At 45.6% G+C, this 72,089-nt stretch overlaps 1 protein-coding gene across 1 annotated transcript; it reads left to right on the forward strand.

Annotated features, from left to right (window-relative positions):
* The first annotated feature begins 2,503 nt into the window (after nucleotides 1-2,503).
* On the forward strand, nucleotides 2,504-18,855 carry LOC141212349 (uncharacterized). The gene is made up of 4 exons (XM_073664906.1): nucleotides 2,504-2,751; nucleotides 9,526-9,708; nucleotides 10,490-10,613; nucleotides 17,387-18,855. Exons 1-4 carry the CDS (start codon nucleotides 2,668-2,670, stop codon nucleotides 18,757-18,759), a joined length of 1,764 nt encoding a protein of 587 aa, XP_073521007.1. The 5' UTR covers nucleotides 2,504-2,667; the 3' UTR covers nucleotides 18,760-18,855.
* Nucleotides 18,856-72,089: the final 53,234 nt, after the last annotated feature.

Below are 72,089 nucleotides of genomic sequence, written 5' to 3' on the forward strand. Positions count from 1 at the left end.
ACATGTACAAGACGTCACCGACCACGAGCGATGGATCCTGTAACTAAGGCTCCGATCACATCTACAAGACGTCACCGACCACGACCGATGGATCCTGTAACTAAGGCTCCGATCACATCTACAAGACGTCACCGACCACGACCGATGGATCCTGTAACTAAGGCTCCGATCTCATCTACAAGACGTCACCGACCACGACCGATGGATCCTGTAACTAAAGCTCCGATCACATCTACAAGACGTCACCGACCATGACCGATGGATCCTGTATCTAAGGCTCCGATCACATCTACAAGATGTCACTGACCACGACTGATGGATCCTGTAACTAAGACTCCGATCACATCTAGAAAGACATCACCAACCACGAGCGATGGATCCTGTAACTAAGGCTCCGATCACATCTACAAGACGTCACCAACCACGACCGATGTATCCTGTATCTAAGGCTCCGATCACATCTACAAGACGTCATCGACCACGACCGATGGATCCTGTAACTAAGGCTCCAATCACATCTACAAGACGTCACCGACCACGAACTATGGATCCTGTAACTAAGGCTCCGATCACATCTACAAGACGTCCACGACCGATGGATCCCGTAACTAAGGCTCCGATCACATCTACAAGACGTCACCGACCACGAGCGATGGATCCTGTAACTAAGGACCCGATCACATCTACAAGACGTCACCGACCACGACCGATGGATCCTGTAACTAAGGCTCCGATCACATCTACAAGACGTCACCGACCACGAGCGATGGATCCTGTAACTAAGGCTCCGATCACATCTACAAGACGTCACCGACCACGACCGATGGATCCTGTAACTAAGGCTCCGCTCACATCTACAAGACGTCACCAACCACGACCGATGGATCCTGTAACTAAGGCTCCGATCACATCTACAAGACGTCACCGACCACGACCGATGGATCCTGTAACTAAGGCTCCGATCACATCTACAAGACGTCACCGACCACGAGCGATGGATCCTGTAACTATGGCTCCGATCACATCTACAAGACGTCACCGACCACGACCGATGGATCCTGTAACTAAGACTCCGATCACATCTACAAGACGTCACCGACCACGAGCGATGGATCCTGTAACTAAGGCTCTGATCACATCTACAAGACGTCACCGACCACGAGCGATGGATCCTGTAACTAAGGCTCCGATCACATCTACAAGACGTCACCGACCACGAGCGATGGATCCTGTAACTAAGGCTCCGATCACATCTACAAGACGTCACCGACCACGACCGAAGGATCCTGTAACTAAGGCTCCGATCACATCTACAAGACGTCACCGACCACGACCGATGGATCCTGTAACTAAGACTCCGATCACATCTACAAGACGTCACCGACCACGAGCGATGGATCCTGTAACTAAGGCTCTGATCACATCTACAAGACGTCACCGACCACGAGCGATGGATCCTGTAACTAAGGCTCCGATCACATCTACAAGACGTCACCGACCACGAGCGATGGATCCTGTAACTAAGGCTCCGATCACATCTACAAGACGTCACCGACCACGAACTATGGATCCTGTAACTAAGGCTCCGATCACATCTACAAGACGTCCACGACCGATGGATCCCGTAACTAAGGCTCCGATCACATCTACAAGACGTCACCGACCACGAGCGATGGATCCTGTAACTAAGGACCCGATCACATCTACAAGACGTCACCGACCACGACCGATGGATCCTGTAACTAAGGCTCCGATCACATCTACAAGACGTCACCGACCACGAGCGATGGATCCTGTAACTAAGGCTCCGATCACATCTACAAGACGTCACCGACCACGACCGATGGATCCTGTAACTAAGGCTCCGCTCACATCTACAAGACGTCACCAACCACGACCGATGGATCCTGTAACTAAGGCTCCGATCACATCTACAAGACGTCACCGACCACGACCGATGGATCCTGTAACTAAGACTCCGATCACATCTACAAGACGTCACCGACCACGAGCGATGGATCCTGTAACTAAGACTCCGATCACATCTACAAGACGTCACCGACCACGAGCGATGGATCCTGTAACTAAGGCTCTGATCACATCTACAAGACGTCACCGACCACGACCGATGGATCCTGTAACTAAGGCTCCGATCACATCTACAAGACATCACCCAACACTGATGGATCCGGTCTCTAGGCCTCTGGTCTCCCCCTGGAATCCCCTCAGTGCTGACGTCACACAGATCCTGTTCTGTCTCCAGGAATATAATCTGCGGGGAATGTTCTCTGCTCTGTATATAATGTCTCCTGGGCGCAGGTCTCTGTATAATGGCTGATAACAGAGAGAACAGAGATCCAGAAGAAGTATGAAGCGTCTGCTGCACTGAGGGGGAGGAGCTGTGGTGACGTCATCATTATCACAGGTCCTTCACCACTTCTCTCCTGAGCTCCGCCCCCTGATCACATGGCGGTGACGTCACCACAGGTCCTTCACCACTTCTCTCCTGAGCTCCGTCCCCTGATCACATGGTGGTGACGTCACCACAGGTCCTCCAGCTCTCAGTGCAGATCTCCGTCTTGGTTGTGTGCAGCTCTTGCTCTCTGTTATCAGCCGGCAGGACGAGATCCCTTCAGCTGATCCAGTATTCATCCCTCCTTCTCCTGAATGACCTCGAGGATGGACGAGGACGAGACCACCAGAAGATTATTACACTTCACCCTGGAGATCATCTCCCTGCTGAGCGGAGAGGTAACTCCTCTACATTTCTATCAGCTTTATTGTGTTATGTAACAAGTCCGACATCAGGTTTTGCTATCTGATCTGAGAGCAGCATGATGTGGGGGCAGAGACCCTGATTCCAGTGATCGGTCGCTTACTGGGCTGCTCTCTGCAGTTCTGATGAAATCCCTGTTTTTTCTGCTGTAGCTCTAGTAGTGCTATGAGCTCTGTATAGCTCCACCCACAGCCCTGATTGGCCGCTCTCTGTACACTGTGCATAGGCAGAAAGCTGCCAGTCAGTGGCAATAACTTAGTGACAGATTCCATTTAACCTCTTCATGACATTCACCGTACATGCAGCACCTGATGCAAGCAATCCAGAGTATTAGATCAGCGAAAAGTTGATGTCCCGTCCAGAGACAAGGTCAATTAGTGTAAAAAAAAAAACAACAACAAAGAAAGGAAAAATTATTAATTAAATACACATATTTACATAAAAATAAATAAAGTACACTTTTGGTATCGCTGTGTCCGGAACGACCCGATCTATAAAATTGTCCCACTAGTTAACCCCTTCAGGGAACACGGTAAAAAAAAAAAAAAAAGAAGCAAAAAACAATGCTTTATCACCATAGCGCCAAACAAAAAATGTAATAACACGTGATCAAAAAGGCGAATGTAAATAAAAATGGTATCGCTGAAAACACCATCTTGTCCCGCAAAAAACAAGCCGCCATACAGCTCCATCAGCTTAAAAATAAAAAAGTTATAGCTCTCAGAATAAAGCGATGAAAAAAAAATTGTTTTCTATAAAATAGCTTTTATTGTGTAAAAGCGGCAAAACATAGAAAAATGATATTAATGTGGTACCGCTGTAAACGTACTGACCCGAAGAATAAAGCTGCCTTATCAATTTTACCACACGCGGAACAGAATGAAAAAAAAAAACATAAAAAAAAATTCTGGAAGTTCTGTTTTTTGTTTATTCTGCCTCCCAAAAATTGAAATAGAAAGTGATCAAAAAATGTCACGTGCCTGAAAATGGCACCAATAAAAACGTCAACTCGTCCCGCAAAAAACAAGCTGTCACATGACTCTGTCGGCCAAAATATGGAAAAATTATAGCTCTCAAAATATGGCGATGCAAAAACTAGATTTAAAAAAAAAAAAAAATGCGTCTTTTAGTGTGTGACAGCTGTCAATCATAAAAACCTGATATCATTCTGGTATCACTGTAATCGCACCAACCCGAAGAATAAAGCCGTCTAATCACTTATACCGCATGAGGGACGGCGTAAAAAATAAACTCTAGGGTTAGGGTTGTGATGGGGTTAGGGCTGGGTTTGGGGTTAGGGTTGTGATGGGGTTGGGATTTTTTTCAAAAGTAAAAAAAAAAAAGATGAGGATATGGCGACTAGTGTTGAGCGCAAGTGCTCGCTACCTGAGTTTGCATCGGGTGCTCCGGTATGCACCGAGTATAGCGGGTGCTCGTGTCTCCGCCCCATATGCATTGTGGCCAAAAAAAACTCACGGGGATTGCCTGCCATGCACGAGCGATCCCCGCATGTTTTTTTTTGGGTGTCTAATAACCATGAAACATGCGAGCGGGGACTCGAGCACCCGCGATACATGGTGCATACCCGAGTACCTGATGCAAAATCATGTAGCGAGCACTAATGACAACTTATTCAATATGATGACCTAATATTATCAAATTCTGTGTCGTACCTCTGGGTTCAAAATGTTCACTATACCCCTTAATAAAATCCTTGAGGGGTCTAGTTTCCAAAATGGGGTCACTTGTGGGGGGTTTCCACTGTTTAGGCACATCACGGGCTCTCCAAACGCAACATGGCATCGCTAATTATTCAAGCAAATTTTACATTCAAAAAGTCAAATGGTGCTCCTTCCCTTCCAAGCCCTGCCGTGCGCCCAAACAGTGTTTTTTCCTCACATATGGGGTATCTGCGTGCTCAGGGGAAATTGCACAACAAATTTTGGGGTCCATTTTTTCCTGTTACCCCTGCGAAAAAAAAAAAATTGGGTCTAAAGTAACATTTTTGTGAAAAAAGTTAAATGTTAATTTTTTTCTTCCACATTTCAAAAATTCCTGTGAAGCACCTGAAGGGTTAATAAAGTTCTTGAATGTGGTTTTGAGCACCTTGAGGGGTGCAGTTTTTAGAATGGTGTCTCTTTTGGGTATTTTCTGTCATAAAGGCCCCTCAAAGTCACTTCAAATGTGATGTGGTCCCTAAAAAAATGGTTTTGTAAATTTTGTTGTAAAAATGAGAAATCGCTGGTCAACTTTTAACCCTTATAGCTCCCTAACAAAAAAAATTTTGGTTCCAAAATTGTGCTGATGTAAAGTAGACATGTGGGAAATGTTATTTATTAAGTATTTTGTGTGACATATCTCTCTGATTTAAGGGCATAAAAATTCAAATTTTGAAAATTGCTACATTTTCCAAATTTTCGCCAAATTTCCCTTTTTTTCACAAATAAACACAAGTGATATCGAAGAAATTTTACCACAATCATGAAGTACAATATGTCACGAAAAAACAGTCTCAGAATCAAGGGGATCCGTTGAAGCTCCAGAGTAATTACCTCATAAAGTGACAGTGGTCAGAATTGTAAAAATTGGCCCGGTCATTAACGTGCAGACCACCCTCGGGGGTAAAGGGGGTTAATATTAATGATATAACTTAATATTCAGAAGAATTAAAGGGGTATTCCCATCTCCAAGATCCTGTCCCTATAGGATACCGGATATATAGTGTGTTTCATATAAATGCTGTGTTTTTTTGTGTAAACTGTGCATTTTATATAAATGGTGAGACCTGCTGACAGGCAGCACAAAAAGGGTTAATCTTCCTCAAACAGGCTTGATCATGTGACCCAGCTCTGTTTAATATGCAGAAGCTTCTGGAAAAACGCCTCTGGGCAGTCAGCCAATGACTGCAGCTCTAACAGTCACATGGGAGTGGGAGGAGTTAAATCCTGTGAGGTAGTTAAGGATTGAAGAGGCAGTTGGTGGTCAGACATTTTGAGAAGAGGAAGCCATTTTGTAGGTGAAGGAGTTACCTACCTTCTCCCTGACTGCTGCGCTTAAAAAGGGGACAGACACAATAAGGGGAGCTGATAGTCTTCATATTAGGAAGAATTACCTCAGGGCAGAAACAGAGCACAGCGCTGAGGAAGAAATATTCAGATTTGATGAAACCAGAGGTTACCAGGATCTGCCTGTCTGCAGGTGCACAACAATATTCAACCATGAGTGTCATCCTGTACCTCAGCTCCCTACCGTTTGTGAATAAGGCATTGTGCCCACGATGCAGAAATGAAGCAGAAATTTTCCTGACCATTTCTGCATCTCCTTGCCAGAAAAATTCATGCAGATTCTATGTGCGTTTTTGATGCGTTTTTGACGCTTTTTTGATGCGTTTTTTGATGCGTTTTGTAAACGTTTTTTAAGCATTTTTGAAGCCAAATAAAGTTTGTGGAAAAAAAAAGGCCAATAATGTAATTTCCTAGTCAAACCCCTATTCACCATTTTGGAAGTATTCAGGATGCCACAAGAACTGCAGCCCCTGTAATTAATATAAAAAATATATATACACATACATACTCTATGCAGATATGTACGCGTGTGTATACATGGGCACCCCTCCCACACACACACACACTCCTCACCCAGTATCCAATTACGGCTCTTTCACACGTCAGAATCTCCGGTACGAATGGTGATGACTTTTTCCACACATACCGGAAACACACACATACCCATTTCAATGTATGCTTGGTCATGCATACGCCGTACAATAATCTTACATTTCAATGTATTTAAAAAAAAAAATGGGTGGGTTCACGTGTATTTTTAATAACCAGCTGAGGGAAAGCAGACGGCTGAGGGCTGATATAGTCTGGGAAGTAGCCAAGGATCATGGCCCCTTCCCTTGCTATTAATATCAGGCCGCAGCAGTTAGCTTAGCCTTTACTGTCCATTCTACAGGGGGACCCAAAAAAAAAATGACATAGTGTCCCCCTATAAATTGGAGCCAGCAAAGGCTCTGCGGACAGCTGTGACCTGATATTAATAGCCTAGAAAGGGGCCAAGGTTATAGACCCCCTCCCAGGCTATAATAACAGCCCTCAGCCGCCCCAGATTTTGCGCATCATATTTTTGCGCCAAATCTGACGCTTAGCCTCGCTCTTCCACGCTGCCCTGGTGCGGTGGCAGGGGGTAATAGTAGTGGGGTTCATGTCAGCACCAGCTGCCATAAAGCCCAGGTTAGTAATGAGGGGCGTCTATAAGACACCCCCATTACTAACCTACAAAGAGTTAAAAAGAAAAAACACACACTACACCCAGAAAAGAATTATTTATTTGAAATAAAACACACAATTTTATTTAATTATTAATTTACTAAAAAAAAATAATTACCTGTCCACGTTCCTGCGATGATCTCCAATGCACAGCTGTCACATCTGGAGATGTGACAGCTGTCATGGCTGCTGTAAGCTCACACTGCTGGGAACACGTCCGCTCCCGGCAGTGTGAGGCACTGACTGAGGTCACCAGAGTGCATTCAGTCAGCGCAGCTCCGGTGACCCCCCTTACGGCCCTGCTGTACCGTGGGAATTTCTCACGGTCAGCGGGGCCGTAAAGGAGGTCACCAGAGCAGCGCTGCCTGAAATCCGGTGAACTCACTTATGCAATGACGGGGCTGCTTTACGGCCCCTTCATTGTAGCGGTGGCAGCGGTTTAGAGCGGTCACATTTTATGTGGCTGCTCTAAACTGGAGATCTTCATGGGACACTCGTGGATTACTACGGAGGGGTAAGGATAAAATTGTGTTTTTTTATTTTATATTTTATTACAGGAGATTGAGGGCTTCGGGGAATTAGGTGTATAGGTGAGTATAGGTGTATTTTTTTTATTTTTTACTTTATTTTAGGTGGCGATCGGCGGGAACAGGTAATGTATAAACTAAATTTCTTTAGGCAACCACTGGCCACCAATGAAATGTATTTTTAAAATTAATTGGGGACCAAACAAAAAAAAAATGGGGACTTTAAATTAATAAAACAAAATAGGTTGCCAAAAAAAAAAAAAAATGGGGGCATACAAAAAATAAAAAATGTATAGGGGCAAAAATATAAACCTATGGGGGCCAAAAATAACATATGGGGTAGTTTTACGGACACATTAGGGCAATTTTAACAGCAGGATAAGGCTGATGGGAACTACTGCTCCCATCGAGCTGATCCTGCTGCCACTAGTGGACGGGGGACAGACATAGGCCGAAGGGAGTAGTAGTGTCACATAGACCTATGGCTGCCTGCACGCAGACACCCGCTGACAACCGCAGACACCGCACAGAGCCCATGCTGACACCGCGCAGGTTTCCAGCGCAGACACCCGCAGACACCAGTCATGACCGGGACATTCAGGTCCATCTTGTACCACCCCTGGTGCTCAGCCATGATCCAGGAAGACAGGAATGGTATGGGATTCTCGTCTTCCTGGATTTATGGGATGGCTGGAACGCCCCCGCATGAGGTCACTTCCCATTTGCTGCAGTCTTGTGTTCCAAAATCGCAGCAAATCCACTTTAATTCTGCAAGTAGTTTTACATATTTGCAGATTTGAAGCGTTCCAATGCAAGTCAATGGCGGCGAAAACGCAGCGCTTCTGCAAAATAATTGGTGGTGCTGCGTTTTTTTTCCCCATGAAAAACGGAAGTGGAAATTAGAGCAGCATGTGCAGAGCACACGCGGATTATCATTGGGGGACATGGCGGGCCTTCTACCAAGCGTTTCTGCAGCGTTTTTGCTGCTGCAGAAACGCTTCAAAAACGCATCGTGGGCACACAGCCTAAGAATTTGACCCATTATCCCCAGTAAAGGGACTTCTGTTTAAGTTCTTTAGGCTTCTTTATGACTGGGGCTCGGGTGCACAGACTACTACCACCATCATCACCCTCTACCTGGAGGCATTTACTGGAAAAATATTATATTGTGGAGTTTAATTTGAGAAGAGAGGACTCTTCTGACAGAAAACTGTCCACAGCGAGATACATTGTATACTGCGAGGAGTGCAGCCCCCTGCCATACACCACATGAGATTACCACACTTGTGCACACTTAAAGGGGTACTCCCATCTCCAAGATCCTATCCCAATATGTAGTAGGTGTAATAATAGGAATATTAGCAAATACCTTCAATTAGAAATGTAGTATAGTATTTTTGATTCGCCACTTACCTCATGTGCAGAGCATCGCAGGACCTTAGGTATCCATGGTTACGTCCACTGATAAAATCACAGTTAGTTGGCTAGCTGCTAGTGGTCGTAACCATGGATACCTAAGGTCCTGCGATGCTCTGCACATGGGGTAAGAGAGCTAGCGAACCAAAAATACTATACTACATTTCTAATTGAAGGTATTTGCTAATATTATTATTATTATTACACCTACTACATATTGGGATGGGATCTTGGAGATGGGAGGACCCCTTTAACTGAAAAAAAACAAAAGAAATGAACTGGAATATAAATGAGTGTACATGCAGCATGTAAGAGCGTGTTCACACATGGCCCAAATAGGGTCACCGTGTAATTTTGATCAAAATTAAAGTCAAACTAGTAAGAATTGAAAAAATTGGCCTAATCAGAAAGGTGAAAACAGTCTCGTGGGTGAAAGTGTTAATAGGAACCTGTAATTAGGTTTTGGGTTAGAAAGCCACAACTATTTCATTATCTCTCTGGGGTTTTGTGTTTTACCACTTTTCTCCATACACAGGATTACACAATAGTGAGGAAGACACCGGGGGAGGGTGTGACTCCCATCATCCATCTCCAGGAGTCAGGAGGGCGGAGCCAGAGCCCCATCACAGAGCCTCCCCCGCACCCCCCGATACATGAGAGGAAGAAAAAGAAGATCCTAGAGCTCAGCAACAAGATGATTGAGCTGCTGAGCGGAGAGGTGACTGCTGGGACATTATACAGGACAGCACTGGAGGATTCTGGGTGATGAGCGGAGAGGTGACTGCTGGAACATTATACAGGACAGCACTGGAGGATTCTGGGTGATGAGCGGAGAGGTGACTGCTGGGACATTATACAGGACTGCACTGGAGGATTCTGGGTGATGACCGGAGAGGTGACTGCTGGGACATTATACAGGACAGCACTGGAGGATTCTGGGTGATGACCGGAGAGGTGACTGCTGGGACATTATACGGGACAGCACTGGAGGATGCTGGGTGATGAGTGGAGAGGTGACTGCTGGGACATTATACAGGACAGCACTGGAGGATTCTGGGTGATGACCGGAGAGGTGACTGCTGGGACATTATACAGGACGGCACTGGAGGATTCTGGGTGATGAGCGGAGAGGTGACTGCTGGGACATTATACAGGACCGCACTGGAGGATTCTGGGTGATGAGCGGAGAGGTGACTGCTGGGACATTATACAGGACAGCACTGGAGGATTCTGGGTGATGACCGGAGAGGTGACTGCTGGGACATTATACAGGACAGCACTGGAGGATTCTAGGTGATGAGCGGAGAGGCGACTGCTGGGACATTATACAGGACAGCACTGGAGGATTCTGGGTGATGACCGGAGAGTTGACTGCTGGGACATTATACAGGATAGCACTGGAGGATTCTGGGTGATGGATGAGCGGAGAGGTGACTGCTGGGACATTATACAGGACAGCACTGGAGGATTCTGGGTGATGACGGTGTCGTTGTTGTCAGGTTCCTATAAGGTGTCAGGACGTCGCTGTCTATCTCTCCATGGAGGAGTGGGAGTATCTAGAAGGACACCAGGATCGGTACCAGGAGGTGATGATGGAGGAGCTCCGGCCTCTGACATCACCAGGTGAGAGGAGACTCTTGTTGGCTCCGGTGGATGTGATGACGTCTCTCGGCCTTTTCTGGTTATTAAAAATAGAAGGGACCCCCACATCATTATTTTGGGAGGGGGTCACCCCTTGTTAATAACCAGTAAAGGCTACGCAGATGTTAATATTAATCCCCTGGGAAGATCTATGTTAATTAATGTTTATTACCCGCTTCCCAGACTATAAGCATCAGCTGTCCGCTTTCCCCCTTTGCTTTTTTTACTTTCAATTCTTTAATTATTAGCTAAATCCATGTACAGCAGCTCCACACGCCCTGCACTGATGATATATCTCACTGACTCATTTCTATCTTTCTAGATCTATAAAAAATGTTTTATTAGTTAGAAAATTAGCCTGAAATGTCAGAGAATGACCGTCTGTAAAAGCTGATGTTATAAACGCGTTTGATACGGATGTCATACAGATGCGAGACAGGTGAGAGAAGTCGCATCGTACTCGCAAGACAATCATCCTACTGTTCAGGAATATCTACAAAAAACTGCCTGTAAACAGTGGGTTAACAGGTAAAACCACCCTCCATCTAAGGATCTGGTATATTGAAAATGCAATCATATTCAAATCAGATGGGGCTTACCCATGTAAGCAATGGGGATTAGCGTGCGGCTCTGAACGCCCACTGTTTACAGGCAGTTTTTTGTAGATGGTTATGTGTCATTTATTACTAACTTTTTGATATCATACTACTTTCCATCTGCTGTTTGATACTACTCTGTTAAACTTTATATATACCGTTGTTTTGAGGGCATGAGGATTTAAGTACCCCTGTGGCTCTGTTTATGTGACTCCTACCCCGAATGACTTACTATTTATATATATATATATTTTTTATCTATATTTTAAATGATCAAATAAATATGTGTTTTTAATCACTAATAAACATAGAATTACTGGTTCTGAGAGACGAGTCTCATATATAGACCGATACACGGCAGGTCATGTATTCAGTCTCTGTGTCTCCACAGATGGATCCAGGAGGAGAAATCCACCAGAGAGATGTCCCCATCCTCTGTATCCCCAGGACTGTCCAGAGGAGAATCACAGCATCCCGGAGGATCATCAGGTAGACGACACTGAAGTCCCCACAACATCTGACCATGAAGTGATGGGACCTGAGCTCATCTTACATTGTTCTTTTTAGGGTGAAGATCTGATTGATATTAAGGTTGAGGTTATACATGGAGCAGAAGAGGCGACCGCAATATGGGCCGATCAGCAGGGTGAGGAGGGGAGACTGTCATGTCTGTTCTGTGGTCACCTACTACTACTCCCATGATTTCATCATAACATGTGGTAGATCACTCACACGGAGGTAGACACAGGTACACTGTTTCTTTAAAAACTTCTGGTTGGTTTATTAAAATGCAGCATAAACCAACACTGAGTCCATAAAAGAAATCACGGCCCTTTGGCCAAAAGAGGAAAACAAAGCAAAATGGTAACACAAAAGCACAGTCTTTGTGATAGCAGGGATCCCCCTGCTGAGAGTTCAGCAACTCCACTTGGTTCAGGAAAAACAAACACAAGATCCTCTCTGGAGCTAGCTTCTCCAGACACTGAACACTGAATTCCTCAGTAGGACTTGTATTTAAACCAAAGACCACACTCTGAGATGGAGATATGGTGAATGACCTCCCACCCTTCACAATGATCATTCACAAAAAACACTCCCTTTTAACATGGAAGTTTAACCTCTTTAAGCAAATAACATGTTGAAGCAAATTTCATGGTTTCAATTCACAGAAGCTAATAGCCTCCGTGAAATATATCTTCCCTCTATCACTTTACCAGTAACTTTGTCACACATGACACAATCTATTCTGTTACTGTGTGTTTCCTACAGATGGATTCAGGAGGAGAAATCCACCAGAGAGATGTCTCCGTCCTCTGTATCCCCAGGACTGTCCAGAAGAGAATCACAACATCCCGGAGGATCATCAGGTAGACGGTGCTGAGCCCTGTACCGGATCTGTATATGGGGGACATTTCTGATTGAGGTCATAGATGTCACAGATTTTGGTGGTTTCTTGTATTGTGCTGATTGTTACATCTGATATATCAGGAGGAAGATCCGACTAAGAATAAAGTGAAGGATGAGACAGAAGAAGAAGCGATGACGAGGGGGGATCAGCCGTGTGTGAGTGACGGGAAGGAGGAGATTCCGGTAGATGTTTTCACAGGTATGTAATAATGACCGGTGTGTGATGATGATGATGACCGACGTGTGATGATGATGATGATGATGATGATGATGACCGGTGTGTGATATCGTGTGGAGTCTCCGGTGCAGTGAAGCTTTATCCGCTGTCCACATCACAGCAGAAGCGTCCGGTGATGGCGCGGCTGCTCCTGTAGAGTCCGGCTGTGCACTGATGAATACCGGGGCCGCCTTCACACCTCTTCTTAATGATTTAGGAATCACATATTAGTTTTCCTTTACCTTCTATAATATTCCTTCCATCCTTTACGTCCATATTTTTCTTCCACAAGTCCGTGCTGCCATATAAATGACTGAGCTTGTGCTCCAGGTTATGAATCTCCCCGTCCTATGGATCTCGGTGATGTAGCAGCCTCTGCCTGGTGCTGACGAGTGACGACACATGTCACATGTAGAGTCGTCCTACCTGTCGCCTCTGTTTGCTTCCCACTGCCTCCTACACTGAGGCTGGCGTTCTGGTCCCTCCTCATCCAGGCCGGCCGCCCGGTGGCATGAAGACCCCTATGGTAAGTCAGTAAGTGCCATGCTATGGAGGTGTGGGTCAGACATACGGCTGTCGTCCCTCTGCCACGATGGAGGCCATCTTGGATGTAGGAGGACCAGAACACCGGTCTCAGTCGGAGACAAGCGAAGGACACCAGGTAGGTGACAGTACATGACAGATGTTTAGTCCTCTGTGCCGGGTGGAGAATTGCTTCATCATAAAGGGATTAGGAGCTCGTATCTACAAACAGCTGCGATGGCCGCATCTAGAGTTGTCATTATCTGACAGTCATGTTGGGTTTTGAGACCTGGTCCAATCAACATATAAACATGGAGACTAAATACTGCCCAGAGGGGGCGCCCTTCACCATGCACGGATTATATCCCCTGTCAGCGTCTCATTTATGGTGAATATTGTAATATGGAGAGATTCACTATATGGAGAATAGTATTGGGCCACACGCATTAATCACTGCATTCTGGCTTCTCCTTCAGGCCCTGTTGTCCCCCCGGTGTATAACATCCAGCCCTGTCCCACCCCCCAGTATATAACATGTGGCTCCTCGGTATGTATTGGTTACAATTTCAACTGCTGGGTATATAGATCCTAGGGGGCATACTCAGGGGGTGATATGTGCAGGACAGGCCAGATGTTATACAGGGGTTATATTCACAATAACCAGGGTGTACTTTATTATAAGAGCACATTGTGATTTTTGGGAACGTCCCTTTAGAAGAATCTTCACTCTCGGTCTCTCCAGACAAGATGTCGTCTAGGAATCGTCCCACCATCTGAGCCTCTAACGTGAATAAATAATTCTCTTTCCAACAGTAAAATACATAAATTACCAAAAGAAGGTAAGAAGACGTCCTCATCCAGGTTCCGAAAGTTTTAAGTTGTTTTTTTTTACCAATAAATTGGATGAAATTCTTTTTCCGACAAGAATTGTTACCAAAGAAAGAAACTGCTGCTCAGATTCCCGGCCGTTCCTCCGACATTTATGAATGACATGATAACCGGGTGTCACCGTTCTCCATACATGTGTCCCCACACTTCTGACACTCAGCACTGATTGGACAATGTAGGGGAACAATGGTAACGCCCAGTTGTCAGTATTTTCTTACATTTATAGGGTGAATAGCAGAAGAACTGCGCAGCTTAGTGACCAATAACATTATGACTCCGGAAATGAGAGGACGAGAAAGTAAAAAAATCAATAAAATAATGTATCTGTAAGGCCGATAATGGGGGAAATGATTTACAGATAAAATGACCAAACAACTTACAATCCTAGAATGTTCTGGTTGGAGGGGACCACCTCCAGGGTCCCCGTATCCAGCCCCCTGCTCAATGCAGGACTCACCATCTCAGACAGATGTCTGTCCGGCCTCTGTTGGATTGTTTCTTCCATTCTTGATCGTTTATTTCTCATTACTGACCTCGCTGTATGAGGAGCTTTTTTGTGGGGGATGAGTTGTATTACTCATCTTGTTACTTTATCATCTTTATTCTGCTGTTATTTTTTAGAATTTTTCTCTCTTCATGAGCTGCACAAGTTGAGTGATAAAACGACCGTCCACCCTGAGACTGAGAAGTGACTATACGGTTATCATATATAGACTCCCTTCCTTGTGTCCTCCATTTGCCTCCTGTAACGGTGAACCGATGGAGGAAACCTGGCAGGTCCTAATAATAAGGCTCTTAGGCTGTGTGCCCACGTAGCGTTTTTCAAGCGTTTTTGATGCGGAATTTCCGCAGCGGAAACGCTTGTAAAACGCTTGGTAACCCGCACCCCATGGTCCCCAATGGGATTCCGCAAGTTCTATGCACATGCTGCGGATTTTTCCGCAGCGTTTATGCTGCGTTCAAAAATCCGCAGCATGTCATTTAATTTTGCGTTTCCGCAAGCAGAATTGCTTTTGTCCAATGCATAAAAAACGCAAGGCAATTCCGCATGTGGAAAACGCGTGATAAACGCGCGAAAAATGCGCGATAAACGCGTGCGGAATTCCGCATGCGTTTTTCCGGGAGAGGACTTGCAGAAATGAAGCAGAAATTTTCTGCTTCATAAATGCAACGTGGGCACATAGCCTAACACACAGTCTCCATACAGCCGGTCCCAGAGGTTTCCCGGCTTCCATCTTTTTACCACTGTACAGTGATCTGGACTTACAGCACAGACACCGGGGCTGCTCCACATAGTAGTGCTGGCTGGTAGAGCGAGCTGGCAAAAGAAGGTCGACATGTCAGATCTGACCCAAAGATGGCAGGTGCTAGACAATCAAGAAGCGGGACGAGGTCAGAATCAGGAAGCCGAGTAAGGCTGAGCTCACACGATGCGTTTTTAATGCGTTTCCGCGGCGTTTTTGCAGTTGCGTAAACGCCGCGGAAACGCATTAAAAACGCATGGTAGAAGGGCAGCAATGTTCCCCAATTGAAATCCGCATGAGCTGTGCCCATGATGCGGATTTTTCCGCAACGTAAATGCTGCGCTCAAAAATCCGCAGCATGTCAATTAATTTTGCGTCAACGCGGCGTTTTTGCCGCCATTGACTTGCATTAGAACGCGCCAATTCCGCAAGACTGCATCTGTACTTGCGTAATTGGTGCGTTCTAATGTGCCATTAAAAAAGCTGTAAAACAAGAATAAAATAAAAAATAAATGTATACTTACCTTCTGTCGGCCCGCGCACCGCTCTTGCTTGGTTCCCGGCACTTTGCAGTGAAGGACCTGCGCTGACGTCAGAGTCATGTGACGGGTCACGTGACGCTGACGTCGGCAGGTCTTTCAATTCAAAGTTGCCGGCGAGGGAGAACGGATTGAGCGGGACACCGGGGGCCATCGGAGGGTAAAGTATACATTATTTTTTATTTTTACCACTCTCTCGAGTCACACTATATAAATCCATGCTGTTTGTATGGATTTATATAGTGTGACCTAGTTGTCACAAGCAATTTCCAGGTGATGCTAAAATCGCCTGGAAAGCGCTTGTCAATCCACATGCGGAAATGCATGTGGAAACGCATGTGAATTCGCATGTATTCTGCAGGAAAAACGCATGCACAATCTGCATGCGTTTTTTCTGCCAGGGAGATGCAGAAATAATGCAGAAATTTTCTGCTTCATTTCTGCATCGTGTGCACATACCCTAAGAATGGTCCTGTAGATGGAGGCCAAAGTCATCCCGGGGTATTATGGAAGCCAGACAAGGTTACCAAAGACAAACAGGAGCAATGAAAGCAGGTGCAGAATACATCTGTAACTGGTGACGCCCCGCAGACTGCTGGGAGATTAATAGGATGTGGCGCTGCCCCATAGGTCACAGCACAGGAAAGGCAGGGGAGGGTGGGGTAGACGTATTACTGCACTCCCCATACCACTGCACTGGCCGTCCTGGAAGCCGGGGGAAGAGACCACCGATCTGAGGGGGCAGCGGAGGGCAGAGGACCCCATAGGGGACTGTACAGGGAAATGTGTAGTGTTCAGTCCCGGGGTGGAGGGTCGCTGTAACTGCGGTAATACAACTAATCCAAGCCAATAACAATATATTTATTTCATTTTCTTTTAGGACTTTTCTACAATAAATACTTTGTTTCTTTTCAGACATTTTTGTGTTACCAAATCCTGGCGCCATAAACCATAAGCGATGTATTGTTACATGGTGACAGTATTCCTCATTGTTCCCATATAATATACACAACGTCCTGATCAGTCTTTATTACACAAGAATAAGAGGACACTTTTCTACACTGAGGGCATGATGGGAAGCTTGAGAGAGTGAAATGGCACTGGTGGTACATTAAGGGGGTAAATCCTGATGACAGGTTCCCTTTAAGAACTGTCTATTTTCTGTCTAATCTCTGCCACCCCTGACTTGTGCCAATGTCACCAGTTTATAAGTGTCATTCACTTTACCCGCCATTGTGTTAATGTGATGGCATGTAGTTGTCCTCCTTATTACCGGTACTTTCACTGACGAGGGTCTTCATTATTAGATGTGATTTTTTTTTTCTATCTTTCATCCTTATAGGAAATCCTTGTGGGAATAACGGTTTGTCACTAAACTGTAAAAAAGAAGATATCAGGAAGCACTCTAATGGAGAAAACCCCATCACCCTTCCTGCTCCTCCTGGACTTCACAGCACTTCACCTTCTTATAATCCTCCTGATCATGAGGAATCATCACCTGAGCAATCTCACATTATTACCAAAAGTCCAGGGGGCAAAGTGGATTCAAGATTTCAGTGTGACAAGCAACTTACTAAAAGCTCAGCTCAGACACAAAGAAAACACAAAGGAGAAAAGCCATACTCCTGTTCAGAATGTGGGAAATGCTTTACATATAAAACAAAACTTGTTATACATCAGAGAATTCACACAGGAGAGAAGCCATATTCCTGTTCAGAATGTGGGAAATGCTTTACAGAGAAATCAAAATGTGTTAGACATGAGAGAATTCACACAGGAATAAAGCCATTTTCATGTTTGGAATGTGGGAAGGCCTTCCCAGGTAAATGGAGTCTTTCTACCCATCAGAGAATTCACACAGGAGAGAAGCCATATTCATGTTCAGAATGTGGGAAATGCTTTACAGATAAAGGGAATCTTATTACACATCAGAGAATTCACACAGGAGAGAAGCTGTATTCATGTTCAGAATGTGGGAAATGCTTTACATGTAAATCAAGATTTATTACACATCAGAGAATTCACACAGGAGAAAAACCATTTTCATGTTCAGTATGTGGGAAATGCTTTACAGATAAAGGGACTCTTATTAGACATCAGAAAACTCACACAGGAGAGAAGCCGTATTCCTGTTCAGAATGTGGGAAATGCTTTACATATAAATCAAATTGTGTTAAACATGAGAGAATTCACACAGGAGAAAAGACATTTTCATGTTCGGAATGTGGGAAGGCCTTCACAGGTAAAGGGAGTCTTGTGTTGCACAAGAGAAGTCACACTGGGGAGAAGCTGTATTCCTGTTCAGAATGTGGGAAATGCTTTACAGAGAAATCAAAATGTGTTATACATGAGAGAATTCACACAGGAGAAAAGTCATTTTCATGTTCAGTATGTGGGAAATACTTTATTGATAAAAAGACTCTTATTAGACATCAGAAAACTCAAACAGGAGAGAAGCCATATTCCTGTTCAGAATGTGGGAAATGCTTTACAGATAAAATGAATCTTATTAAACATCAGAAAATTCATACAGGAGAAAAGCCATTTTCATGTTTGGAATGTGGGAAGGCCTTCACAGGTAAATTAAGTCTTGTGATGCACGAGAGAAGTCACACTGGGGAGAAGCTGTATTCATGTTCACTATGTGGGAAATCTTTTGTAAATAAATCGTATCTTGTTAGACATGAGGGAAGTCATACAGGAAAGAAACTGTAATCATGTACACTGTGTGTTTTAAAATTTTTAATAAAATTGCTCAGAATAATGAGTACACCCCCTTTGATAAGTAAGATTGTCATTAATATCTCACTGAATACCAGAACAATTTCTAAAATTGTCCTTTCCCCATGACCAGCGCCACACGAGAGAGGGAATTCACCCAATAAGGACAGGAAGCGTACTGAGTAAGAGGGCTGCACCTCTACCCCGCATCATTTTGGTTTCCTGTCCATGAGGGAACCTGAAGCTGAAGAATCAGGAGAGGAAAGTTAAAGGAGAAACTTACCCAGGCCTTGCCTGGAAGAAAGGCTCCTTGTCTATAGTGCCGGTCTAGGGTCCTGGAAGCGCCACCGCTGGTCACTTGAGGGCTCATGTAGATGCAAGCGCCGAAGTCCTTTTGGATGCTTGCTGGCTCCAACAATGTCCCAGGCTTGCGCATGTGCAGGACGCCCTGGGATTGGTGCGCCCTGATGAAGAGCATGCCGGAGACTTCTGACCTGAAGTGTTGGATTTAACTTCTAGGGGGTCTGGAGAAGGCATGCACAAGGGTGTGCGGGAGTTGCTGTGGCTGGTCCCTCTTTCAAAATCACGCCTGACTGCCAAAAGAGTGGGTTTTCTCTGGCTCTCCTTCCCCACGTGATATGGAGGAACGGCAGTGCCAGGATCAGAGTTCACGCAGCAATGGCAGTCTCATGAGTTGCAGAAGTGACAGTACCACCAAACACGAATAATGGTGTGATTTGATCCAGCCTATGAATCTGGTACCCTTATTAAACTCCAGAATGCTGACTGATCTTTGAGAAATTTCACCATGGTAATTAAGTCCCTTTTTCTTGTCTCTAATTACTAGGAACGGCTTAAGAAATGTGGCACAAAAGAATAAGGAGTGAACCCTTTGTAGGGATAAGTTACCTGACTTGTGGCAGAAAAGACTGTGCAGATTGTGTACAGAAAACCGCATGTGAAGAATCCACTAACTTCATGGATTTGAGATCCGTGATCAGGGTACAAGTTAAGGATTCCCTTGAGACCCTTATTCATAAAAAAAGGAATAGAAAAGGAAGGAAGGGGTCCAAAAAATTATCACCTGATTTAGATGAATCTATAAAGTCGGAAGGTGAATGTGGATTGGATTCTTGTTCCTTTTCATTCTTTAATGGCGATACAGGGGGTAGGCCATGCTTTCCTATAAAAGTCGCAGATAGGTTGATTAAGGCTGTGAGAGCTACCATGGGCATCTCGGATGCTAAGACCCCCAAATCCATACAAGAGTTCATGTTTTGTGGATTAGAGCAAAAAAAAAAGAGGCGCATATTTCTAATTAATGAAAAGATTCAGGCTCTCATTAAGAGAGAAAAACGAAGAGAAATGGTTCACTACCATCATCTTCTAAGAGAAGATGCCAAAACAAGACTCATGGAATAATATCCCAAAGATAGACGTAGCAGTGGCCAATTCATCCAGAAAATCTACCTTGCCTTTTGAGGATGTGGGTATTCTGAAAGACCATCTGGATAGAAAGGCAGATGGTTACTTAAGACACACCTGGGAGTCCTCGGTGGGTGCCCTGAAGCCAGCGGTCTCTACGACCTGTACAGCCAGATCTATGATTATCTGGTTGCAACAACTAGAAGGTCAACCGAAGGATAATGTCCCAAAGGAAAAGATCCTGGCTGATGCAGGGAGCAGCAGCTTTTATTGCAGATGCCTCAACAGACTCAGTGAGGCTGGCAGCCAGGTTAGCGGGCCTCTTTATGGCCACTCGTAGGGTGCTATGGGTAAAAAGTTGGCCTGGGGATGTCCAGTCAAAGACCAAACTGTGTTCAATCCCATGTGATGGGGGCTTTCTTTTTGGTCAAGTTCTGGATGACATCTTGGACAAAGCTGGAGATAAAAAGAAAGGATTCCCCAGTTTGTCTATCCCAGAATACAGGAGTACCTTTTGGAATAGAAGATACAGCCGGAAAAGACCTCCTAGGATCAGGGAAAATAGGAAGTCAGAAGACTAAAAAAAAGGTTTCATGTTTGGGGGCCGCCTTCAGGGGGAAGGAAGTCTTCCCAGTGATGTCATTCCCCCGGAAGGAGGAATGCTTTCCCTCTTCCTCCATGCATACGAATAAAAATCATCCCATGTCTGGATTCTAGGGATAGTGGAAGCAGACCTAAAATTGGAATTCCAGACTATCCTTCCACCCCTGCGAACCTTCATGGTGACACCTCTCCGAAGATCTTCCAAGCAATAGTTAGTCCTGGAGGCAAGAGTTTTTGGTCCTCTTGGGAGGTACCCATAGAAGAATAAGGAAAGGCATTATATTCCCCCCTTTTCTTGATAAAGAAGCTGGATGGCACTTTCAGAACTATAGTAAATTTGAGAGGTCTGAACAGATTTCTGGTGTATCAACCCTTCAAGATGAAGTCAAAACAATCGGATGTAAAACTTCTGTTTCTAGGTTGCTACATCGTGAGGACCTGCGCCGCGGTCAGCTGACTGTGACGCGGGTGCCACGTGATGCTGACGCCGCGGGCCGCCCCACCTATCATGACGCGGTATGCGTCATCAAAGGTCCTCAAACCTATCGATCAGACTATGGACATCCGGTTTTTTACACACGTGGTGATTGGCGTGGGCACATTTAAACGGGATCACATTGACACTGACACATACCCCCTGACGAAGGTTCGCCGAAACACGCGTTGGGGTAGATGTACACCACCCAGCCGTTGGTACGCTCCTGGCTTCCTGTACCCAAGGTAGCTATATATTTTATCTGCATACGGAATCATGACTTATAAACTACCCTAGATGGATGGGAATATTATGTTATGGATTGGAGCATATTTATTTAATCATCGATAATATTGTCGGGCCATAAGGGCTGGCTGTGTGATATGTCCGTTCTCTTTTCTGTACATGGTCATTGGTGTTTACTACTCCTTATGTAATCTAATTGACTTTTAACTAAGATATATTCAATAAAGATTTATATATTTTTTTACATCTAAGTAATGTTTATGGGCTTTATGTCGCTATTTTTTCCTTGGTCATTTTTCTCAGCTGTTTTTGCGATGCCCTCTCGTTAATCGTCCATTAGTCTCCCCGTTGTGGTGGTGTATTAGCTGCGTGATTATGCGGACTCTTCTGTGGTATGTCTTAATGAGAAAAGATGCATACTACCATGTTTCAATCCAAGAGTACACTTAGGAATATCCACATGAAATAGGGAATATATCATAGAGACACATAGGTCAATATGAACAACCCAGCAGTAATTGATAGATTGTATATACTGTGTGGACCAAAATAAATGGAAGACCATTCGGTTAAGAACACAGGAGAAAAGGAGAACCACCGAATGTCCAGTCCAATATACAAGAGACATAAACCAAAATATATATAAAATATATATAAAAGACCTTTATTGGAAAATGGTCAAAGTGGTGCTACAAACACATGAGAACCCACCATATAAAAATGTAATTGCAACCTAATAAAAAGAACATGACACAATAGATATAACAGTTGCAATAGACAAGATATATTACAAACCCACAAAAATTACGTAATTGAGTAAGTGGAATAAACAAGTATGTCAGAGCCAGAAAAAATAGTATATACTTCCGCACAATATTCTGTAGAACTATATTAGGGGTGAAGTATACACTGCCGCACAATGGTCTATGGGGCTATATAAGGAAAGAAGTTACTGCTACTGAAATAAATAAGTACCAGGTACCAAATTATTTTTGTAAGGTATATAATTTAACAATGAATGCACACAATACTAAGCAGAGAACTGACATACCTGATTGTGGAATGTAATGGAGGGATCACGGGAATACCCCGACGCGCGTTTCGGACAGAAGCGTCCTTCGTCATGGGGTGTTGGTCTTTGGAGACAACCAAGTATAAGAAGGAATGTGGCGCCGAAAAGGAAGTCACAGTGTGCGCAGCGTGTCTATTCCGGAACCGGAAGTGACCTGGCAGTGACTTAGCAACGTTGATCAACAGGGGCGGGCAGATGCCATATCCAACATGCAATGCGCGGTAAGGTCCTGTATTGTGGTCTGCCTAGTGTAGTTGCGCATGCGCTGTCAGGAGGCACCAGGACCTGCGGGCAACCGCATCATGTGACCGGCTGTATCTGACCCGAGCCTCCGGACACATAAAGATGCGGGGCCGGCAGGAACAGGGAGCGCAGACAACGCAAGCTCACCAGACAGATCAGAGTTGGTGACCAAATATATTACTGACCCAGATCAAAAGAAGCATAATAATAATTAAAAATACATAAAATGTTGTGAATATTAAATATAATATATATGGTAAATATCTAGCTGGGAAATTTATATTTCGATTACCAACGCAAAGTGCAATGTGCAAAACATAAACTAATGTATGTATGCATAGGTATATCATAGTGTGAGTGCTAATATATACCAGTGATTGATAAAGTGATATAGAGTAAAAAGTGTAAATCTATAATAGACTAATTAAAATAAATTAAACATAACATAGAAGAAAATGAATATATATATATATATATATATATATATATATAATATAAAGTGCAACTTGTAAATCACAGAGGTTAATTAATACCTGGTGTACCACATATCCATATGCAATAAATATTATAAAATAGAAATAAATGATACAACCATTATATATATATGTGCATAAGAAACATGTTAGTAAGAAAAATAATAAATAGAAATAAAAATAGAAATAAAAGTGAAAGATGTATATATTTAAATCCAAACACCTACATCACATAATCAAATCGTAAATGTACCAATTGTGGGCATGGTATAATAGACAAAAAATAGTGTATAAAAAGTGTGTAAAAGTGAAAATATACACAATATACACAATATATAAGTAGAGGATGTTCAAATAAAGTGCATGTATAGTGACGTATAAAAAAGAAAGAAAAAATGAAAAAAATGGATGAAAAGAGTGTATGTGAAAACAAATCAGTGAGAGTGAAAGTGAATGGTAATATGTGTTGGTGTAAATACTCGGACATGTAAGAATAGTGAAATAAAAAAGCGCCGCAAAACCCCAATCGTCTGTAATGTTTCAATAGTCCACAGTTGCAGGTCCACATCCAGGTTCAGGAGTCAGATGGGATATTTCATAGCCAGTGAAGTATACGGAAATCAACACCAAGACGCACACTAAATAAATAATGAATAAAAGAATTTGTTTAGAATACAATAAAAACAAACATAAAACCTGTAAAAATGGTACAAAAGACCAAAGGACAGTTACAGGAATGGAACAAAGCTTATGTTTTCATTGAGGCCCAGGGGGTGTACAGTTTTTAGTGTCCAAATCCACCTAGTTTCTAATTTGCCCAGAGATTTGCTAATTTTTCCGCCTCTGATATTATGTGGGATATGTTAGAACTCTCCTGTTAGGTTTTTTCCTTTGCTGGTCACATGACCTTTTTTGCCTATTTAATCCTGCTCCGCCCTTCTGGCCATGCTGGACTTCATTGTAATTTCTACTCTTAAGCTAGCTTGGTGCTCTGTTACCTTTCTCAGTCAGTTTAGCTAGGTCTTTGGACCTCTATGTTCTATGTTGTTTGTTTTTCTTTTTACTGCTACAATTTCTGCTAGGAGGTGTCCATCTTTCTCCCAGTCCCTAGTTCTTGTAGGGATCCCTCCCTCACATCTATAGGTCTTCGTTCAGACTAGCTGAGGACTTTAGCGGGTCTGATCGCAGGATCAGGTTCCCCGTTACATCGTAGGGATCTAGCGTAGTTCTATTGTAGGGACAGATCTCCGGTCTTTCCTTAGTGCTTGTAGCAGATCATAACAGGATATGATCAATTCCAATAGCTCGCAATAAAGAAGCATTGCAGTTGTGATGCTGTTTACAATGTCGTGGTAGTGTTTTCAATACCGATGCATCACTGGCATCCTTTGCTGCTTCGATTCCTAATACGTGTTCACGTATTCGGACTTTTAACTGGCGAGTTGTCAATCCCACATAAATTAGTGGACAGGGGCAGATGACATAATATATCACTGCAGATGTAGTGCAAGTGATAGGATGTTGTATCTGGTAGGTCGATAGTCCATCAGAACTTTGGAAATCACGGGCACGTCCAATATTAGGACATGCAACACATTTGCCACATGGTTTGCAGCCCTTCGGAGGTTCGAGATTGGACAGAAACGTGTTACCCTCATTGGTGTAGTGACTCTTCACCAAACAGTCACGTAAATTACGTGACCTCCTAAAAGTAATGTTAGGTTTAGGGTCAAGGTATTTAGCGAGGACCGGATCAGATAAAAGAATTGGCCATGATTTTTCCAAGAAATGACGCATTAGATTCGTTTGGCCATGATATTGAGTGATAAATCTGACCCGATTATTGAAAGAGGGTGTCCTTTTTGAATATAGAGCCATATGACGTGAAGTATGCTTGGCTGTGTTGTATGCTCTTTTGATAGAGCGGCGGCTATATCCTCTCTCCAAAAATCGGTTCTTTAAATCATCTGCCTGTGTTTCAAAATCAGCATTATTGGAACATATGCGGCGCAGCCTCAGAAATTGACCTATTGGTATTGATCGAATCATGGCTGGTGGGTGGGACGAAGAAGCTAGTAAGAGAGAATTTACCGATGTAGTCTTACGGAATAGATCCGTCTGCAAACAATTGTTTACGTCTTTTTTTATTTTAACATCCAAGAATTCAATGGACTGCTTGTCAAAGTGATATGTGAGGTGAATATTATGAGGATTATGATTTAAAGTACTCATGAATTCATGCAGTTCCTGTTCTGACCCCTGCCAGATCAAAAATATGTCATCTATGTACCGCGTCCAAAAAAGAACGCGGTCCACAGATGCACATCGATCGGACAGGAAGAGGTCCCTCTCCCACAGCCCCAGGAACAAGTTGGCATATGATGGGGCAAAAGAAGCACCCATCGCAGTTCCCTGGAGCTGCAGGTAGAACGACCCCTTAAACAGGAAAAAGTTATGAGACAACGTAAACTGTAATAGTTGTACAATAAAGTAGCTCATTGTGGAAGGAATAGTTGAAGTCTGTAAAAAATATTGCGTTGCCTGTACACTATCAGTGTGTCGAATGTTAGTATACAGTGCCTCCACATCACATGTGACCAAAAGAGTATTCTTATCCACATGAAGGCCATCTACTTTTTTTAGAAATTCACTAGTATCTTTGGTGAAAGATAGAAGTAATTCAACCAAAGGTTGTAATTTGGAGTCAATAAATTTATTGACATTTTCGAGGCAGTTACCTACCCCGATATGATTGGCCGGCCGGGTGGTACTTGACTGTTTTTGTGGATTTTCGGAAGCAGATAAAGGGTGGGAATGGATGGCTCACAGACCTTCAATGCCTGATGTAACTCATTGCAGATAATCACATCATTCTTGGCTTCAAGCAGAAGATTCGACAGCTCATTTTGGAATTTAGTAAGAGGATTGAATGTCATCTTCCTATATGTATTGGAGTCACTTAATTGTCGAAGTGCCTCTGCCTCATACATGATTTTGGGCCAAACCACCACATTCCCACCCTTATCCGCCGGTTTGAAAACAATATCATTGAGGTTACGTAACCGAAGCAGGCTCTGTCTTTCGGTCTTAGTCAAGTTATCAAAAGACGGATATCGGGAAATATTGTCAAAATCTTGACTAACCATCTTTACAAAAATGTCGATGTTAGGACAAGTAGATAATGGTGGAAATTTCTGAGATTTTGTCCTTATGGAGGCTGGAATCCATGGCTCCGAGAGTATTTACAAAGATCATAGTGGAGATGACAGCGAATCTTTGTGAACAGAACACCCTAATAATTCCATACTTAGACTATTTCCTGATGGTAGGCAGATCACTAGAACCCTGCATACAGGGATGGTGGATCGGCACTCCGTTAGCGTGGTGTACGTGGAGTAGAATATGCAGAAAGGAAGTAATTCCCGGCACTCACGTATTCAGTGAATAATTGCTCACTAGATCGCTCACTCAGCTGCACACGGAGGTAGACACAGGTACGCTTTCTTTATATCTCTTGTTGGTTTATTAGAATGTGGCATAAACCAACATTGAGTCAATGAAAATAAAACAGCCCTTTGGGCAAAACGGGAAAACAAAAAATAAAATGGTCACGCAAAACACAGTCCTTGTGTTAGCAGGGGTCCACCTGCTCAGAGTCTAGCTACTCCACAAGGTTCAGGTCAGCTCAACACTAACATGTCTGGAGTTTGCCTCCCCAGACTTACTGAACAAGTAATGCCTCAGCAGACCTTGTATTTAGACCCCAGACCGCACCTTCAGGTGGAGATATGGAGAACAACCTCCCCCCGCTCTATGGTTGTTCTTATAAAGACATACATTTTACAAGTGGCGACTTAACCCTTCTCAGCAAATAATATGCTGAAGGAAACTTAACGGCTTTATTTCACTAAAGCTAATGGCCTCAGGAAAACATATCTCCCCTCCAGCACTTTACCAGTGACTTTGTCACATCTTTTATTTCATTGCCAATTCCAGTGGACATTTCAGCCCGTCCCAGGCTTTTTTCAGCAATGCAGTCATCATACAATCACTAGTTTATAAAGGATTACACCTCAGAAGTGACATCAGATGTAAAACAAAAATCCGCCTACCCGATATAATTCTTCATGCATGAATCCCGTATAACATAATTTATTTTTTATTTTATGTATTTTTTGAATTATTATATTATTCACGGCTACGTAGACATTATTGCATTAAATATAATTAATCAAAGCTATATTGATGAATCATATGCTATACAGAAAGTTTATTCCTTAGAACATTATAGTGTATCAAATCTATTCTATTAGTTATTTTTAAATTAATCCTCTATTAGATTTATTTCTATTCAATTTACTAATATGAAGTTGAAACATGATTATCTCATTATATTATTATTATTATTATATCATGTGTAAATTATCTTATGAAAATAACCTCTACTTGGACTGTTTCGAGTATCATCATTGAAATTACATCAAGTAGGGATTCATCAATATTAAATCAGCGCAACAATGTTGTCTAAAACAAAGAAATACCGTATTTTTCGCACTATAAGATGCACCTAGGTTTTAGAGGAAGAAAATAGAAAAAAAATGTAAGCAAAAAATGTGGTCATGATTCCCTGTTAAGGGGGAGGGGGTCTGCTGCTAACACTGTTATAGGGGTAATGTCCCCCAATTCTGTTAATATTCCCCATCCTGGTCTGTATGGCCCCCTCCTTCCTCTTATACGTGGCCCTCATCACCATCCTGATATGCATGGCACCCCTCATCCCCATCCTGGTCTGCATGGCACCCAAATCCCCCATCTTTGTATATATGGCACCCCAATCTCTTATCCTGGTATGCATGGCACCCCTTAATCCCCATCCTGATATGCTAGGCACCCCTCATCCTGGTAGGCATGGCACCCCTCATCCTGGTATGCATGGTTCCCCTCATCTTGGTATGCATGGCACCCCTCATCCCTCTTCTTGGTATGCATGACACCCCTCATCCTGGTATGCATGGCACCCCTCATCCCTCTTCTTGGTATGCATGGCACCCCTCATCCTGGTATGCATGGCACCCCTCATCCTAGTATACAAGGCCATCCCCTGATCCCCATCACGCTGCACACACAAAAATAAACAATTATAATCACCTCCTCTCTCCTCCAGCGCTACGTCCCACTCTGCTGTCGACACTCACTATGAAAGGCGTGCATGGCGTCCCTGCCATGCGCCCTCACAGTGTGAGATGCTGTTCTGGAATAGTTACTGCTCCCTGCGCCAGAACTGTGTGTGGAGCAGTGACCATTAACTCACATAGTACCTGCAGCACAGCTCCTGCTGCGGACGGCAGTCTTTGTGCCCACTATTAAAGACCATGAATATTCACTACAACCCATGGGAGTGGATTGTAGTGAATATTCATGGTCTTTAATAGCGGGAACATAAACCGGACAGAGGCAGCAGGAGCCGCACTGCGGCTACAGTGTGCGCGTTTTTGAGGAAAATTAATATTCATTGTTCTCCACGCCCATGGGCGTGCGGAGCAGTGAATATTCATTTTCTTTAGCAGCGGGCACAGTGTAGGCTGCAGCAGGCGGCTCCAATGGATCGCCTCAAGTCCCTTGTGATGTTCTCTAGAAGTGTATAAATTAGCTCCATCAATGGTAACTAATATAGTATCATCTCCAGTATCATCAATCATTTTAATTTTTTTCAAAAAAATCTTTAGTATCCAGAAGAAATGCTTTTGTTTTGTTTTTTTGATTAATCGAGGAGGATCCTACCAACATGATTGATAACGAGGATAATACCGAGTTAGTTGATGCCACAATTGGCCTTGCCCGGAGGATCAATTAAGGTTGTATGCACCTTTGGTAGTATATAAAATACAGGTGTAAGGGGATCCATCTTCACCAAAAACTCCGCTAATTTATCATCAATAATACCCAGGTTTTTATATTTATCAATCATGTTGGAAATTTTCCTCTGAATTTTGGGCAAGGGATCATGGCTCAGTGGTACATAGGTCGTCTGATCTGACAATTGTCGCAACATTTCTTTTTTTAATATTTGTAACGATCCATTACCACCACTGAACCACCCTTGGCTGCCGGTTTAATTTCGATCGAATCGTCATGCCTTAAAGAAGTCAATGCTTGTCTCTCTCTAAAACCCAAATTCATTCTTGGATAAGGACCACTTTGTCTATCTGCATACGTGAATTTGGGTGGAGAGAAAAAGCTTCTTTGTCTTAATCCCAGTTCAGATGCAGTAAAGCATTTCAACTGTAATACAGGTAAAGTGCGTGCAGGTGTAATCACATTTGAAAAAAACGTTTTAATCTGACATTACGGAGAAACTTAATGTCCAAATCAAGTTGAAATGTATTAAGTTTGGACATAACAACAAATGAAAGTCCTTTCTGCATACTTGCATCTGAATTGCAAAAAAGTTTTTGATGAAATGTTTGTAACAAGGGACTCCTCTCTACCTGAGATCTTGTTTGCATCGCAGGTGTAGCTGTGTCGGTGATGGCGACCTGCTCTCCTCCTCTTCTTGTGATGTTCTGCTTCTTTGTTCTCGCAGAAAAAGGACGTGGATTCCTCCAGGATCCTGAGAACTCGCTGCTAGAATCAGATGAATAAAAATCATTCCTAAAACATTGTCTGGGATTTCTAATCCTATTGAAAGTTTGCTCTCGCCATCTATAAACTTTATTATTTAGATAGTCTTCAGTGTCACGAGTAAATTTCCTTCTTTTTCTCTCTTGTAAATCCTTTCAATGAATATCCAGAACAGAATTCAAAGATTCCTTCATAATGGAAAGTTTATCAGATTTCAAACAGGAGGTTAATTGCTCTTCAATATTAGCACTCTGAACTTTAAGGTCAGCGATGGCTCTATGCAATCTGTCAATAGTTAGTAACATCAAATCCATAGAGCATTTATTAATCACTTGCTCAAAATCATCGCAGAATATATTATCTTCTGAAAACAGCATCGAACGTAGGTTAAACCCTTAAGTCCTGCTGTATTTTCTTTTCTCGATAATATTCTACAAGTGTTTCAGCATGCAACTCGTATGAAATCAACCTCTTAGTTTCCCCTCTCAAAGTCTTGTCTTTTGAACTCACTTGTTGGGATTTTCAGGAAATCTGTTCATATTGTGGATTGCGCCATAATTCTAGCGGCTTCTTCCTAATTGAAAATCCGACTTGTTGCAGCGATGGTGAAAAATGTGTGCTCGTATCCCAATATGAATACAGGGATGATGGATCGGTGGTGGTGCTGCACGCGGAGTAGAATATGCAGAAAGGAAGTGATTCCCAGCACTCACGTGTTCAGTGAATAATTGCTCTTTTATTTCATTGCCAATTCCAAAGGATGTTTCAGCCCGTCCCAGGCTTTTTTCAACAATGCAGTCATCATACAATCACTAGTTTATATTAAATTAGATTAGATTAGATAAGTCGCATTATTATTTTTTATTATTATAGCACTATTAATTCCTTTACGCTTTACATGTTTAAAAGGGATATACACAGCAAACAACAAGTACAATAATTGGAACAAAAACAAGTCAGCAACTGGTACAGGAGGAGAGAGGACCCTGCACGCGAGGGCTCACAATCTATAAGGGATGGGTGAGGATACAGTAGGTGAGGGTAGAGCTGGTCGTGCAGCAGTGTGGTGGAGCAAGGGTTACTGCAGGTTGTAGTCTTGTTGGAACAGGTAGGTCTTCAGGCTCCTTTTGAAGGTTTCCACGGTCGACGAGAGTCTGATGTGTTGGGGTAGAGAGTTCCAGAGTAGGGGGGATGCACGGCAGAAATCTTGTATGCGATTGTGGGAAGAGGAGATAAGAGAGGAGTAGAGAAGGAGATCTTGTGAGGATCAGAGGTTGGTGCAGGTAAGTACCGGGAAACTAGGTCACAGATATATGAAGGAGACAGACTGTGGGTGGCTTTTTATGCCATGGTTAGGGTTTTGAACTGGAGTCTCTGGGCAATGGGGAGCCAGTGAAGGGATTGACAGAGAGGAGAGGCCGGGGAATAGCGGGGGGACAGGTGGATTAGTCGGGCAGCAGAGTTTAGGATAGATTAGAGTGTTAGAAGGGAGGCCACAGAGCAGGAGGTTGCAGTAGTCGAGGCGGGAGATGATGAGGGCATGCACGGGTGTTTTTGCAGATTCGTGGTTGAGGAATGTGCGGATCCGGGAAATATTTTTGAGTTGGAGTGGGCAGGAAGTGGAAAGGGCTTGGATATGAGGTTTGAAGGAGAGATCAGAGTCAAGGGTTACCCCGAGGCAGCGAGCTTGCGGGACTGGGGAGAGTGGACAGCCATTGACTTTGATAGATGGGGGGTTGAGCGAGATGGTGGAAAGATGATGAATTCAGTTTTATCCATATTAAGTTTTAGAAATCTAGAGAAGAAAGATGAAATAGCAGACAGATATTGTGGGATTTTGGTTAGTAAGGAGGTGATATCAGGTCCAGAGAGGTAGATCTGTGTGTCATCGGCATAGAGGTGATACTGAAAGCTGTGAGACTCTATGAGCTGTCCCAGGCCGAAGGTGTAGATGGAGAAGAGCAGGGGTCTTGGAACTGAGCCTTGGGGAACACTGACAGATACGAGGCGAGGTGAGGAGGTGGTGTGTGAGTGGGAGATGCTGAATGTCCGGTCTGTTAGGTATGAAGAGATCCAAGATAGGGCCAAGTTTGTGATGCCAAGAGATGATGGTCTACTGTGTCAAAGGCAGATGACAGGTCCAGAAAGAGAAGGGCAGAGTAGTGTCGCTTGGATTTGGCGGTCAGTAGGTCGTTGGTGTCTTTAGTCAGGGCAGTTTCAGAAGAATGGTGCGGTCGGATGCCAGATTGGAGGCGGTGAAAGAGGGAGCAGGAGGAGAGGTGGGAGAACAGCTCAAGATGGACGTGTTGTTCCAGTAGTTTTGAGGCATAGGGGAGAAGCAATATAGGGCAATAGCTAGTCAAAGAGGATGGGTCAAGGGATGGATTTTTGAGGATGGGTGTGATCGAGGCATGTTTGGAGCATGAGGGGAAGACACCAGTTGCTAGTGACAGGTTGAAGAGGTGGGTTAGGGTTGGGATGAAGACTGCAGGTTTGGGATGAGGTGGAACGGGATTGGGTCAAGTTCACAGGTGGTGAGATGTTACTTGGAGAGAAAAGTTGATCTTCTGTGATGGCGGAGAAGCTGGTTTTGGAGGAGGAGAGTTGAGTAGATATGAAGAGGGACTGTGGGGACTTATGGCATTATATGAAATTTTATCTAATAGAGGAGGATTCATTTAAAAAGAACTAATAGAATAGATTTGATGCACTATTATATTCTAAGGAAAAAAACTTTCTGTATAGTAGTATATGATTCATCAATATAGCTTTGATTAATTGTATTTAATGCAATAATGTCTATGTAGCTGTGAATAATATAAAAAATATACAGTACAGACCAAAAGTTTGGACACACCTTCTCATTTAATGATTTTTCTGTATTTTCATGACTATGAAAATTGTACATTCACACTGAAGGCATCAAAACTATGAATTAACACATGTGGAATTATATACTTAACAAAAAAACTGTGAAACAACTGAAAATATGTCTTATATTCCAGGTTCTTCAAAGTAGCCACCTTTTGCTTTGATGACTGCTTTGCACACTCTTGGCATTCTCTTGATGAGCTTCAAGAGGTAGTCACCGGAAATGGTTTTCACTTCACAGGTGTGCCCTGTCAGGTTTAATTAGTGGGATTTCTTGCCTTATAAATGGGGTTGGGACCATCAGTTGTGTTGTGCAGAAGTCAGATGGATACACAGCTGATAGTCCTACTGAATAGACTGTTAAAATTTGTATTATGGCAAGAAAAAGCAGCTAAGTAAAGATAAATGAGTGGCCATCAGTACTTTAAGAAATGAAGGTCAGTCAGTGCGAAAAATTGGGCAAACTTTGAAAGTGTCCCCAAGTGCAGTTGCAAAAACTATCAAGCGCTACAAAGAAACTGGCTCACATGAGGACCGCCCCAGGAAAGGAAGACCAAGAGTCACCTCTGCTTCTGAGGATAAGTTTATCCGAGTCACCAGCCTCAGAAATCGCAGGTTAACAGCAGCTGAGATTAGAGACCAGGTCAATGCCACACAGAGTTCTAGCAGCAGACACATCTCTTCAACAACTGTTAAGAGGAGACTTTGTGCAGCAGGCCTTCATGGTAAAATAGCTGCTAGGAAACCACTGCTAATGACAGGCAACAAGCAGAAGAGACTAGTTTGGGCTAAAGAACACAAGTAATGGACATTAGACCAGTGGAAATCTGTTCTTTGGTCTGATGAGTCCAAATTTGAGATCTTTGGTTCCAACCACCGTGTCTTTGTGCGACGCAGAAAAGGTGAACGGATGGACTCTACATGCCTGGTTCCCACCGTGAAGCATGGAGGAGGAGGTGTGATGGTGTGGGGGGGCTTTGCTGGTGACACTGTTGGGGATTTATTCAAAATTGAAGGCATACTGAACCAGCATGGCTACCACAGCATCTTGCAGCGGCATGCTATTCCATCCGGTTTGCGTTTAGTTGGACCATCATTTATTTTTCAACAGGACAATGACCCCAAACACACCTCCAGGCTGTGTAAGGGCTATTTGACCAAGAAGGAGAGTGATGGGGTGCTACGCCAGATGACCTTGCCTCCACAGTCACCAGACCTGAACCCAATCGAGATGGTTTGGGGTGAGCTGGACCGCAGAGTGAAGGCAAAAGGGCCAACAAGTGCTAAACATCTCTGGGAACTCCTTCAAGATTGTTGGAAGACCATTTCTGGTGACTACCTCTTGAAGCTCATCAAGAGAATGCCAAGAGTGTGCAAAGCAGTCAACAAAGCAAAAGGTGGCTACTTTGAAGAACCTAGAATATAAGACATATTTTCAGTTGTTTCACACTTTTTTGTTAAGTATATAATTCCACATGTGTTAATTCATAGTTTTGATACTTTCAGTGTGAATGTGCAATTTTCATAGTCATGAAAATACAGAAAACTCTATAAATGAGCAGGTGTGTCCAAACCTTTGGTCTGTACTGTATATAGTTTTGTTTTATGTATTTTTTGAATTAACGTTATACGAGATTTATGCATAAAGAATTTTATTGGGTAGGCATTTTTTTGTTTTACATATGATGTCACTTCCGAGGTGTAATCCTTTATAAACTAGTGATTTTATGATGTCTAGTAGATGTGATCAGAGTCTTCGTTACAGGATCCATCGCTCGTGGATGGTGATGTCTTGTAGATGTGATCGGAGCCTTAGTTACAGGATCCATCGGTCGTGGTCGTTGATGTCTTGTAGATGTGATCGGAGCCTTAGTTACAGGATCCATCGGTCGAGGTCGGTGAAGTCTTGTAGATGTGATCGGAACCTTAGTTACAGGATCCATCGGTCGTGATTGGTGCCATCTTGTAGATGTGATCGGAGCCTTAGTTACGGATCCGTCGGTCGTGGTTGGTGTCATTTTGTCGATGTGATCAGAGCCTTAGTTAAAGGATCCATGTCACGACACAGCTGTCGGGTGACCACGGATCAGGGGTTCCTATCCTGACCCTAACACTAGGGGGCGCCTTAGCTGACCCTATTCCCCAGGATACCTCTGAAGGTGAGGATGCCGAGGCCTCCACCCTCGCTCTAACTCCTGAGTTAGCCCTCCACTTGTTCTCCCCCACTCGGGGAAGAGGGGTGCTACTGTGCATCGAAGTACACCCACCTGACAAACAGGGCAGCACAGACAGGGATAAACAGAAAATTCCAGGCACACAAAATATTCTCTCATGGGGAGCAGTGACTATTCCAGCACAGAGTGGGACACAGTGCTGGAGGAGAGAGGGGGTGAGTGTAATTGTTTATGGGTTTTTTTTGTGAAGTGCTACGAGGATCAGGGGGTGCCAAGCATACCAGGATGAGTGGGGTCATACATACCAGGAGTCGCACTACAGGCACAGTGTGCCGGCTATTAAGGAAAATGAATGTTCACTGCTCCTGAATATTCATTTTATTTAGTAGCGGGCACAGTGTAGGCTGCTGCAGACTGCTGCCTCCTGTGCCCCGCTACTCCGCCGCTGTCGCTTCCCCTACATACCCCACCACCCACAGCCACAGTATTTATGTATATCGGACTATAAGACGCCTTCCCCCCACACTTTCCTCCAAAATTCTGGAGGAAAAAAGTGCGTCTTATAGTCCGAAAAATATGGTCATTTATTTCAGTTCTTCAATGCAAAAGTGAAACTCCAAGGCTTTACTCACGTAAGAGATGGCAGAAGGAAGGCGACTCCCTGCTCCCCGCGGAGTTCTGCGGCCACCAGGAACGGGGGTCCGACAACCTCCGAGTAAGTCCAGCGTTCAATCAGGACCCCGCACCAGAGTGTTCCTGAACTACAGACCGTATCCTTTCCTGTCTGTGTGTGTAGATAGGCCGGGTCTCCCTCTGAACTCCTCTCAGAAAAAGGGCACTGGTGGCAGCTCCGCTCCCTCCGATACCCGGTGGGATCCTCAGGGCCTACCGGGCTTTCCCGACCAGGACGTGGAGTAGCAAGGTCGCGTGTCGGGGGCCGGTACCCCTCTTGCAGCCAGACTCCCTCTGAATATATCAGGTGGTGAGGACAGGTGGAGTACACCGCTCCGTCTGCATCCTCCCTGGGATCCATTTGCTGTGTACACTCCTAAGCTCCGGGCCTTCTTGGTCGTGGTCCTTGACCGGGTTGAGACATTCCTTGTCTACAACCTTCCCCTCGACCCAAGGCCAAGGTACGAGGGCTGTGTCTCCATCCGCTGCAGGTCCACACAGGATCCACGTTCAGGGTGGGAGATCACAATCAAAAGACAGAAAAGGACCAAAACCAAAGATGGCTTTTTATTAAATATGGAATTTTAAGTGTCACTAAAATGTGAGTCCTCCACCCTCACCCACTAAATGGTTCCCCTAGCTCTTGGTTCCCCAGTCTCCCTGGAACCAGGAGGGCAGCACCTAGTGCATTCTAGCCCCCTCTGGTGGAGAAAGTGTGGTGTTGGATGTGGAGGTGGAGTCCTGACCATCACACTGTTCTTACCTCAGAGGAGGAACACTACACTCCATTAAAGAAGTGCAGCATCTCTCTGGCGGTCGAACCCTCAGGGGCGCCACAACAGCACTCCATCAACCGCTGGAAGGTTCCTGGGGCGTTGCAGAGCCCGAATGGCATACAGTTGAATTCACTGAGGCCCATCGGGGTGGTGAATGCGGTCTTTTCCTTATCCGCCTCTGCTACAGGAACCTGCCAGTACCGACTAGCAAGATCCAAAGTAGAGAAATAATTAGCAGATTTAATGCAGTTAGTGACTCCTCCATCCTGGGTAGCGGGTATGCGTCTTTATGTGTTATGCGGTTAATTTGCCTGTAGTCTACACACATTCTCATTGTGCCATCTTTTTTCTTTACAAGAACTAATGGAGCTGCCCAGGGGCTACAACTGTCTCTTATTACCCCAGCCTCCTTCATCTCTCGTAACATCCCTTTGGCATTTTGGTAGTGTGCTGGCGGTACAGGCCGGTACTTTTCTTTAATGGGTGGATGGTCTCCCGTGGGGATATGGTGTTGAACCCCTTTTACCTGCCCGAAGTCGAGTGGGTGTTTACTGAAGACCCTTTCATACTCCTGGACCACCCGGTATACTCCTTGTTTTTGGTGCTGAGGGGTGGAGTCAGTGCCCACATGCAGCTTCTGACACCAGTCCTCCATCTGTCCCTTGGAGCCATTATCCTCCGCCTGTTGGGATGCAGGTAAGGGTTCCACTGTCGTTATAGAATTTTGGTTAACGGTGAATAGCTTGGCTAGGGTGGCATACCGGGGCAAATGGACTTCTTTTTCACCAATGTTCAGGATGCGGACTGGCACTCTCCCATGGCGGACATCAACCACCCCCCTGGCTGTCAAAATGGTGGGCCTACTGTCAGAGTAGACGGGCTCTACCAGGGCCTGGTAATCTCTACCCCTTAGACCGATGGCTGCCCGGCACCATATCAGCATTTCACTTCTTCTCACCACCAGACAGTTCTACCTGTTGTCTTCTCATCAGGGCTCTGATCTCCCTCTGTAGAACCCGCTGCTGGCTGGAACCGGCGGTCTCCGCAACCTGCTGTAACAAGACAATTATTTCTGCAAGACAATTTTCAATGACATTAGTGCCTAAAGTTATCATGGGATGACTTTCTCGTCGATCAATGTCGACAATTATCAGTCCTTGTGCTGGCAGCTCGACTTTGCCAACCTTTTATGGTCACTTCCTTGTACCCCACCTGAGGTATAGGTTGACCATTGCTAGCATAAATAGTCAAATGTTCATCTGGACAGCGGGTAATGTCCAAATCAGTCCAGTACCGTTTGAAAAGAATGTAGGGGATGGTGGTCACCTGCGATCCAGTGTCCAGCAACGCGCTCATTGGAAAGCCGTCCAGCACGACAGGTAGGACTGGTCGTCCTCACACATATTTGTCTCGCCAGCTTGATGGGCCTGGTGGTCTTACTCCTGGGGGTTGGCCCTCTGCCCCAGGTTTTGCTTGTTTAAATGACAGTACCTTGCATAATGTCCTGGCTGGTTGCAGCGGCAGCAGATGGGTTGTCAGTCCTGGTCATAGCGGTCGCTGTTCCTCCCTCTGGACGGGACGTCCTCCGGACTGGAAGCCAACTGGATCTTTCCTTTAGGATGCACCTGCAAGGACTGCACAGTTTTGGTTAGTGCAGCTACACTTTTAGTCAGCTCTTGGACCTGATGGTGCAGGTCTGTAGACGGGGCATTGTCTCCTACAGGCTCCGGGGAAAAGGGTGCCACCTCCTGGTGGTAGGTGATAGCTGGGCGCCGGTGAGCTGTAGCGCCACCTGGTGCTGGTTCTCGTAGCACCCGGATGGCCCTTTCCTTAAATTGAGCAAAGTCCAAGTCAGGGTTTTGCAGAGCCATTATGCGCAGCTGGGTTCGGTGGGCGCTGGACAGTAAACCCTCAATAAATTGCTCAGTTAATAGTCTGTTTTCATCATGCACACTGTCAGGGTCTATCTGTTTGATGGCCCTCAGCGCCTCCTGCAGGTTTAAAGCATAGTCCCGTACACTGTCCTGTGCCCGTTGTTTGCACCCATAAAACTTCATCTTTATCTCTGCTGCAGTACGGGTGTCAAAAGTGTCCTTTAGACGGGCCAGTATCTCTTTCACAGTCCCTTTTTCCCTGGCTGACCAGGATTTTACTTCTCTCTGGGCTGCACCAATCAACTGGCCTATGAGGATGCTCACTTTCTGCTCCTCGGACAGGGGGTATACTTTAAATAAACTGCTTAGTCTCACCTTGAAGTCACTCAGGGTGTGCGACTCTCCTGAGTACTGGGGCAACCACGCTGCCCCCGGTATGTAAGGCATGGTGAATGGCATTACTGTGGCAACGCCGTGCCAGTGGTTGAAGTTCCCTCTATATCAGGTGTCTTCCTCCCCCCTAGTGAACCGTGGCCTACCTTCCTTCTCTTTTCTTCCGTAGGCCGCAGTTCCGCAGGTGATGATCTCCGTCGAGGACCTGGCGGCGCACGCGTGTGACGTCAGCGCTCGCTGGGCTCCTTCCAGGACCTGGCATTGCGTCAGTGCGTGGGGCGGGGCTTTGGACTTCGCGCGCTTCCAGTGGTTCCGCCCCTCTTCTTCCCGAGCGGCGACCCAAAAACGGCGGACTATGGCGGGAAAACAGCGGCAATGGCGGGAAAACTTCACCACAATATGCGACACAGTTCTTGAAGGCGCGCAGTACCTGGTGGTAGCGGGCACGTAATCCTGCCGACTACGCCAAAGTTGACGCGCCCCTGGGCTGTGGGGTACCCGGAGCCGGGCCTGTAGATGCTGGGGGTTGTAGTCACTGTGGCGGTGACCCGGTCCGTGACCCAGGTGGTCAATCCAAGGCGTATTTATGTATAGGTTATTTATAATGTCCGACTACGCCACCTGTGGAACGCAGTCAATAGAGACCGCCGCTGCGGAACAGTCCTCTGAAGCTGATGGTTTGGCAGCAGGATAGTATAACTCCCCACAGGAAGAGTGTTGCTTCAGGGCAGTGTGTGTGGATGATGATGGTAGTAGTGCAAGGTATCAGTAATGACAACATGGAGTCTTTGCAGTGCAGTCCTAGGGTCTTTACTATTGGCAATTATATGGGCCCCAACGGGAGTACCGGCTAGTGATAAAGGCCTGATCAGTCTGGGAGCAATCCTAGAGTCCTCCTGGCCAGGTGGAGTTGTAGGCTTGCCGTTCTGACTGTACTCTTTGGCTATCCCGCTTATAGTCGTGTTGTGGCCCATGTCCCTGAGTGTAACGTGCTCTGCTCACCCGTATGGCTGGCGACTCGGGCCTAGTGTATTCCTCGCTCCTCTGTGGCGGTATTGGTCCTTTTGTGTGGCTGAGCCTCCGGGCTTCTGATGGGGCCAGGAGCCCTGCAATCTCCTGCCCTGCGGTATCTGCTGCTGGGTATGCAATCCCCACAGCCTCGGACTCCTGTGTCCGGTCCTCTGTGTAAACCCACCAGGACGAGCTATCTCCAGCTCCAGTCCCTGGCTTCTTGCTCCTGCGCGTCCCACTCGACTCCTCACACTAGACTAGACTGCCTAGACTAGACTGCTCTAACCCCGCCTCCAGACCCAGTTATAAAGGGCAGGATCCTCCCCTTTCTGGTCTGGGGCAGGAGGTGTTGCATGTACTGTGTTCCTGACCAGGAACCCCCTGTTTTGCTCCCAGACATGGTATTACTACCACTGTGGCAGCCAGACCCTCTGGGGTGCCACACAGCCTTGACTCTTACAAAACTAAAGGGTTTTTCCCAAAATTCTAAGTTGTCCCATATCAATAATAAAACTTACTAATCGTTTGGGGTCCAACCACTGGCCCCCTTAGCAATCCAGACAATGGGTCCCTAGATCCCAGGAACCAGGCTCTGCATAGCCCTGTATTGAATGGAGTGGAGGTGTACATGCTAGACCACAACTTTATTCATTGTCTATAAGACGGTCAGATTACAGCCCCGACTATTCCCTACAGTCCCATAGGGAATAAATGACGATTTTTGGAATAACCTTTTTAATCTAAGCAGCTTTAAATGTTTATTGGAATCTCGCACTTCCTGTCTGCCGTGTAAGTGACGCAGCTCTAATGATTGTGTTATATCGCACTTCCTGTCTGCCGTGTAAGTGACGCAGCTCTAATGATTGTGTTATATCGCACTTCCTGTCTGCGGTGTAAGTGACGCAGCTCTAATGATTGTGTTATATCACACTTCCTGTCTGCCGTGTGAGTGACGCAGCTCTAATGATTGTGTTATATCGCACTTCCTGTCTGCCGTGTAAGTGACGCAGCTCTAATGATTGTGTTATATCTCACTTCCTGTCTGCGGTGTAAGTGACGCAGCTCTAATGATTGTGTTATATCTCACTTCCTGTCTGCTGTGTAAGTGACGCAGCTCTAATGATTGTGTTATATCGCACTTCCTGTCTGCCGTGTAAGTGAGCGCAGCTCTAATGATTGTGTTATATCGCACTTCCTGTCTGCGGTGTAAGTGACGCAGCTCTAATGATTGTGTTATATTGCACGTCCTGTCTGCTGTGTAAGTGACGCAGCTCTAATGATTGTGTTATATCACACGTCCTGTCTGCCGTGTAAGTGACGCAGCTCTAATGATTGTGTTATATCGCACTTCCTGTCTGCCGTGTAAGTGAGCGCAGCTCTAATGATTGTGTTATATCGCACTTCCTGTCTGCCGTGTAAGTGACGCAGCTCTAATGATTCTGCTTCTTGTGTTATATCGCCGGGTCTAAGTCTAGGAAGAGAGGACTGAATCCACCCGATTCTGAAACTCTCCTCTCCACATCCTGTTTATACAATTCTCATTATTGTTTGACGACATTAAATTATTTTAATACAACGTTGGACTGTGATGATCCTGATTTAGTAATAGGAGACGGTGAATGTGGTTGAACCAACAGGTCCACGAGCCAATATTAGAAAGCCGACAGATTTGTAGTTGTAGAAAAGAGAAAAGTAGAAAAATCAAATCAAAATAAAACCCAAAAGACGAGATAAGCCGAAATTACAGCTAGAATGTAAAGCTGCCATAAGGTTGCTACATGGATTTCTATATACATTTTTGGCATGCTACTTTTATTTTTCTTAGAAAAGCTGCCTTCCTAAAGGTGCTGGTGAGTGACCCGCCTGCTGTCTGCTGAGCGGGGGCCGTGTGCCGGAACCTCTTCATTTACAGGACCCCACAAATTATAAGTTACAATTAGTCAGAAGTGTTCACTGTCCCTTTATAAAGAATTGTTACTAAATAACAGGACGGTTTATTAAAGAGGTCGTCCTCTGCAATCAATAATGCCCCCATCCATTTCAATTTGGAAAAAAGTTTTTTTGTGATTCCCTTTGGTTGTTATAAGGGTCTGTGAGGGGCGCTATCGCTGACGGCTCATCTCTGACCCTGGCTACAGCCGGCTCTGACCCCGCTGAGGTCATGTCACATTCCAGATTCATGCCGGCGTGACCCAGTGGCGCCACCTCCTGTCACAGCCCAGCATCCGACGCGCGCTCTCCCTCTCCTCTGCATTCATCTACCAATTAAAAGACTATATACGGTACATAAATATATATCAGCAGGCCGCTGTGAATAAAGCACATACGTCATTACAGTAAATATTGCAGGAATCATTCATCATCTCCCCTCCAGATTATAAGCAGTGTAATGATTGTGTAGCACCCTGAGGGCTCGGCTGCTACAGGGGTATTGCACCTCAGGCCAGAGGTGTGGTATTCCACTCCCGGGTAAGGATGGAGTGTGGAACTGAGCTCAGTAGGCTGCATGCACTACATACATCCCATTTCCGGGGGACAGATCAATGGTACTCCCACTAGTGTAAATGTGCAGGTACGACAGTGTCTGTCCCTGGCTGGAGTGGAAGGGGGGTGGAACATCCCAGTAGTGTAGGGGCAGATAGGGGGAGCAGTCTGGGTAAAGCTAGGAGCTCATTGGGTGCTGGTCACCTGAGCTCACACATAGAGGGAGTATATAAGGTGCGAACCATCTTAGAACAGGGTCAGTCTTTTGTAGAGGGCTGGTCAGTCAGTACAGAGCAGTGGAGGAAAGCAGAGAAGCTCAGGCAGCTCCAAGGCCCAGAGAGAGAGAGAGGAGAAAGAAGGACCCAGAGGGGGAGAAGAAGGAACCCCAAGAGCCCAAACACAATCAGAAGGGTGAAGGGTTGGCACAAGGGAACCGGATCCCAAGCTGGTGGAGGGCACTAATCCTTAGCCAGAGACCGGAGGTCGTGGGCAGGATCTGCCACGACCACCCCACTAAATCCACTACGAAGGCATACCAAGTATAGGGTCAGGGAACCCAGAGACAGAGGTTTACCCAACAAGAGGCCCGAGGGAGCTGGACTTAAGTGGATCCCTGGTGGGGAAGGCCAGAGAGGAGGCACGTCAGAACGGGAGCTCAGGATCACGCTCCAGAATTACTTGGGGGTTGGCCGAGTCCAGGACCTGGTGGACGCAGTACGGCTCGGGCGGTCACTCAAGGCCGGAGTGACCAGCACAACAGCAGTAAGTAAAAACCCTGAACTGCACAGCCCGACTCTGAGTCTCATTACCATCCTCACTGCACCTCCACAACCACCATCCTCTCCAACTGACCCCCTGAGGCTATACCCCTCCCGTTGGGGGTTATACTACCAGAGCTGCACACACACCACCAGCCTCAGCGGACCCTGCTGCAGCGGCGGCCGTATTGACCGCAAATCAACGGGTGGCGTAGTCGACACAAAGAACATTTATAACATCTGTAAAGACTGCCACACTCTGAGCTTGACACCCTGGGCACGGACCGGGTCACAGCCACTCGGAGACTACAACCCCCATCTGATCCGGCTCCGGGTATTCCCCTTAAGAATATGGCCCAGGGGGCGCGTCAACTTTGGCGTAGTCGGCAGGATCTCGTGCCCGCAACAACCGGGTACTGCGTGCCTGAAGAAAAGTACAAGTTTACCTCAAAAAGAAGTCTCCCGCCGGTTCCGGAGGGTCCCCGCCATCGGACTCCATCACAGGTCGATTCCCGCCGGTTGCCCGCCATTTGCAGCTTTTTCCCGCCATCCATGGAGTTTCCCGCCACTGGGAGACGATTCCCGCCATTTCCGAAGATTTCCCGCCTTGGAAGAGCGGACGCCATTATGGGCGTGCCAGAGGGTGGCAAGAGGCCACCTCCCATCGTGGGCCAGGTTGAAGAATGGCGCCAAAAGCGGAATCTGCCCCCACCAACAGAGACTGTGATGCTGGAAGTGTCCATCAGCGTGAAGGAACTGCCCTTGGAACTGACAATCACCAAGTTGCCCCGGGACCATCCCAAAAGTGGGCGGAGACAGAACAAAAGAGCAGAGATGGGTGCCGCCTGGAGCAGTCTGGAGAGAGCGCACCCGGAGACAAGAAGTCTAGCAAGGAGTATGGAGAGAACCCACCCGGAGATGGAGGGAGAAACAGGCAGCACCGACCCAGTGGTCAGGAGCCTGCTACAAGCCACAACCCCACTAGGCTTAGTGGAGATCCTGGCACAGCTCCCCCGAGACCGGGAGTGTGCACAGACCGCGCTGGAGGGCCTCGCACGGAGGATGGCCCAGGTGCAGCGAGAGACGTTGGCGGAGTGGAGCCGAGAGATGGCCCAGCAGACCGAAACCCGTCAGCGGAGCACGCCACCCGAGACGAGGAGACAGACCGCCTCTGAGGATGGTGCAGGAGGAATCAAGGCCGGAGACGGCGCCGAGAAGGGAGCTGAACGGACGGAGGCAGGTAAAGGGGACGTCTCTACCCCGAGCCGGGAAGCCGCGTGCCTGCCCCAGCTCCCCGTCGCAGAGCCCGAAGTTCCCCCTGCCGTGCCCGTCGCTGCAACGTCACCGCCGCAGACTAGGCCTCAACCGGAAGCCGCGGCCGCGACCCCTGTGACGTCACGCGCTTCGACCCCGAGCGCGACCAAGCAGGAAACACCATCGGCCTGGTCGCAAGGCCTAGTACACCCGGGCGCCGCAATTCCAACAGCGCCCCCTACCTCCGCGGAGCCACCGGCCTGGTCGCAGGGCCGAGTAACCCAGGGCGCCGCCGTTCTTACGGTGCCCTTTTCCTTTAGGGTGCCCCAAGCCTGGTCGCAAGGCCTGGTCAACCCGGGCGCCGCTACCACCACTGCGCCCATAACATCTAGAGTGCCGCACCTGGGTGAAGACCTGTTCGCCCAGCATACGTGCCCGGATGGGCAGCCCTTTGTCTGGCCCGAGGAGTACATTCAGCTGGAACTCCAGAGAGAAAGGCCCATGTGCGAGCCCCTGATTCCGGCTCCGAAGCCCGTAAAGAGGACCCCGCCCCCGCTGGAAGAGACCCAGTTCGAGTGGGACCCCACCGGAGAAGACCTCATGGGGTTCACTCAGGAGACTCGGGCGGCCGCAGCGGAGCGTGCAGAGTGCTGCCGGCAGCAGCTCGAGGTCTTCGAGAGGGAGCGGAGAGAGAGGCGGGTCCGGGAACAGCAGATGCAGATAAGAAGCGCGGAGCAGAAGAGCCGGACCAGGAGGAACCCCCGTGCAGCTCATGGTCCCCCTACCACCGGGACTGTGATAAAGTTCAACATGCAGCACGGATGGGGCTTTATTAGAGACCATCATACCCCCGGCGACGTCTTTGTCACCCGCAGAGACGTAGAAAGCCATCTGCCGGAGGGACACAGAGGTCGTGACCTTTATGTAGGGGACGAGGTCACCTTCACCCGGCACAAGTGTGCCAAAGGACCCTACGCCCTCCATGTGCATCGCCTGACGGAGGAGGAGCTGCGGTGTGAGGAGGAGCAAGAGGACCCGGACGGGTCTGAAACTGAAACCTTCCACCAAGAAAGAGCAGGAGGAAGCCGTCGTTGAAGTACGGTAGAGAAAGACTGTAAATAGTTACCCGTCGGGGTACCAAAAACTGTTGCTGTTTTAAATATGTTCCCCGTTGGGACAAAAGTGTGAACTGTTACCCGTGTGTCCCCTATCCATTACCTGGCCGAGGACTGAGAGCGGCCACCTCCCCCTTGTATATAGTTGCGCTTCCTAAAGCGCCCCCTACTGGTTTTATAGGAAACCATGTTTTTCCAAGAAAAGAGACTGTCGCACTTTTCCCGGTCACAAGTTGCACCGTGACCGGAGGAACCAGAAACAAGAATGTTTACAAGAATGTTTTATATGAAAAGTTTTATGATGCTGCTAATGTATAATGTTTGATATGTTTTATATGTTGATGTTGTTATGCAAAAATTGTATGTTTGGTATGTTTTATTTTTCTTACAGCCCGAGGACGTGCTGTGGTTTACCGGGGAGGAATGTAGCACCCTGAGGGCTCGGCTGCTACAGGGGTATTGCACCTCAGGCCAGAGGTGTGGTATTCCACTCCCGGGTAAGGATGGAGTGTGGAACTGAGCTCAGTAGGCTGCATGCACTACATACATCCCATTTCCGGGGGACAGATCAATGGTACTCCCACTAATGTAAATGTGCAGGTACGACAGTGTCTGTCCCTGGCTGGAGTGGGAGGGGGGTGGAACATCCCAGTAGTGTAGGGGCAGATAGGGGGAGCAGTCTGGGTAAAGCTAGGAGCTCATTGGGTGCTGGTCACCTGAGCTCACACATAGAGGGAGTATATAAGGTGGGAACCATCTTAGAACAGGGTCAGTCTTTTGTAGAGGGCTGGTCAGTCAGTACAGAGCAGTGGAGGAAAGCAGAGAAGCTCAGGCAGCTCCAAGGCCCAGAGAGAGAGAGAGGAGAAAGAAGGACCCAGAGGGGGAGAAGAAGGAACCCCAACAGCCCAAACACAATCAGAAGGGTGAAGGGTTGGCACAAGGGAACCGGATCCCAAGCTGGTGGAGGGCACTAATCCTTAGCCAGAGACCGGAGGTCGTGGGCAGGATCTGCCACGACCACCCCACTAAATCCACTACGAAGGCATACCAAGTATAGGGTCAGGGAACCCAGAGACAGAGGTTTACCCAACAAGAGGCCCGAGGGAGCTGGACTTAAGTGGATCCCTGGTGGGGAAGGCCAGAGAGGAGGCACGTCAGAACGGGAGCTCAGGATCACGCTCCAGAATTACTTGGGGGTTGGCCGAGTCCAGGACCTGGTGGACGCAGCACGGCTCGGGCGGTCACTCAAGGCCGGAGTGACCAGCACAACAGCAGTAAGTAAAAACCCTGAACTGCACAGCCCGACTCTGAGTCTCATTACCATCCTCACTGCACCTCCACAACCACCATCCTCTCCAACTGACCCCCTGAGGCTATACCCCTCCCGTTGGGGGTTATACTACCAGAGCTGCACACACACCACCAGCCTCAGCGGACCCTGCTGCAGCGGCGGCCGTATTGACCGCAAATCAACGGGTGGCGTAGTCGACACAAAGAACATTTATAACATCTGTAAAGACTGCCACACTCTGAGCTTGACACCCTGGGCACGGACCGGGTCACAGCCACTCGGAGACTACAACCCCCATCTGATCCGGCTCCAGGTATTCCCCTTAAGAATATGGCCCAGGGGGCGCGTCAATTGCAGTAATCATCCATACCATCCACCCCAGTTTATTACCATAGTAACATCATTGTCAGCTATCCTCCATTCGATGCCATTCACCATGCTCGCTGCTCCCTATGGTTTATTGTCACAGACAGTCACCATGACGACCTGCACTAATCATTCATCACATACTCTTATGTTTCCCAATAACTGTGCAGTGTAAACTGCTGCCAATCACCCAATGAACAAGTGTAAAGAGGTGGTCCGCTACATTGTAAAATGCCCCCATCCATTTACACCTTTTAACTAACTATTTTTGGAAATACCTTATGTAGCCAGATGTGCCTGTGGGTGGCGCTATCCCTTCTTGCTCAGTCCACATCACGTGACCTCGGCTGATGTCACGTCAACTTCCGGATTTCTTGGATTCACCTAGGCATGACCCAGTCGCACGCACTAACCCCCCGCCATGATTGACTGGGTTGTGAACGGCGTTTCACCGCACGTCATATCCCAAAAGGCCTTCACACAGGAAGTGCAGGAGCGCCCTTACTGCCATTCCCCATAAGGACTCCACTGAATATGCATCCCCACTGGGATCTCTCTCATATGGTTTGGACCATCACAGCCTTACTCAGAGCGACTATGTGAGCGAGGCCCAGGAGCGGACCGAAACGTAAAAGTCCCCTCTAAACTAAAGAACTGTTTTTTGTCGCCACTTGCAGGTTTTTCTAAATATCATTAAAACTTTTGCATTGGATCTCCTGAGTGTGCGGTGGAAGTTTCTATCCTCTAGTGATTGTGGGGTCTGCAGCCCCCTTCCACCCGCACCTCACTCTATAGCTGGGGGCAGGACAATTTTTGTAATCGTGAACATCCCAAAATCCAGAGAGCGCTTGCGGCCAATGAAAGCAGAGGAGAGAGGGAAAGCGCGCGCTTGATTTTGGAGCGATACTGGATGGAAGGGGGCATTATAGAATGTAGCGGACCACCTCTTTAAGCTTAAAAATAATCATTCTCAGAATTATATCGTCCTGTAAACGAGAGATGTCAAGAAAAATGACCGTCTATGTGCAGACAATGATGTGTTACTGATAGGGATGTGTGGATCCATGGATGTTCAGGTTCAGCAGATTCTACAGAGCTACAGTTAAAAGTTTGGTTTTGGACCGAACTTGACCCCGAACCCAATAGAAGTCAATAGGGACCCTAACTTCGATGCTTAAAAAGGGCTGTAAAATGTTCATAGTAAGGGCTAAGGGGCTGCAAAAGGAAGCCAAATGGGGGTAAGTGCAGGAGAATTGCCCTGAAAACAAATGTTGATAGGAAAATGACTTAAAATAACATAATAAAAAAAAAGAAACAATTAGGCTGAGTTCACACGATGCGTATTTCATGCGTTTCCGCGGCGTTTTTGCAGTTGCGTAACCGCCGCGGAAACGCATGAAAAACGCATGGTAGAAGGGAAGCAATGTTCCCCAATGGAAATCCGCATGTGCTGTGCCCATGATGCGGATTTTTCGCCGCCATTGACTTGCATTAGAACGCGCCAATTCCACAAGACTGCATCTGTACTTGCGTATTTGGTGCGTTCTAATGTGCGGATGGTACCCGGGTGTGGAGGAGAGGAGAGTCTCATCCACACCCAGGTACCATTAAAAAAGCTGTAAAAACAAGAATAAAATAAAAAATAAATGTATTCTTACCATCTGTCGGCCCGCGCAGCGCTCCCGCTTGCTTCCCGGCACTTGCAGTGAGTTGTAGGACCTGCGGTGACGTCAGAGTCATGTGACGGGTCACGTGACGCTGACGTCGGCAGGTCTTTCAATTCAAAGTTGCCGGGAGAACGGAGTGAGCAGGACAGCGCGGGCCATCGGAGGTAAGTATATACACTCTCTCGGGTCACACTATATAAATCCATGCTGTTTGCTGTTTGCATGGATTTATATAGTGTGACCTAGTTGTCAAGCACTTTCCAGGTGATGCTAAAATCGCCTGGAAAGCGCTTGTCAATCTGCATGCGGAAACGCATGTGAATCTGCATGTGGATCCGCATGTATTCTGCAGGAAAAACGCATGCACAATCTGCATGCGTTTTTTCTGCCAGGGAGATGCAGAAATGATGCAGAAATTTTCTGCTTCATTTCTGCATCGTGTGCACATACCCTTATAATCTTGAACCAGGAGGCAGAGGTCCAAGTGAAGCAGGTGGTTGAGGAGGAGGAGGAGGTGGAGGTGGAAAAAGTGGAGGAGGAGTAGGTAGCCAAAACTGTATTTTTTGTTTTTGTTTTTTTTAGGGGGTACTCTGAAAACAGGCAGTGTAATAATCTGCGAGCCACTCTCTCTCTGAATACAGGCAGTGTAATAATCTGCGATCCACTCTCTCTCTGAATACAGGCAGTGTAATAATCTGCGAGCCACTCTCTCTCTGAATACAGGCAGTGTAATAATCTGCGATCCACTCTCTCTCTGAATACAGGCAGTGTAATAATCTGCGAGCCACTCTCTCTCTGAATACAGGCAGTGTAATAATCTGCGATCCACTCTCTCTCTGAATACTGGCCATGTAATAATCTGCGATCCACTCTCTCTCTGAATACAGGCCGTGTAATAATCTGCGATCCACTCTCTCTCTGAATACAGGCAGTGTAATAATCTGCGAGCCACTCTCTCTCTGAATACAGGCAGTGTAATAATCTGCGAGCCACTCTCTCTCTGAATACAGGACGTGTAATACTCTGCGAGCCACTCTCTCTCTGAATACAGGCAGTGTAATAATCTGCGATCCACTCTCTCTCTGAATACAGGCAGTGTAATAATCTGCGAGCCCCTCTCTCTCTGAATACAGGCCGTGTAATACTCTGCAGTTTTTTGGGTTGAAAACAAAGCGGAGAGCATCAAATAGATGTGTCAGTTTTGCTGGTGGTGGTGAATGTAGCTGCTGCGGGGAGAGAAAGGCCGTGGTCGATCTGTGTCGGCTACGTGCCCAAATGAAACACCTTCCTTTGCTGCAAGTAGGCGACAGGATGCTCTGTGTAATTTCGTAGGCCCGAGTATCGTTGGATGAATGGTGAGGCCAGAACAAGTAGAAGTGGTTTTAGGTTGGTTGGCTGAGCGTGCCTTCAGTCCCATTGCTTTGTCTTCCACCTAATCCCCTGCTGAAAGCGCAGATTTGGCACCTGCGGCTCATGGGCATCTGTCTTCCACCTCACCCCCTGGCAAGCAGTCTGAGCCCCAAGTCATGCAGCGGTATCTTCTGCTTTTTGATGACTGCTGGCTGTGGTTCCGTGGGCCATCCATCTGGCCCTGGCCAACAATTGGAAGAGATTGAGTGCACTGATGCCCAACCACTTGTTTTGTTGGAGGATGAGTACGTGGGATGGGTAGTGTAAACGGTCAGCAGACCGCTGCAGCACATCTCTGATGATGCTGACGATGAAACACTGTGCCAACTGCTGCTGCAGCTTCCTGCAGTGTGCACACCGGCATGGAGGGCAGGGGTGAAGACTGGGGGGAACATCATGTGGGGGATTATTGTTATTATTTATTTTTAGAGCACCATTGATTCTATGGTGCTGTACATGAGGAGGAGTTACATACAAACACAAATAGAAATTGCAATGAACAAACTAATAGTGACGGACAAGTACAAAGGGGAGAGGACCCTACCATTGCGGCCTTACATTCTACAGGATAATGGGGAAGGATAGTAGTCTTGGGGGGTGCAACAGCTCTGCTGTTGGTAAGGTGGCAGTGGGGTCATTGCAGGCTGTAAGCTGTTCTGAAGACATGGGTTTTAAAGTTCCGCTTGAAAGTTCCAAATGAGGGAATAATCGGATGTGTTGGGCCACAGAATTCTACAGGATGGGGAATACTCGGGAGAAGTCTTGCAGGCGATTGGATGAGGAACGTACGATTGTGGAGGAGAGAAGGAGGTCTTGGGAGGACCAGAGATTACGTGGTGGGAGATATCAGCAGATTAGTTCAGAGACAGGGGCGGACCTACCGCTGGTGCAGCTGCACCGGAGCCTGGTCGTGCAAGGGTGCAGGGGAGCCCTTACCGGGCGGTTAATATTGAGGGCAATCTGGCCTGCTTCTCGGAGTCCCAGGCTCTGGGGGGCCCATGGCCAGATTGCCCTCTCATATGCGGCGAGCAGCGAGCGATCCCTCCAGCTCCGCTGCTGACAGAGGGAAAATGGCAGTGGAGCTGAGGAATCCGTTCTCTGCTTCCTGCCCGGCGCTTCCTCCCTGACACAGGCTCATACAGCTTGATGACGTCATCAAGCAGCTCGGGCCTGTGTAAGGGAGGAAGTTACCGGCAAGAAGGAGGATGCTGCGGGAGCGTGCTGAGAGGTAAGTTGTGTTTTTTATTTTGTTTTCTTTTGTACTGATACACTGGGGAGAGGAACAGGAGAATGAGGGGAGGTGGGGGGAGAGCAATGATGGACAGAGCAATGATGGGCAGAGCAATGATGGGGACAGCAATGATGGGAGAGCAATGATGGGAGAGCAATGATGGGGACAGCAATGATGGGGACAGCAATGATGGGGACAGCAATGATGGGAGAGCAATGATGGGAGAGCAATGATGGGAGAGCAATGATGGGCATAGCAGTGATCGGCAAAGCAATGATGGGGAGAGAAATGATGGGCAGAGCTATGATGGGGACAGTGGGGATGAGCAGAGCAATGATGGGGATGGGGAAAGCAAAGATAAGGATGGTGGGGATGGGGAGAGCAATGATGGGGATGGTGGGGATGGGGAGAGCAATGATGAGGATGGTGGGGATGGGAGAGCAATGATGAGGATGGTGGAGAAGGGGAGAGCAATGATGGGGATGGTGGGGATGGGTAGAGCAATAATGGGGATGGTGAGAATGGTGGGGATGGGGAGAGCAATGATGGTGCTGGGGAGAGCAATGATGGGGGTTGCTGGGAGAGAGCAATGATGGGGGTGCAGTGCTGGGAGAGAGCAATGATGGGGTACTGGGAGAGAGCAATGATGGGGGTGCCGGGAGAGCAATGATGGGGGTGCTGGGAGAGAACAATGATGGGGTGCTGGGAAAGAGCAATGATGGGGGTGCTGGGAGAGAGCAATGACAGGGGTGCTGAGAGAGAGCAATGATGGGGGTGTTGGGAAAAAGCAATGATGGGGTGCTCGGAAAGAGCAATGATGGGGGTGCTTGGAAAGAGTAATGACTGGGGTACTTGGGGAGAGCAGTGATGGGGGTGCTGGGAGAGAGCAATGATGGGGGTGCTGGGAGGGAGCAATGATGGAGGTGCTCGGAAAGAGCAATGACGGGGGTACTTGGGGAGAGTAGTGATTGGGATGCTGGGAGAGAGCAATGATGGGGGTGCTGGGAGAGAGCAATGATGGAGGTGCCTGGAAAGAGCAATGACGGGGGTACTGGGAGAGAGCAGTGATGGGTGTGCTGGGGGAGAGCAATGATGGGGGTGCTGGGAGAGAGCAGCGATGGGGGTTTCACTTTGCTTGTACTGTAAAACCTGGTATATTTTCCGTGTGCACATAGCCTTACAGTTAATTGGGGAGAGTCACAGAGACTGAATAATTTATACTATTGGCCGGTGGAGATTATAGTTAATGGGGGGCACAGTGCTGCTTATCACTTTATATTTTGATTACTAAGTGGCTAATAGTATATTAATGGGGGGGGGTCTACATATCTGTATTCAGGGGCGCAGTGTGGGGGAAACACGTGTATATATACAATATATGTGACCTTGTTATTTTCTAGACTGGAGATCATCGTGACAAGACGAGTCGTGGCTGGGAGATGTTGACATGAAGGTCTGACCAGATGGAGAAGAAACAGCAGAAACCGGCTCTGATCAGATGAGACGTCAGCGGTAAGTGCCTGGATGTAAATATTATTCTGTATCTGCGCTGTGTGACTTGGAGTGATAATGTTATCTGTAAAATCCCTTAGGCTGCTTTCTCACATTTGTGTGAAATGTGCATGTGCTGTAAGATTTTTTATTGGATGGTCCACAGACTCGTAGAGTTTTATAGGTCCATTCACAAATCCATGAAAATCATGGATCTGAGAATAAGATCTGTGAGGGTCAGAGAATGTCCAGTTGTGATCTGATTTTGAGGATCAGAATAGGACATGCTCAATGCAGGAATGTAGCCTTATTATGTATAGCACAGTCAGGCTTGGACTGGCCCACAGGAGAACAGGAGAATCTTCCGGTAGGCCCTTGTGCAAGAGTGCAGGGTCGGCGTCAGCACATTGCGCACCCCGGCAAGTGCCGGGGCCCTGAGCAGGCGGGGGGGCCACTCACTGTCGGGCACCCCGCTGCACTATGGGACCCGTGAGCGGAGGAGAGCGGTGTCAGTGCCCACTCCCCCTCGCTTACTCAGGGCCCCGGCAGCCGGCGGCACAATACTTGCCTCTTCCCAGGCCTCTGCAGCAGCTCCTGTCTCTTCTGCGTCCTCTGACTGTGATGTCTCAGGTCAGAGGGTGTGGTGACCGCTTTCCACCGCGCTCTATCCTGAGCCGTCACAGCGCAGAGCAGGAAGAGGCGGGTGAGGGGTCTGGAGCAGCGGCAGCAGGTGAGAAGTGTGGTGAGTATTTCATTTTTTTTTAATGTATGGAGGCATGGGGCATTATAAGGGATGGGGGTGTGGCATACTGCAAGGGGCATTAAAAGGGAGGAAATTAAATACTGCATGGGGCATTATAAGGGAGGGGGGTGACATCCTGCATGGGGCATTAAAGGGGGGGAATGACATCCTGCATGGGGCATTATATGGGGGGGGAGTGACATCCTGCATGGGGCATTATAAGGGGCGGGGGTGTGACATCCTGCATGGGGCATTATATGGGGGGGAGTGACATCCTGCATGGGGCATTATAAGGGGCGGGTGGTGACATAATGCATGGGGCATTATAAGGGGGCGACATCCTTCATGGGGCATTATAAGGGGGTGACATCCTGCATGGGGCATTATAAGGGGGGCAACATCCTTCATGGGGCATTACAAGGGGGGTGACATCCTGCATGGGGCATTACAAGGGTGGGTGACATCCTGCATGGGGCATTATAAGGGGGGAACAGCCTGCATGGGGCATTATAAGGGGGGAACAGCCTGTGTGGGGCACTATGTGGGGGGAACAGCCTGCATGAGGCATTATGTGGTGGGAACAGCCTGCATGGAGCGTTATATGGGGGTCAGTATTCTGTATGGAGCTACATATGGGGCCAGTATCCTGTATGGGGCCTTATATGGGGGCCAGTATTCTGTGTGGAGTGTTTCGCCGGTTTCTGAGCTATTGTTGAATTTACAATAGATATCACTCATGTAATGTAAGAAGTGAAATCTTTGGCATTGTACTATATATATATATATATATATATATATATATATATATATATATATATATATATCTGCAGTATCTGTGCATCATGAATCGTAGTATGTGTTAAAGGGGCCACTGAGACTCTTTCGCCCGGGGCCCAGAAAAACCTGGAGCCGGCCCTGCAAGAGTGTCCACCACCCTCTTATATGAGCAGCACTTGGCACAATATAATTGACTCACTATGTACAGACAAAGGGAGAATCTTATTCATTTACCAATCTACCCCGTACATTGTTATATATATTAGTAATTGAGAATAACGTCATATTTGCATGAAGCTGAAACGTGGGGCCCTGGAGTTGGATAGTGGGGGGCCACTTGGCACCACAGTCAGACTCTGCTTGTGTCTCTTGTATTCGGGGGCTCTGTGTCCGGTCTTCAGTCTTCGATCAGGTAGTTTGTTGTGTAGGACATATACTATTTTAGTGTCCTGCCCCCATCACAGAGATTGACCCCCGTAACACTTGTAATGTAACTTGGGTCAGGAGCTGACATTATGATACCACAATGGGTGGAGATAGACGTGGTCTGCCGTCTGTAAATGGCGCCCCCATAATTCCTGGTTCTACTTCAGGAATATTGAGGGTAGTAATGGCCACTTCCATCATTGTAACTGTGTAAAAAAAAAAAAGTCAAGACAAAAAAACTCACATGACACTTTTATTTTCTTTCTTTTTATTTTTTTATTGGTATAGCAATAAGCAACATTGTAATAAAAATATTACTGGCCCCTTAAGAAATTAAACTCTGATCACAATGACTCTCAGATCAGGCTTCATAAAGACCACAGAACTGGCTGTGGTCATTGAGGACTGGCTGAGAGCCATTGAAGCCAGAGATCCAGAGGAAGGCGAAGAAACCCCCCGGAGAGCTCTGCCTCAGGGGGGAAAAAAATTCCTTCCTGACCCCAGTGGTGGCAATCGGATATTTCCCTGGATCACGTCTGTCCTGCTGCATATTGCTGTATATCTACATGTATTATAAGCTCAGGCAAAGGAAAACACAAATACACCCTGCTCAAGAGGAGCTTACAATCTAATATACAGGCTGCTCCTGAGGGCATGCAGAATAATGTACACCCTGTCCAAGGAGCTTACAATCTAATATACAGTGTACAGACTGCTCCTGAGGGCATGCAGAATAATGCACACCCTGTCCTAGGAGCTTACAATCTAATATACAGTATACAGACTGCTCCTGAGGGCATGCAGAATAATGCACACCCTGTCCTAGGAGCTTAAAGCCTAATATACAATATACAGACTGCTCCTGAGGGCATGCAGAATAATGCACACTCTGTCCTAGGAGCTTAAAGCCTAATATACAGTATACAGACTGCTCCTGAGAGCATGCAGAATAATGCACACCCTGTCCTAGGAGCTTACAGCCTAATATACAATATACAGACTGCTCCTGAGGGCATGCAGAATAATGCACACCCTGTCCTAGGAGCTTACCATCTAATATACAGTATACAGACTGCTCCTGAGGGCATGCAGAATAATGTACACCCTGTCCTAGGAGCTTACAATCTAATACAGTGTGGGGTGCACACATGTGTCCTCTTCAACAAAGTGTCCTGTTCGACAAGTGTCTGACAGTCATTTCAATGGCAACCAACTAACGTCCATCCATCTCTTCTATCTTCACTCTGGTATAACATCTCTGCTTGCTGGATCTATGTCATCTGCTGAACTCTCATCTTGAAACCATTTCTATGGTATAACATCTCTGCTTGCTGGATCTATGTCATATGCTGAACTCTCATATTGAAACCATTTCTATGGTATAACATCTCTGCTTGCTGGATCTATGTCATCTGCTGATCTCTCATCTTGAAACCATTTCTATGGTTTAACATCTCTGCTTGCTGGATCTATGTTATCTGCTGAACTCTCATCTTGAAACCATTTCTATGGTATAACATCTCTGCTTGCTGGATCTACGTCATCTGCTGAACTCTCATCTTGAAACCATTTCTATGGTATAACATCTCTGCTTGCTGGATCTGTGTCATCTGCTGAACTCTCATCTTGAAACCATTTCTATGGTATAACATCTCTGCTTGCTGGATCTGTGTCATCTGCTGAACTCTCATCTTGAAACCATTTCTATGGTATAACATCTCTGCTTGCTGGAACTGTGTCATCTGCTGAACTCTCATCTTGAAACCATTTCTATGGTATAACATCTCTGCTTGCTGGATCTATGTCATCTGCTGAACTCTCATCTTGAAACCATTTCTATGGTATAACATCTCTGCTTGCTGGATCTTTGTAATCTGCTGAACTCTCATCTTGAAACCATTTCTATGGTATAACATCTCTGCTTGCTATATCTATGTCATCAGCTGAACGCTCATCTTGAAACCATTTCTATGGTATAACAACTCTGCTTGCTGGATCTATGTCATCAGCTGAAATCTCATCTTTAAACCATTTCTATGGTATAACATCTCTGCTTGCTGGATCTATGTCATCTGCTGAACTCTCATCTTGAAACCATTTTTATGGTATAACATCTCTGCCTGCTGGATCTATGTCATCTGCTGAACTCTCATCTTGAAACCATTTCTATGGTATAGCATCTCTGCTTGCTGGATCTATGTCATCTGCTGAACTCTCCTCTTGAAACCATTTCTATGGTATAACATTTCTGCTTGCTGTATCTATGTCATCTGCTGAACTCTCATCTTGAAACCAATTCTATGGTATAACATCTCTGCTTGCTGGATCTATGTCATCACCTGAAATCTCATCTTGAATCCATTTCTATGATATAGCATCTCAGCTTGCTGGATCTATGTCATCTGCTGAACTCTCCTCTTGAAACCATTTCTATGGTATAACATCTCTGCTTGCTGGATCTATGTCATCAGCTGAAATCTCATCTTGAAACAATTTCTATGATATAACATCTCTGCTTGCTGGATCTATGTCATCAGCTGAACTCTGATCTTGAAACCATTTCTATGGTATAACATCTCTGCATGCTGGATCTATGTCATCTGCTGAACTCTCCTCTTGAAACCATTTCTATGGTTTAACATCTCTGCTTGGTGGATCTATGTCATCTGCTGAACTCTCCTCTTGAAACCATTTCTATGGTTTAATATCTCTGCTTTCTGGATCTATGTCATCTGCTGAACTCTCATCTTGAAACCATTTCTATGGTATAACATCTCTGCTTGCTGGATCTATGTCATCTGCTGAACTCTCATCGTGAAACCATTTCTATGGTATAACATCTCTGCTTGCTGGATCTATGTCATCAGCTGAACTCTGATCTTGAAACCATTTCTATGGTATAACATCTCTGCTTGCTGGATCTTTGTAATCTGCTGAACTCTCCTCTTGAAACCATTTCTATGGTATAACATCTCTGCTTGCTGGATCTATGTCATCAGCTGAACTCTCATCTTGAAACCATTTCTATGGTATAACATCTCTGCTTGCTGGATCTTTGTAATCTGCTGAACTCTCCTCTTGAAACCATTTCTATGGTATAACATCTCTGCTTGCTGGATCTATGTCATCAGCTGAACTCTCACCTTGAAACCATTTCTATGGTATAACATCTCTGCTTCCTGGATCTATGTCATCTGCTGAACTCTCCTCTTGAAACCATTTCTATGGTATAACATCTCTGCTTGCTGGATCTATGTCATCAGCTGAACTCTCATCTTGAAACCATTTCTATGGTATAACATCTCTGCTTGCTGGATCTATGTCATCTGCTGAAATCGCATCTTGAAACCATTTCTATGGTATAACATATCTGCTTGCTGGATCTATGTCATCTGCTGAACTCTCCTGTTGAAACCATTTCTATGGTATAACATCTCTGCTTGCTGGATGTATGTCATCTGCTGAACTCTCATCTTGAAACCAATTCTATGGTATAACATCTCTGCTTGCTGGATCTATGTCATAAGCTGAAATCTCATCTTGAATCCATTTCTATGGTATAGCATCTCTGCTTGCTGGATCTATGTCATCTGCTGAACTCTCATCTTGAAACCATTTCTATGGTATAACATCTCTGCTTGCTGGATCTATGTCATCAGCGGAAATCTCATCTTGAAACCATTTCTATGGTATAACATCTCTGCTTGCTGGATCTATGTCATCAGCTGAACGCTCATCTTGAAACCATTTCTATGGTATAGCATCTCTGCTTGCTGGATCTGTGTCATCTGCTGAACTCTCCTCTTGAAACCATTTCTATGGTATAACATCTCTGCTTGCTGGATCTATGTCATCTGCTGAACTCTCATCTTGAAACCAATTCTATGGTATAACATCTCTGCTTGCTGGATCTGCGTCATCTAATGAACTCTCATCTTGAAACCATTTCTATGGTATAACATCTCTGCTTGCTGGATCTATGTCATCTGCTGAACTCTCATCTTGAAACCATTTCTATGGTATAACATCTCTGCTTGCTGGATCTTTGTAATCTGCTGAACTCTCATCTTGAAACCATTTCTATGGTATAACATCTCTGCTTGCTGAATCTATGTCATCAGCTGAACGCTCATCTTGAAACCTTTTCTATGGTATAACATCTCTGCTTGCTGTATCTATGTCATCAGCTGAACTCTCCTCTGGAAACCATTTCTATGGTATAACATCTCTGCTTGCTGGATCTATGTCATCAGCTGAAATCTCATCTTGAAACCATTTCTATGGTATAACATCTCGGCTTGCTGGATCTATGTCATCAGCTGAACGCTCATCTTGAAACCATTTCTATGGTATAACATCTCTGCTTGCTGGATCTATGTCATCTGCTGAACTCTCATCTTGAAACCATTTCTATGGTATAGCATCTCTGCTTTCTGGATCTGTGTCATCTGCTGAACTCTCCTCTTGAAACCATTTCTATGGTATAACATCTCTGCTTGCTGGATCTATGTCATCTGCTGAACTCTCATCTTGAAACCAATTCTATGGTATAACATCTCTGCTTGCTGGATCTGCGTCATCTGCTGAACTCTCATCTTGAAACCATTTCTATGGCATAACATCTCTGCTTGCTGGATCTATGTCATCTGCTGAACTCTCATCTTGAAACCATTTCTATGGTATAACATCTCTGCTTGCTGGATCTATGTCATCTGCTGAACTCTCATCTTGAAACCATTTCTATGGTATAACATCTCTGCTTGCTGGATCTTTGTAATCTGCTGAACTCTCATCTTGAAACCATTTCTATGGTATAACATCTCTGCTTGCTGTATCTATGTCATCAGCTGAACGCTCATCTTGAAACTATTTCTATGGTATAACATCTCTGCTTGGTGGATCTATGTCATCTGCTGAACTCTCCTCTTGAAAACATTTCTATGGTTTAACATCTCTGCTTCCTGGATCTATGTCATCTGCTGATCTCTCATCGTGAAACCATTTCTATGGTATAACATCTCTGCTTGCTGGATCTATGTCATCTGCTGATCTCTCATCTTGAAACCATTTCTATGGTATAACATCTCTGCTTGCTGGATCTATGTCATCAGCTGAACGCTCATCTTGAAACCAGTTCTATGGTATAACATCTCTGCTTGCTGGATCTATGTCATCAGCTGAAATCTCATCTTGAAACCATTTCATTGGTATAACATCTCTGCTTGCTGGATCTATGTCATCTGCTGAACTCTCATCTTGAAACCATTTCTATGGTATAACATCTCTGCTTGCTGGATCTATGTCATCTGCTGAAATCTCATCTTGAATCCATTTCTATGGTATAGCATCTCTGCTTGCTGGATCTATCTCATCTGCTGAACTCTCCTCTTGAAACCATTTCTATGGTATAACATCTCTGCTTGCTGGATCTATGTCATCTGCTGAGCTCTCATCTTGAAACCATTTCTATGGTATTACATCTCTGCTTGCTGTATCTATGTCATCTGCTGACCTCTCATCGTGAAACCATTTCTATGGTATAACATCTCTGCTTGCTGGATCTATGTCATCTGATGAACTCTCATCTTGAAACCATTTCTATGGTATAACATCTCTGCTTGCTGGATCTATGTCATCTGCTGTACTCTCATCTTGAAACCATTTATATGATATAACATCTCTGCTTGCTGGATCTATGTCATCTGCTGAACTCTCATCTTGAAACCATTTCTATGGTTCAGCATCTCTGCTTGCTGGATCTATGTCACCTGCTGAACTCTCCTCTTTAAACCATTTCTATGGTATAACATCTCTGCTTGCTGGATCTATGTCATCTGCTGAACTCTCATCTTGAAACCATTTCTATGGTATAACATCTCTGATTGCTGGATCTGTGTCATCTGCTGAACTCTCATCTTGAAACCATTTCTATGGTATAACATCTCTGCTTGCTGAATCTATGTCATCTGCTGAACTCTCATCTTGAAACCATTTCTATGGTATAACATCTCTGCTTGCTGGATCTATGTCATCAGCTGAACTCTCATCTTGAAACCATTTCTATGGTATAACATCTCTGCTTGCTGGATCTATGTCATCTGCTGAACTCTCATCTTGAAACCATTTCTATGGTATAGCATCTCTGCTTGCTGGATCTATGTCATCTGCTGAACTCTCCTTTTGAAACCATTTCTATGGTATAACATCTCTGCTTGCTGGATCTATGTCATCTGCTGAACTCTCTTCTTGAAACCAATTCCATGGTATAACATCTCTGCTTGCTCGATCTGCGTCATCTGCTGAACTCTCATCTTGAAACCATTTCTATGGTATAACATCTCTGCTTGCTGGATCTGTGTTATCTGCTGAACTCTCATCTTGAAACCATTTCTATGGTATAACATATCTGCTTGCTGGATCTATGTCACGTGCTGAACTCTCATCTTGAAACCATTTCTATGGTATAACATCTCTGCTTGCTGGATCTATGTCATCTGCTGAACACTCATCTTGAAACCATTTCTATGGTATAACATCTCTGCTTGCTGGATCTATGTCATCTGCTCAAGTGTCATCTTGAAACCATTTCTATGGTTTAACATCTCTGCTTGCTGGATCTATGTCATCTGCTGAACTCTCATCTTGAAACCATTTCTATGGTTCAGCATCTCTGCTTGCTGGATCTATGTCATCTGCTGAACTCTCCTCTTTAAACCATTTCTATGGTATAACATCTCTGCTTGCTGGATCTATGTCATCTGCTGAACTCTCATCTTGAAACCATTTCTATGGTATAACATCTCTGATTGCTGGATCTGTGTCATCTGTTGAACTCTCATCTTGAAACCATTTCTATGGTATAACATCTCTGCTTGCTGAATCTATGTCATCTGCTGAACTCTCCTCTTGAAACCATTTCTATGGTATAACATCTCTGCTTGCTGGATCTATGTCATCTGCTGAACTCTAATCTTGAAACCAATTCTATGGTATAACATCTCTGCTTGCTGGATCTGCGTCATCTGCTGAACTCTCATCTTGAAACCATTTGTGTGGTATAACATCTCTGCTTGCTGGATCTGTGTCATCTGCTGAACTCTCATCTTGAAACCATTTCTATGGTATAACATATCTGCTTGCTGGATCTATGTCACGTGCTGAACTCTCATCTTGAAACCATTTCTATGGTATAACATCTCTGCTTGCTGGATCTATGTCATCTGCTGAACTCTCATCTTGAAACCATTTCTATGGTATAACATCTCTGCTTGCTGGATCTATGTCATCTGCTGAACTCTCATCTTGAAACCATTTCTATGGTTTAACATCTCTGCTTGCTGGATCTATGTCTCGTGCTGAACTCTCATCTTGAAACCATTTCTATGGTATAGCATCTCTGCTTGCTGGATCTATGTCATCTGCTGAACTCTCATCTTGAAACCATTTCTATGGTATAACATCTCTGCTTGCTGGATCTATGGCATCTGCTGAACTCTCATCTTGAAACCATTTCTATGGTATAACATCTCTGCTTGCTGGATCTATGTCATCTGCTGAGCTCTCATCTTGAAACCATTTCTATGGTATTACATCTCTGCTTGCTGTATCTATGTCATCTGCTGAACTCTCATCGTGAAACCATTTCTATGGTATAACATCTCTGCTTGCTGGATCTATGTCATCGGCTGAACTCTCATCTTGAAACCATTTCTATGGTATAACATCTCTGCTTGCTGGATCTATGTCATCTGCTGAACTCTCATCTTGAAACCATTTCTATGGTATAACATCTCTGCTTGCTGGATCTATGTCATCTGCTGAACTCTCATCTTGAAACCATTTCTATGGTTCAGCATCTCTGCTTGCTGGATCTATGTCATCTGCTGAACTATCCTCTTTAAACCATTTCTATGGTATAACATCTCTGCTTGCTGGATCTATGTCATCTGCTGAACTCTCATCTTGAAACCATTTCTATGGTATAACATCTCTGATTGCTGGATCTTTGTCATCTGCTGAACTCTCATCTTGAAACCATTTCTATGGTATAACATCTCTGCTTGCTGAATCTATGTCATCTGCTGAACTCTCATCTTGAAACCATTTCTATGGTATAACATCTCTGCTTGCTGGATCTATGTCATCAGGTGAACTCTCATCTTGAAACCATTTCTATGGTATAACATCTCTGCTTGCTGGATCTATGTCATCTGCTGAACTCTCATCTTGAAACCATTTCTATGGTTTAACATCTCTGCTTGCTGGATCTATGTCATCAGCTGAACTCTCATCTTGAAACCATTTCTATGGTATAACATCTCTGCTTGCTGGATCTATGTCATCTGCTGAACTCTCATCTTGAAACCATTTCTATGGTATAACTACTCTGCTTGCTGGATCTATGGCACCTGCTGAACTCTCATCTTGAAGCCATTTCTATGGTATAACATCTCTGCTTGCTGGATCTATGTTATCTGCTGAACTCTCATCTTGAAACCATTTCTACGGTTTAATGTGCCTGCTTGCTGGATCTGTGCTCTGTTATTTGATGCATTGTATTCAATAGTCTCTGTCTGTCCTTCCATCATTGTAGACTTTATCTGATGGTGAAAGGTGTTATACTGTGTCAGGCATAGTGTGTTAGGTCTGTGCCTTTGATCAGCTATCCACTCCCTGGTGAGCTGAGCAGCTGCCAATTTAGTCACAAGCAGCTCCCACAATCCCTCTCACCTGATGCTACAGTCCTTCCTATAAATCTAGATGCATCATAAGGGGTGCACGCAGTGTGGGTTGCAAGCACGTGTCCTCTTCAGCAAAGTGTCCTGTTCGACAAGTGTCTGACAGTCATTTCAATGGCAACCGACTAACGTCCATCCATCTCTTCTATCTTCACACAGGTATAACATCTCTGCTTGCTGGATCTATGTCATCTGCTGAACTTTCATCTTGAAACCATTTCTATGGTATAACATCTCTACTTCCTGAATCTATGTCATCTGCTGACCTCTCATCTTGAAACCATTTCTATGGTATAATGTGTCTGCTTGTTGGATCTATGTCATCTGCTGAACTCTCATCTTGAAACCATTTCTATGGTATAACATCTCTGCTTGCTGGATCTATGTCATCTGCTGAACGCTCATCTTGAAACCATTTCTATGGTATAATATCTCTGCTTGCTGGATCTATGTCATCTGCTGACCTCTCATCTTGAAACCATTTCTATGGTATAATGTGTCTGCTTGCTGTATCTGTGCTCTGTTATTTGATGCAATGTATTCAATAGTCACTGTCTGTCCTTCCATCATTGTAGACTTTATCTGATGGTGAAAGGTGTTATACTGTGTCAGGCATAGTGTGTTAGGACTGTGTCTTTGATCAGCTATCCACTCCCTGGTGAGCTGAGCAGCTGCCAATTTAGTCACAAGCAGCTCCCACAATCCCTCTCACCTGATGCTATAGTCCTTCCTATAAATCTAGATGCATCATAAGGGGTGCACGCACGTGTCCTCTTCAGCAAAGTGTCCTGTTCAACAAGTGTTTGACAGTCATTTCAATGGCAGTCATTCAGGGCAGGAGTCAGGTAACCGACACTTTATACTCTCTTCTAATTATGTACTTTACTCCTACATCCATATTCCTGTGTCCTTTTTTTCATCCACATTGACTGCCCTATCCCCCCTCCATCACCACTCATCCATATCTGCCCCTCTCTCCTTCCCTCTCCTATGTACAGCTCCCATACTCTTTTGAACTTCCTGAAAAATCTCACTCTATCTTATCCAAAGGTATTGCACAGGAAATCATGTCACAAATCCAAAAACTATCTCCTCTTTCTCTTTTAACTGCTACTACTCATTTCAGGGGATATCTCTTCTAGCCCCAGACCACTCTCCACCAACCTCAACCTCTCCCTTACCTCACATCGCAACCCTGCTAACCTTATTAACATCAGCTGTACTCCTTCATCTACCTCCTTCAATTGCGCACTGAGGAATCCACGCTCTATATGCAACAAGCTTCCTTTCCTGCACAATTACTTTCTGACCAACGCTTTCAATCTGCTGGCCCTCACTGAAACCTGGATCCAGGATTCTGACACTGTCTCCCCTGCTGCTATTTCTCATGGCGGCCTGCATTTTTCCCATTCCCCGAGACCTGCAAACAGACTTGGTGGTGGGGTCGGCATACTCCTGTCCCCACATTGCACCTTCCAGGTCATCCCCCCCAGTACCATCACTCTCATTCCCTTCTTTTGAGGTCCACACAATCAGGCTCTTCCATCCCTTCTCCCTCAGAGTAGCGGTCGTATACCCTTCCCCAGGCTCACCCACCCAGTTCTTTGACCATTTTTCTGCCTGGCTGCCGCACTTCATGTCCTCAGATTTACCAACCCTTATCCTGGGAGACTTTAACATCCCCATAAACAGCCCCACCTCCTCATCCGCATCCCAGCTTCTATCTTTAACCACTTCTCTTGGCCTCTCACAGCTTTCAACCTCTGAGACACACAAAGATGGAAACACCCTTGATCTGGTCTTTGTCCGGCTTAGTTCAATCCCCCACCTAAATAACTCCCCTCTTCCCCTCTCTGATCATAACATTCTCTCTGTCACACTCACAAATCCTCGCCTGCCCCAGCACACTCCTACCTATCACACATTCAGAATTCTACAAGCCATTAACCCTCATACACTTACAGACTCCCTTCACTCATCACTGTCCCCGATCTCCTCTTTTTCCTGTCCTGATCTGGCTGTAAACCACTACAATGACACACTCAGAAGCACGCTGGACCAAGTAGCGCCCATCACCCTCAGAACCTCTAAACACAGAGCAAAACAGCACTGGCTCACACCGCAAAGCCGATTTCTCCAGCGTTGCTCTAGAAGTGCCGAACGCCTATGGAGGAAAACTCGCACACTAGAAGACTTTATCCACTACAAATTTATGTTAAAAACATATAACTCTGCCCTTCAAAGCGCAGGCCCCCATCACGGACATTTGTGCCGAGTACTTGGCCTCCTACTTCACAGAGAAAATAGACACCATCCATCAGGAAATCAGCTCCCAGCCACCAAGAGCCGTGACTCCCATCCCTCCCCACATCCCCTCTGCATCACTCTCCACATATGACCCAGTCACAGAAGACAAAGTCTCCAGGCTCCTCTCTTCTTCCCATCCCACTACATGCACCACTGACCCCATCAACTCACATCTACTCCAGTCTCTTTCTTCAGTAGTCACTACTCGCCTAACTAAAATCTTCAACCTCTCCCTCTCTTCTGGTATCTTCCCCTCCTCCTTCAAACACTCCATCATTACTCCATTATTAAAAAAGCCCTCTCTTGACCTTTCCTGCACAAACAACTACAGACCAGTCTCCAATCTTCCCTTCATCTCTAAACTCTTGGAGCGCCTGGTCTACTCCCGCCTTACCAGTTACCTCTCCACTCACTCTCTTCTAGACCCATCACAGTTCGGCTTCCATCCCCTATATTCTACAGAAACTGCACTCATCAAAGTAACCAATGACCTTCTGACAGCAAAATGTAATGGTGACCCTCATTCTTCTTGACCTCTCTGCAGCCTTTGACACCGTTGACCACCACCTCCTACTCTCTACGCTCCACTCAATCGGCATTAAGGACACTGCTCTCTCCTGGTTCTCCTCCTACTTATCTGACCGCTCTTTCAGTGTATCGTTCGCTGGCTCCACTTCTTCCCCTCTTCCTCTCACTATTGGGGTTCCTCAGGGTTCAGTCCTTGACCCTCTTCTATTCTCTCTCTACACAGCCCCAGTTGGACAGACCATCAGCAAACTTGGTTTTCAGTACCATCTTTATGCTGATGACACACAACTATACACCTCATCCCCTGACCTTACCCCCGCTGTACTACAGAACACCAGTGACTGTCTGGCCGCAGTTTCTAACATCATGTCCGCTCTCTACCTGAAACTCAACCTTTCCAAAACTGAACTTCTTCTACTCCCGCCGTCTGCTCACCTCTCTAAATCTGACATCTCTCTCTCCGTGTGTGGCACCACAATAATGCCGAGCCAGCAGGCGCGTTGTCTGGGCGTTGTGTTTGACACCAATCTTTCCTTCACCTTCCACATACAATCTCTTGCCCACTCTTGTCGCTTGCACCTGAAGAACATCTCTAGAATCCGCCACTTTCTCACCTTGAAAACAACAAAAACCCTCACTGTTGCCCTGATCCACTCCCGCCTCGACTACTGTAACTCTCTATTAATTGGCCTCCCCCTCACTCGACTTTCCCCCCTCCAGTCCATCTTTAATGCTGCAGCCAGGGTCATCTATTTGGCTAACCGTTACTCAGACTCCTCTGCTCTGTGCCAGTCATTGCACTGGCTGCCCATGAATTATAGGATCCAATTTAAATTGCTTGTTCTCACCCACAAAGCTCTCCACAGTGCGGCACCACCCTACATCTCTTCCCTCATTTCTGTTTATCGGCCTACCCGATCTCTACGCTCCGCAAGCGACTTTCGACTAACATCCACACTAATCCGTACCTCCCACTATCTGCTTCAAAACTTCTCCTGAGCTGCACCTATTCTTTGGAATGCTCTACCCCAAGAAATTAGGATGAACCACAATTTACACAGTTTTAGGCGCTCCCTAAAAACACACTTGTTTAGGGCGGCCTATCACCTTCCCTAATCGAAGTCATTTTATCTTCTTATAGCCCATCCCTTATTTCTCCACACAACTCTCCACCGAACCAAAAAGCACCACAAATACTGGCTGGTGATGAGCTCATGCAGCCTTTATCTATCCCTCATCCCCTCAAGATGGCTGGACCATCCTTGCAAATAAGCCATTGTACTTTGTGTCACCCCCACCTCATTGTAGATTGTAAGCTCTTACGAGCAGGGTTGCCATTATTTTTGCTGTAATTATTGTATTATCTTTAGCTATGTTACTTATGACTGTTGTTTATGAACCTGTGTATTGTTAAGAGCTGCGGAATATGCTGGCGCTATATAAATAAAGATTATTATTATTATATTATACAGGCTGCTCCTGAGGGCATGCAGAATAATGCACACCCTGTCCTAGGAGCTTACAATCTAATATACAATACACAGACTGCTCCTGAGGGCATGCAGAATAATGTACACCCTGTCCTAGGAGCTTACAATCTAACATACAGCATACAGACTGCTCCTGAGGGCATGCAGAATAATGCACACCCTGTCCTAGGAGCTTACAATCTAATATACAGTATACAGGCTGCTCCTGAGGGCATGCAGAATAATGTACACCCTGTCCTAGGAGCTTACAATCTAATATACAGTATACAGGCTGCTCCTGAGGGCATGCAGAATAATGTACACCCTGTCCTAGGAGCTTACAATCTAATATACAGTATACAGGCTGCTCCTGAGGGCATGCAGAATAATGTACACCCTGTCCTAGGAGCTTACAATCTAATATACAATATATAGGCTGCTCCTGAGGGCATGCAGAATAATGTACACCCTGTCCTAGGAGCTTACAATCTAATATACAGTATACAGGCTGCTCCTGAGGGCATGCAGAATAATGCACACCCTGTCCTAGGAGCTTACAATCTAATATACAGTATACAGGCTGCTCCTGAGGGCATGCAGAATAATGTACACCCTGTCCTAGGAGCTTACAATCTAATATACAGTATACAGACTGCTCCTGAGGGCATGCAGAATAATGTAGACCCTGTCCTAGGAGCTTACCATCTAATATACAATATATAGACTGCTCTTGACGGCATGCAAAATAATGCACACCCTGTCCTAGGAGCTTACAATCTAATATACAGTATACAGGCTGCTCCTGAGGGCATGCAGAATAATGTACACCCTGTCCTAGGAGCTTACAATCTAATATACAATATATAGGCTGCTCCTGAGGGCATGCAGAATAATGCACACCCTGTCCTAGGAGCTTACAATCTAATATACAATATACAGACTGCTCCTGAGGGCATGCAGAATAATGCACACCCTGTCCTAGGAGCTTACAATCTAATATACAGTATACAGGCTGCTCTTGAGGGCATGCAGAATAATGCACACCCTGTCCTAGGAGCTTACAATCTAATATACAGTATACAGGCTGCTCCTGAGGGCATGAAGAATAATGCACACCCTGTCCTAGGAGCTTACAATCTAATATACAATATATAGGCTGCTCCTGAGGGCATGCAGAATAATGTACACCCTGTCCTAGGAGCTTACAATCTAATATACAGTATACAGACTGCTCCTGAGGGCATGCAGAATAATGTACACCCTGTCCTAGGAGCTTACAATCTAATATACAATATACAGACTGCTCCTGAGGGCATGCAGAATAATGCAGACCCTGTCCTAGGAGCTTACAATCTAATATACAATATACAGGCTGCTCCTGAGGGCATGCAGAATAATGCACACCCTGTCCTAGGAGCTTACAATCTAATATACAATATACATTCTGATCCTGAGGGCATGCAGAATAATGTACACCCTGTCCTAGGAGCTTACAAATCTAATATACAATATACAGGCTGCTCCTGAGGGCATGCAGAATAATACAGACCCTGTCCTAGGAGCTTACAATCTAATATACAATATACAGGCTGCTCCTGAGGGCATGCAGAATAATGTACACCCTGTCCTAGGAGCTTACAATCTAATATACAATATACAGACTGCTCCTGAGGGCATGCAGAATAATGTACACCCTGTCCTAGGAGCTTACAATCTAATATACAATATACAGACTGCTCCTGAGGGCATGCAGAATAATGCACACCCTGTCCTAGGAGCTTACAATCTAATATACAATATACAGACTGCTCCTGAGGGCATGCAGAATAATGCACACCCTGTCCTAGGAGCTTACAATCTAATATACAATATACAGACTGCTCCTGAGGACATGCAGAATAATGCACACCCTGTCCTAGAAGCTTACAATCTAATATACAATATACAGACTGCTCCTGAGGGCATGCAGAATAATGCACACCCTGTCCTAGAAGCTTACAATCTAATATACAATATACAGACTGCTCCTGAGGGCATGCAGAATAATGCACACCCTGTCCTAGGAGCTTACAATCTAATATACAGTATACAGACTGCTCCTGAGGGCATGCAGAATAATGTACACCCTGTCCTAGGAGCTTACAATCTAATATACAATATACAGACTGCTCCTGAGGGCATGCAGAATAATGCACACCCTGTCCTAGGGGCTTACAATCTAATATACAATATACAGGCTGCTCCTGAGGGCATGCAGAATAATGCACATCCTGTCCTAGGAGCTTACAATCTAATATACAATATACAGGCTGCTCCTGAGGGCATGCAGAATAATGCACACCCTGTCCTAGGAGCTTACAATCTAATATACAATATACAGGCTGCTCCTGAGGGCATGCAGAATAATGTACACCCTGTCCTAGGAGCTTACAATCTAATATACAGTATACAGACTGCTCCTGAGGGCATGCAGAATAATGTACACCCTGTCCTAGGAGCTTACAATCTAATATACAATATATAGGCTGCTCCTGAGGGCATGCAGAATAATGCACACCCTGTCCTAGGAGCTTACAATCTAATATACAATATACAGACTGCTCCTGATGGCATGCAGAATAATGTACACTCTGTCCTAGGAGCTTACAATCTAATATACAATATACAGACTGCTCCTGAGGGCATGCAGAATAATGTACACCCTGTCCTAGGAGCTTACAATCTAATATACAATATACAGACTGCTCCTGAGGGCATGCAGAATAATGCACACCCTGTCCTAGGAGCTTACAATCTAATATACAATATACAGACTGCTCCTGAGGGCATGCAGAATAATGTACACCCTGTCCTAGGAGCTTACAATCTAATATACAATATACAGGCTGCTCCTGAGGGCATGCAGAATAATGCACACCCTGTCCTAGAAGCTTACAATCTAATATACAATATACAGACTGCTCCTGAGGGCATGCAGAATAATGTACACCCTGTCCTAGGAGCTTACAATCTAATATACAATATACAGACTGCTCCTGAGGGCATGCAGAATAATGTACACCCTGTCCTAGGAGCTTACAATCTAATATACAGTATACAGACTGCTCCTGAGGGCATGCAGAATAATATACACCCTGTCCTAGGAGCTTACAATCTAATATACAGTATACAGACTGCTCCTGAGGGCATGCAGAATAATGCACACCCTGTCCTAGGAGCTTACAAATCTAATATACAATATACAGGCTGCTCCTGAGGGCATGCAGAATAATGTACACCCTGTCCTAGGAGCTTACAATCTAATATACAGTATACAGACTACTCCTGAGGGCATGCAGAATAATGCACACCCTGTCCTAGGAGCTTACAATCTAATATACAATATATAGGCTGCTCCTGAGGGCATGCAGAATAATATACACCCTGTCCTAGGAGCTTACAATCTAATATACAGTATACAGACTACTCCTGAGGGCATGCAGAATAATGCACACCCTGTCCTAGGAGCTTACAATCTAATATACAGTATACAGACTGCTCCTGAGGGCATGCAGAATAATACACACCCTGTCCTAGGAGCTTACAATCTAATATACAGTATACAGACTGCTCCTGAGGGCATGCAGAATAATGCACACCCTGTCCTAGGAGCTTACAATCTAATATACAGTATACAGACTGCTCCTGAGGGCATGCAGAATAATGCACACCCTGTCCTAGGAGCTTACAAATCTAATATACAATATATAGGCTGCTCCTGAGGGCATGCAGAATAATGTACACCCTGTCCTAGGAGCTTACAATCTAATATACAATATACAGACTGCTCCTGAGGGTATGCAGAATAATGCACACCCTGTCCTAGGAGCTTACAATCTAATATACAGTATACAGACTGCTCCTGAGGGCATGCAGAATAATGTACACCCTGTCCTAGGAGCTTACAATCTAATATACAATATACAGACTGCTCCTGAGGGCATGCAGAATAATGTACACCCTGTCCTAGGAGCTTACAAATCTAATATACAATATACAGGCTGCTCCTGAGGGCATGCAGAATAATGCACATCCTGTCCTAGGAGCTTACAATCTAATATACAGTATACAGACTGCTCCTGAGGGCATGCAGAATAATGCACATCCTGTCCTAGGAGCTTACAATCTAATATACAGTATACAGACTGCTCCTGAGGGCATGCAGAATAATACACATCCTGTCCTAGGAGCTTACAATCTGATATATAGTATACAGACTGCTCCTGAGGGCATGCAGAATAATGCACACCCTGTCCTAGTAGCTTACAATCTAATATACAATATACAGGCTGCTCCTGAGGG

This window comes from Phyllobates terribilis, unplaced genomic scaffold (genome assembly GCF_046119375.1).
Source record: "Phyllobates terribilis strain yellow unplaced genomic scaffold, ASM4611937v1 Scaffold_171__1_contigs__length_4068163, whole genome shotgun sequence".
Classification (NCBI taxonomy): domain Eukaryota; kingdom Metazoa; phylum Chordata; class Amphibia; order Anura; family Dendrobatidae; genus Phyllobates; species Phyllobates terribilis.

What these genes read in the sequence shown, in the direction of transcription:
- LOC141212349 (XM_073664906.1), top strand. Translation starts at nt 2,668, where the DNA reads ATGACCTCGAGGATGGACGAGGACGAGACCACCAGAAGATTATTACAC. An exon ending in TTGAGCTGCTGAGCGGAGAG is followed by an intron (nt 9,709 to 10,489) that starts GTGACTGCTGGG and finishes CGTTGTTGTCAG; the next exon opens with GTTCCTATAAGGTGTCAGGA. An exon ending in CCGGCCTCTGACATCACCAG is followed by an intron (nt 10,614 to 17,386) that starts GTGAGAGGAGAC and finishes TCATCCTTATAG; the next exon opens with GAAATCCTTGTGGGAATAAC.